This window comes from Sarcophilus harrisii, chromosome 2 (genome assembly GCF_902635505.1).
Source record: "Sarcophilus harrisii chromosome 2, mSarHar1.11, whole genome shotgun sequence".
Lineage (NCBI taxonomy): Eukaryota > Metazoa > Chordata > Mammalia > Dasyuromorphia > Dasyuridae > Sarcophilus > Sarcophilus harrisii.
In genome coordinates, this window is record NC_045427.1 from 497,653,064 (window position 1) to 497,725,152 (window position 72,089).

Genomic DNA, 72,089 nt, shown 5'->3' on the forward strand with positions numbered 1-72,089 from the left:
AGAGTTACAGAAACCGAATAGTAAAGTAATCTCTTTCAGGAGATTATATTTTATTAGGGGAGAATGTCATCTCCCCTAATAAAATATAATAAATATATGTCATCTCCCCTCATAAAATATAATATATATATATATATATGTATGTATAGGCAGAATAAAAGATAGAGAAGAAGATAGTGCTATTAGTAGAAGAATGGAATTATCCAGGTTAATTCCTTATTTTACAGAAAGAGATGAAATGACTCACCTAACTAAGGTCATACACAAGATCCCAGGTTTCTCCGTCTCCTGCATCAGCATGCTTTCCATTTACCACATTGACCTCCCCCTTTTTTTTTTTTTATCAATAGTGGTAACTTAGCCATTTCAGAAGAATTTCATCAGAATGTGTTTCCAGAGTAGAACACAGGAATGCCATGAAGACAGAACTGGTAGAAGATAGTCACCAATCTCTTTGGTCCACTGGCATTGACCTTCATATTTTTAGTTATAATAAGCTAAAACTCCTTATCACATCTTTAAAATAGCCCAGGCAATTCTCTGGGCAATCTGAGCATTTTCAACTCTTCCTCAGGAAAGATGGTGGCTGGCAAGCGACTTTGCATAGTGATTGGAATGCCCAGAGTGTGAGTTTCAGCAGGTTTTCATTGATAATGACGATGACACAGGGACTTTGACAGCAGTGAGGTATTTTGGGTGTTGCATGTTCTTTTTCGCTGTAGTGCATTTTTATTTTTGTCATATTGTGCCAAACAATAAATAAAGACAACATTAATATTCATGAAAGGCTGCAGGAAGAAAACGTTGAGTTTATTTGGCTCTCAGGGACACAAAGTACTGAAGAGAAGATGCTGTAAATTCATAGTTGAAGAATAAAATAGCAACAACAATCACCATCATCAGCCTAATTCTCTGGGGTACATCAAAAGCATGCTGGGCTAGAGACATATGTGGATAAGGGGAGAAAAGAAAACCATTGATAGAGTGTTTCACTGCTGTCTTCTTCCTCCAGATCACATGTGATGAGTCCCCCAAAATATCCCCATATAGAGAAGGAATTTGCACTTGGAGAGAAAGGGAGAACTGAGTGAAAGGAGGGCAGAATTGGATTCCATGGCATTATAGCAATTTTCTAAAATCACATTAGCCTTCTATCTTATACAACCTGCTGGAAATCAGCAGAGGAATGAGACAATTATGCTTAAATAGTTGATACTCAGACAGATCCTGGGACTAAGTTCCTCCTTTATCCAGGCTCTGGTAGATGACAAAGCCCACCTTCACCTCTGCTAGAACAAAGAGAGGGACACTTACTGTAAGTTACAAGAATCTCAGAAGGGGAACAAGCCTTTAGGGGGAAAAGACACAGGAGGACAAGAATTGCAATTGTGTTGTCTCTGGTTATTGATCACCACTTTGGAATTCCTTAGGGATGGGGATGAGTGTTCCCACTATGTTCACCTTTCCATAAGAGTTGAAGAAGAGACGTTTCCCTGAGGGATTTCAAAATGTGATGTGAAGGTCTGGTGGCAAGCTAGTTTCATTATTCTCTGTGTGCTCAGAGAGTTATAACTAGCTCCAAAGGAGGGAACATAAAGGACTACATAAATAAATGCATCATCTTTTCTCATTATTTTTCTTCTCACAAAGAATACCTGGAACATCTGATAAAAATAATTTACTTTAATTTCAAATAGGTTGCTATAGGTTTCAAAAAGCTTTCTCACAACAACAGTTAGGTAGGAAACTGAGTATTAGAGAGGAGAAGTGATTTGCTTAAGATTGCCAGCCAGCCAATGGCAGAGCTGCGATTTAAGTCCATATTTCCAAATTCAAATGTCCTGTAGCTGCTGAGGTGTTGTTTTATAAACTAAGTACATAGCAAATTAAGGACCTGGATATTCTTTTAACCCTCCTTCTTAATTATTTGTGTAATCTCAGGAAAATTATTTAATTTTTCCAAATTTAGGCATTCACCTCTGTAACATGTAGTTCATAGGTTTGAAGTAGAAGAACATTTGGATACCATTTAATATAACACTCTCATTTTATAGATATAGAAACTGGGATCACTTTATCAGAGATTAAATTACTTGTTCAAGGTCATACTAAGTTGGTAAGTAGTGGGGTGATAAGATGATCTCTATAATCTTTTTCTGCTCGAATGTCTATGAAATTCTAATTATGGAATTGATCATGTGGCATGCTTTCCCATGAACAAAAAGGCATTGCATCTAGATTTTTTATTTCACCAGGCAATTCCTTTCCCAGCATCATATTATAATATCTTGGAATACTAAAACCTGCATTCCTATAATGAATTAGGTCTGATTGTCCTAATTATTACAAAGAAAAGACAGATATCAGGAAGGCAAGTATTATGACTGACATTTGCCAAATAGCCATATAATAAATAATTAGCCATAACCAAAGTCTTTTAATTTGTCTAATGATTCAGAGGAAGCTATTTAATTATGTGACAAATTTCTAAGGTAAGAATTTATAGAGAACTTGGGAAAGTAGCATATGAAAATGAAAAAAAAATATGTAACAGAGAAAAATCTTTAAGTTGAAACATTATGGTAGTTTTTACTGCGATTCTTTCAAGCAATCTGAAAAGTAGGGGAGAGTACCATTCTTGTTCACGCACTGAAGAAATTAAGATATTGAAAGAATTTTTGTCTTCCTCATACCATGTCACTGGCAAACTTAAGATCGGAATTCAAAGAGCACATCTTACTGGGCCTTTAAATTAAACAATTAGCAGCTCAAAATGTGCAATTAAAATCCTATAATTTAAAAGGTCTTCTAATATATATTTTCCCATGTTACCTAGAAAACTCACTTTTACTTGGATGTAATAACTACTATAAGCAATGCGGATTCAATTTTTAAAAATCTTTCTGCAAGCATGTTCTGTATTTTTAAAGAAATTTACAAAAATAAAAATAAATATATTCCACTTTCAATGGATTTTGGGTGTTCCTTAATGCCAAATACATTTTTAAATGAGTGCATTTATAATAAATACTTTGTAGATATGCCCCCAGACTGCTTGACTCTCAGAAGCTTTGTGCTCAATCTATGAAATCACCATTGTTTTAGTAGATAGCAAATTCTATAGACCAGATCTCCATTCTCTCTGAAGTATAAAGTGTTTTCTGTATTCACCGAAAGTAGAGACCTCCATCCTTTTACATCTCTAATGGAGACTTGGAAAGAAAAAAAAAAAAAACAAAAAACTACAACTCATATGTAAATCCAGGCAAATGTTCTTGTGTCTTCTCTCTGTCTCTCAGTGTCTTACAATATTACCTCTGAGTTCCAGGCTTAAAGTCAGTGAATGATCTGTAGTTGATATATAAAGAGGTGCCACATGTTTCATAGGTACATAAGGGTGCAAAAATAAATAAATGAAAGTCAAGTTGTCAACTTCTGATGACTAGTAGTTATCCAAGAATCTAAGGGGGGAAAATAATGAAGAAAAAGAATAAACATTTATATAGTGCCTACTATGTACTGGACAATGTACTAAGCACTTTTTACCAATATCATCTTATTTGATTCTCACAATAATCATGTGACATAGATGTTGTTATTATCCCCATTATATAGTTGAGGAAACTGAGGCATACAATGGCTAAGTGAATTGCCCAGGGTCATACAGCTAGAAATTGTCTGAGCTTGGATTTAAATCAGGACTTCCTGATTCCAGGCCCCATGCTCTGTCTACTGAGAAACTTAGTTGAAGAAAATGTTACTTGTACTTGTTATGATGTCTGTGTTAAATAAGAAAAATTTCTTATTGAAATATATATATTTTACTGTTTAACTTCTTAGCTTTAAAAGTTATGCTCTCAAGTGTATTTCTGAACTCTGTGTGAAACATTAAAAACAAAAGAAAAGAATTGGGAAATATAATAATGAAACATATAACATAATGTAATAAAATATAATAATGAAATATATAAATAGAAAAAAACAAAAGTACATGTTATGCTGACAGGTGTATTTCAGAACAGTATTTTAAACATTAAAAACAAAGTAAATTGGAAAATATAATAATAAAATATATGATATGGTAGAATAATTCTTCCCAACAATGAAGTAGCCATGATAGAAATTTGTGAAGAACCTTGTCATGTCATTTTAAAGTTCACTATAGCCAAGAAAGAGAGAACTGGACAAAGACAAATATGTAAGCTAAAATTTATTTTTTTTTAATTTAATAGCCTTTTATTTACAGGTTATATGCATGGGTAACTTTACAGCATTAACAATTGCCAAACCTCTTGTTCCAATTTTTCACCTCTTACCCCCCACCCCCTCCCCCATATGGTAAGCTAAAATTTAGCAAGAAGTATTATTTTTTGTTCTTTGTGCTATATTTTAAGAGGAAATAATGCTCAGTACTGACTACCATATTTTGAAAGAGAGTGAATTAAGAATATTGTGATCAATTGCTGCATGTAAATGAGATATGGGCAGTAAAGGGTCTAGAAGTCATGTCATAGAAAAAACATTTCATGGAGCTAAAGATATTTAATCTGATTAAAAGAAGAATCAAATATAGATGTGGTCTTTTTCCAATATTTGAAGAGTTAACACAAGAAATAGGGGATTAAATTTATCTTGTATAGCTCCAAAAGCCTAACTTAGCCCAAAGATTCACTATGGAAATGCAAATTTCAACTCAATAAAAGAGCTTACTACAATTAGAGTCAGCAAGAAGTAGGGCAGAGTCCCTTGCAAAATAATGAACACCTTGCCACTAGATATCTTCAAGGAAACTTGCTGAGAATGTGTTAGAAATGTTGTTTAGAGGATTTATTTTTTTTATTTTTTTTCAACTAGAATTTTATTTTATTTTATTTTAAAGCTTTTTATTTTCAAAATATATGTATAGACAGTTTTAAATATTCACCCTTGCAAAGCATTGTTATCCAAATTGTTTCCTCCCTCCTTCCTCCTACCTTCTCTATTTTGCAAGCAATCCAATGTATGTTAGATATATAATTCTTATGTGTGTGTGTATATTTCCACAATTATCACACTACACAAGAAAATCACATCAAAAAAAAGAAAAAAGTGAGAAAAAACAAAATGCAAGCAAACAACAACAAAAAAAGTGAAAATACTATGTTGTGATCCACACTCAGTCTCCATAGTCCTCTCTCTGGATGCAGATGGCTCTCTCCATCCCAAGATCATTGAAACTGGCCTGAATCATCTCACTGTTTAAAAGAGCCACATTCATCAAAATTGATCATCACATAATCTTTTTGTTTCTGTATACAATGTTCTCTTGGTTCTCTTCACTTAACATCAGTTCATGTAAGCCTCTCCAAGCTTTTCTGAAATCATTCTCATGATCATTTTTTATAGAATATTCCCTAACATTCATATACCATGATATGATGGGCATTCACTATTGCCAACTTCTTGCCACTACAAAGAGGGCTGCCACAAACATTTTGGCACATACAGGTCCCTTTCCCTTCTTTAAGATCTCTTTGGGATATAAGCCCAGTAGAAACACTGCTAGATCAAAAGGTATGCACAGTTTGATAGCCCTTTGGGCTTAGTTTGGAGGAGTTTTAAATGGATTCAAGGATTGTTCTAGGCATCATCTTCTGCAGTTCTACTCCAAGACTATATATAGCATTTTAATTAGAAATGATTTAGAGAAAGGAGGTTAAAAGTGAATCATAGAATGGTAGGTAAATATTCCTGACTCTACCTTCTACATATTCAATCTCTGATATTGTTCAAAATTTTGATGAATTTATAGCTTCATCAAGAAGAACACTCCTTCCAGTTTAGATGGAAAATAAACAAACAACAGCTAACAATGCCTTTTTATCCTGTGTAATTTCTTGTCCCAACCCTATCCTTATTCTATGTGCCAGAAGCAGTATCAAGTTCTAAAAATACAAAGAAAAAGGGAAAAAAAGAAAAAAGATCCTTCCTTTGAATTAGGAAATTAGAAGGACAACACATACATAATAGAGGTATATGTACCTTCATCTAGTCCAGCTTCTTAAACTATGGTTCACAAAGCCATATGGAGTTTCATAACTGAAAGTGGAATTATAAAATTATGACTTTTTATTAGTAAATGTTTGATTTGAATGCCTTTTTTACATACCTATCTATGCCCAGAATCATGTAAAAATGTTTCAGGTGAAAATGAGTGGAAAAAGTTTAAGGAGCCCTGCATTGAGGATTCATCCACCATGCTGAAGGTCTTTCTTTATTTGGGAATACCAGTGGAACACTGAATTTGAATAAATATAATCCATTACTATGGCTACATGCCTGGGCCACTCCCTTATCTGATCATGTTTCCCTTATGATATGATCTGATATATGACATGATACTTATGCCATTTCCTGTATTTTGGTCATCACTGGAAATGCGTTATAGTCTACCTATGCTCAGAATATATCTACCCATGAACCATTGTGTCCCTTGTAATTTGATTCTTGAACAATTGCAGTGCTCTGAAATTCAGAAATTAGTATTTGTGTTTTTTAAAATAGATTTGTCCCCCTCCTCATTAATATGTACTTTGAATTCTCTAAAAGCACTGCAAAATTTTCCAAATATAGTCCTGCTTCTTGTTTTCTTTTTATTCGATTGTAAGCCCAACTCATTATCTATCATCAGAGCCTGTCCCAGATATAAGTAGTAATGTTCTAACTCAGTAAATTAACTATCTACTTATCTATCATACACTGTACAACATTTATTTTTCATCAACATTTCTTTTTGAGAAGGTCCAGTAATACTGAAAACAACTAAATTAGCACATTATCATACATAAATAGGAGCATCTCATGATCAATTCTATAGATTACATAGGGAATTTTTCCATTTGAAATATGGGTAGAACAGTTTCATGACATTAGCAAATGTCTATAGTGATCATCACATTTTTCTGTTTAATGCCCTGTGCTATATTTTACCATGACATGTTTTGTTTTGTTTTGTTTTTTAACATATTTGGTTTCTTCAAAGGGATTTATCAAATAATTTTAAGTAAACTTAACCCATATACAACATTTTCTTTAATGCTTTAATACAACTTTAAAACTGTATTTTATTCTCTTGAGCCACACTCAGTAGTAGAGAGATGATAATCAGAAATAATAAGCAAAGTGGAATCTTATATTCTCAGTAATTTTCAGTCAATTGTGGGTCTGTAATGATGTGATCATCTACAGGGAATATTTTGGAAAAACATGCTATTCTCTTATATTTTTATCAAGAATATCATCACTGCATAGATAGATACATAGTTAGATGATGCATAGATAAATAAACAAATAGACATAGACATACAGAAGAATACATATATATATATATATATATATATATATATATATACAATAGGTCTAAATATAAATCTATCATCCATCTACTTCATAAAGACAATAAATTGGAAAATAAGCCAATGGAAAATGCATTATTGATGTTTTGATATTTTTTAATCGCCTTTTGAAGTTAAAAATGTTGTGTGTGATTTTTGTTCATTCTTTGAGTAACTACTCCCCCAAATCGCTAGCAAAACTATTCCTTGGTATTTTTAAGGTTGTTATCTCCACTACAAATTTCACTGGTATTTATCTGCCTTGCACCAGCCAACTTCCCACTTTGATCTTACCTCCCACTTCACTTTCCTTATATGGAATATCTGGAATTGAAGCATTAGAGTCCAAATGTGTTGGTGAAGATTTTATCACTGATGATATAAGGCAAACATTATGAAAGGATTGACAAATGCATTACATTTTCCATCTAGGTGGTGCCTTCTTGTCAGCTTCCTCTATGAATTATTTGGGTTTGATGTACTTCTTTTAAATTCACACTCCAAGTATTCTCTGGACTAATTCTGTTTCCCTTGATTTTTTACTGTTTTATAAGATGCTTCTGTCCTCCTTTCTAGTGCTCACAGAAGGCCTCACTTCCCATTGACACTGAAAGAATGGATCTAATAACAGCTTGCAATGCAAAAGCTGTACAAGTCACCAGGCAGTACCCTAAACTTGAGCTGTTCTAGATGCCTTTCACCTCCCATGTGTAAAGAGCTTTCAGATGTCAATCTTAATCAGTTTCTTCACCTCCAATGAGCATGCTCAGACCACAACATCACCATCCTCCTCCAGCAGTTTCTTTTCCTGGAATCTTATCTAATCTAAAAATTTGATTTAATCCCATCAAAATTCATAAGTCACTTGGCTGGTGTTTGTTCCCATCTCACTGGACCTTAATCTCTTCCCAAACTTAAAATGGCTTGAAGGGATTACTTACTCAGATATTGATTAGACTGCATTTACTGAATGAAATCAGAAGTGAAAGGTACCTTATTAAAATCTGTCTGTAGTAAGCTATAGCTATTTTCCAGCTTCACTTTTATGTTCTACCTTTTGCCACCATCAATAATAGGAAGTGAACAACAAAAACCTTTATGCCAAATGATCCTCAGTCTCACAGTTGTAATGATTAGAAAAGAGGTGATTGTTTTTCTGCGGAGTTCCTGTTTAGACTCTTTCACTGGGTGAGACTTTGATTCCAATGACATTCCTTTAAGGACAACATTCTCTTCTTGTTCTTTGGTGGGACAAACCTTAAGAGTCAGAGAACTGGTTACTTCAGTTGAGTATCTCCTCTCAGTGGATGCTTTCCAAACCCTTTACTCCTTAGGAAAGGGCCAACTATGAATAGCCTGCATTATTTATATGTACATTTTAGGGTACTCATTATGCTTATTGACCTTTCCACAAGTTACCTAATACTCAACGTTAGTATTTCTAGTTCTCTCATTTAAAATGTTCTAAGCTCATTTAATTAAAAAAAAAAAAACACAAAAACTATTCCATTGGTATGTTTTATTATTGTTGTAAAAACCATAAGGGATTCAAACATTATTTCACTAGCATTGGATTTTATTTACTAGTTAGTAGAGTTTCAAAAGCATTTGTTGGGGCAGTAGGATAGGTTGAAGAGGAACCATTTCCAGAAGTTCATGAGGAAGAAGTTCTTTAACTTCCCATTTCCTAGTCTTTTTTGTATATGCCAGAATTATTTTTGAGTAGCGTGAAGCTGTGAGCCTTTTCCTCCACTGTGAGAACTTTGCTGTTCCTGTTGGAAGAGATAGGATGACAGAAAGGGCTGTGCTTACCCAGAGATGCTTTCAGGACCCTACCTTCCCCAAAATGACCTTTCTTTTCCCTTCTCATAAATAATAAAGGAATTTACAGGCTGTGCTAGGAGATCTTCATTGGTAATAGTCTTTGTTCTCTAGAATTTTTCATGTGTTAACAAATATAACCAAGGTAAATGGACTTAATTCAACAACTTTATGCACAAAAAAACACTAATTTTGAAAAAAAAAGAGGCTAATCTATACCCAGAGAGAGGACTGTGAGAACTGAGTGTGTATTACAATATAACATTTTCACTTTTTTTGTTATTGTTTGCTTGCATTTTATTTTCTTTCTCATTTTTTCTTTTTGATTTGATTTTTCTTATGAAGCAAGATAATTTGTATAAATATGTATGCCTATATTGATTTAAAATATATTGAATTATTTGCTATCTAGAGGAGGGGATGGGGAAAGGTGGGGGAGGAGGGATTGGAACACAAGGTTTTGCAAGGGTTAATATTGAAAAATTATCCATGCATATCTTTTGAAAATTAAAAAGCTTTAATAAAAAAAAGAAAAAGAAAAAAGAGACTAATCTAAAGAATGTTATTTAGAAATAGTGTTTGACTCAGAGTCAAAGAGATCAGGCTCTTATTATCTATGTGATCACTTAACATTTCTTTGCCTCTGTTTTCTCATCTGTGAGAAGGGTATCATTACATCTGCTCCACAGGGCTATGGTAAGGAACTAGTAAAATAACGTATGTGAAGCCCTTTGCAAGCCTTAACACACTATATAAATGCTGGCTATTCTTCTTCATTCTTTCTATACATTAGCCAAGGTTCTGTGCTCGGCCATGTATTAAAGATGGAGATCAAAATGAGTCAGTTGCATTGCCAAATCATCTAGCAACTTTTTAATGTCTTAGTCAGGTGCACATGAATAATTCTTTTTCAGTCATCACAGTTGGTATCATGATGTATTAACAATGAAAGATAATTGAGCAGCATAAATCTGTGAGTGAACGAGCTCTTGCAGCCCTCCCTGGTTCAGCAATATCATGGCATCATTTCATTAATTCCTCATAAAGTGCCACTTGTATTTAAATCGAAATAATTAGCTGTCAAAGAAGGGGGAAGTAGTATGTGTATGTCTTGGATGTGTGTGGTGTCTATAGCTACTTGTTCCGTGGGATGGGGGAAGGGAGAGGGGTATTCTTCCCGTCCGAGGCTCCCTGGCATGGAAGGAGCGAAAAAGCAGTGCGCTGACCCTGGTAGTCCGGAGTGGATGCAAGCGAAAGCTTCGGAGCAATACAGTGCCCGCTGAGCCGTGCACAAAGCCCCCATTATTGCCGAGCCCAGGGCTCTGTTTTCATCGCATTGAAAATGTCACCCAGTACATCAACATAAGCAATTAAAAGCAAGAGGAAAAACATCCGCCTTCTTGTTTCAGATGCTGAGCAAAGGAAGGGAAGCTTGCAACGGAGGAGAAAAGGGAAGTTCAGCATTATCAAATTCCACCTTCACTGCCTCCTCCCCCACTGCCCTCTCTGGAAACTTGAATTACATTATTTTTTAACTTCAAGTCTTTAAAAATGGAAAGAAGGAAGGCAGGGGAAAAAGTTGTGAAAGGATCATTGATGTCTGTCAAGATGTGGGTTATTGAATTTTAAGTCAGTACATAAAGAGATGAAATTGTGGTTCACTGGGTATAATATTAATTCTGAAATAACCTGAATAGAATGCATTTCACTTAGAAGAATGATCCCTAGATGTACACAATCCCCTTGTGAACTCAGTAAATCTACGATAAATTAATATTGATACAAAAACAAAGCAAAGAGATATGACACAGTGGATATACCAGTGGATATAGACTTTGAGGATTTGACTCTATGATTTACTACTTTTATGACCCTGGATAAATAATTTAATCTATTTGGACTTCAATTTTTTACGTGTAAATTAAGAAGGATAATGCTTCTTTCACTTGGGGGTTGTGAGAAAAATACTTTTTATCAAATAATATAGATAAAACTTTTTGTAAATGTTAAATGATATATATGTATTAGCTATGAGTATTGTAAATAATTATAAAGATATAATTGTTGTCATTCTGTCATGTTTGATGGTTCATCTCTCCATTTGGGATTATCTTGGCAAAGATATTGAAGTGCTTTGTCATTTTTAGACATTTTTTTATTACTTTTGGCCCCAATTACTCGCTAGTTGTGTGATCTTGAGTAAAAGACTTTTCCCTTCTGTGTCCATTTCCTCCTCTCTCTATTTTCCCCCATTTTTTTTTCTAAATTAGAAAACTGATGCCCAAAGAGGTTAAATTATTTGCCTACAATTATGTAATATGATAATATATAATAATAATCTAGTACCAGAAACTGGATTAAAGCAGCATTTTTTTTCTGTGTTCCTATGACAGCTCTTTAAAAGAATGACAAATCAGGAACAATCCTAATCCGTTTAACCACTCTACAAAGCAATAATTTATTTATAAGCTCAGTTAGGTCACTTGAAGGGTTGTAGATAAATATGTTGAAATCTACTTGGCCAGAAACATATTACAAAATGCAACCAGATCTCACCATTTTCTAAGAACCTTCATGCCTTAGAGAATTAGAAAGGGAAATGTGAAGATTTTGTCCCCATCTTTGCTTAGACATATATCACCATGTGGTAATCAAAAAGAAATCTGAGCATTATTGATAAACCCTCTTTACTGATGACTTCCAAATCTATCTAATTCTCTATCTCTTTTTTATGTATATTTATATCTTTGCATGTATTTCATCTTTCTCTTTTTCTTTATATTTATCTTTCTATATCTACCTTTCCATCTGTCTTCCTACCTATCTCCTTCTGAACTTTGGTCCCACATCTCTAGTTCCCTTGTAGATGTAGCCATCAGAATATTTTGTTGGCACTAATATTCAAGCTGTTATTACCTTAATTCCAGAACAGTCATGGTATCTATATATTCTCAATCATCTACTTTCAAAGCCTCAGAATAACCTTTATTTCATTCTTCTCTTATATCCCACATTTTATTAATCACTGAGTGTAACTGGTTCCTCTTTTATATCTATTTTCCTTACTCACACTTCAAACACCCTTCTTCACCTCCAAAAAGATTATAATATTAATTTCTCAGTGGCCTCTATCTAGTGTTCCAGTTCATTCTCTAGACATTTGGCAAAACAATCTTTCCAAGGCACAAATCGGATTATTTTTTCTCCCCTGCTCACAAACCTTTAGTAGCTCCCTATTACCTCCAGAATTAGATGCAAACTCCTTCACTTGGCACTTAAAATCTTCCAAAATAGATCTTCAACCTGCCATTTTGCTATCACTTTAAAATTCCACAAGATTCCTGTTCACATACTCTACATTTCAATCAAATTGAATGAGCAGCTGTTTCCTGAAGTCCCCATGCCTATCTCCCATCTGCTTACATTCAAGCAAATTATCCCTCATTGCTGAAAGATGCTCTCATTTTTTCAGAATCCTCTTTCTTCTAGGTTCCATTTAAGTGCTGCCTCTTTTAGAAGACATTCTCTCTGACCCTTGTAGTAAAAGCTTTCGCTTTATCTAGTTTCCTGCAGCACTTTCTAGATTTTCACTTGATTCTATTACAATTTCGTTTGTATTATACATGCTTGCTGACATCACTTCTTGATAGAATGGAAGGTCCTTGAGGCTAGTGAATTGTGCCAGTTTTCAGTCCTACAATAATACTTTGCACATGCTAGTTGCTTAATAAATGTTCGATTAAATTAATTTCATCCTAACATAGGATTTTTGAAACTCAACAATATACAGGGGAAAACAGGCCCTAGAAATCTTCAGATTGACACAGCTCTTTTTTTCTTTTTCTAATTTAAACTTTATTTTTACCATGAACTTAATAATTTAAAAAGATGAATATTTCAGTATAGGAAGGACAAAATAAAGAAAATATTATGTGAGAGACACGAATTTCTCTTATATGTAGTCATGTTTTAAAAGCATATAAAGCAGCACTTTAGGGTTCACAAAATACTTTACATATGCTAACTCATTTGATCCTAATAATACTGGAAGAGAGTTGCTATACTTATTCCCATTTTACAGATGAAGAAATTGAGATCCAGAGAAGTAAGTAAAGTGAGTTACCTAGGATCATACAATTGGTAAGTGTCTGATTGAATTTAGGTTTTCCTGATCCCCTACTTCTGGGCTTTTTCCACTTTTTTCCACTTAGTTGTCCACTACATCCTGAATCAAGAGTTCAGTAGGAAGATATGCTCAGTAGCTCATGCTCCTGTTAAGAGTTCTTACCTGCTCCCTTTCACCTACACATTTGTCCTCTTCCTCTCCAAGGGCTACGTAGGATTTATATGACACTCACCTTACTGTAGCCCTAAAGCTTTCCTTCACTTTTTTTCCCCTTGTGAAAGAATAAATAAGAGAGGCAATGTGCATAATGATATATATATTTAGAAATCAGTAAACTCTGGATTTGTATCCCACCTTAGACACTTACTAACTGTGTGACTTTGAGTCATTTCATCTCTGTGCCTCATATTTCTTCAATTATAATAAAGAGATTGGGTTTGATGGCTCGTAACACTCCTTTAAAATTTTTTTAAATGTCTTAATAATTATATTTTAGAATAATTGCTTGACAATGTAATCTTAAGTACTTTATTTTATACATTTAACATTTTTATTCTGTGTAAGAGTTTAAAAGCTTCACCACCTTTGCCAAAGGGCCCCAAGTTACAAATAAAGCCAAGAACTTTTATTCTTCTATTCTTATTCCAGATTTATATTTTTTATCCATTTTCTCTTTATTGATTGTCTAGTTGAACCTCCTCCAACTTTTTTTTTAACCAATATATTACAAACAAGCTAGTTCTTTAGTCTGGAAAAGACTCAAAGGAATCTATGTTAAATATCTTCAAGTATTTGAAGGGATCTTTTGAGAAGGGAGTGATCAGACTTCTTTTGTTGGCCCCAGTGGATACTACATAGAAGAACAGTGTAAACTACAATCAAGTAAGTTTGGGCTTGACATTAGGAGAACCTACTAACAAAGCTACGCAAAAGTAGTTTAGGCTGTCTGGAGAGGTGATGGGAAGGAGAAGTGTAATTGGATGTCTTTAAGCAGAGTCTGAACAACTGAACAATAGTAGTTCTTTCAGTTTTATATTTGATTAAATGATACTTATAACTCTCAATTTCATAGTTATTAGTTCACTTCCCTCCTTGATCCTTTCATTGCTAATGATCAAAATCATATAATTTTGGGATTTTAGACCTCAAAAATCTACATAGAGATCCTGTATTCTAACCTTCTTGTTTTATAGATGAAAATAGGGACCTAAATTGACTTGACCAATATCACAAGGGTAGTAGTGAAAAAGGTAAGATATGAACACAGATTCTCTCACTGCAAATGTATCTTTTTTTATTATATCATGCTCTAATTCTAGTCTTCATTTTTCCTTAGCTGAACTTCCATAATAATCTCACCCCTTTCCAATCCATCATACATGCTGCTTTCAGCATGTAGCTCTGCTTGAATATGTCTCAACATACTTACACTGATAATCCATTATTGACCTTCCATTGCTTTCCCAAGAAATGAAACACATTAGCAAAGTCTGCCTTACTAGCCAATTACTGTTTTTCTTGTACATTCAACCATAACTCCAACCAAAAAGAACCACTCCTAATAATCCAAGCATGGCTTGTACTTTCCCAATTCAATGTCTTTTTCCTACATTAAATGTTCTCTTGCATTAACTAATCTGCAAAGTCTAAATTCTAGGCATTTAAAGTCCAACTCACATATCATATCCTCCATAAATGCTTCTCTTATAACCTCTACTGCAAAATAATCTCTCTTTGCTGCTCACATAATCTTTTCTACCTCTTTTTATCAATGGTGGCATTTTCCCATAAGTATATTTGAAAATTTGATTTCTTTTGATTTCTCAACTCAAGAATAAATTTCACAGAGACAGACACGATGTTTTTTTCTTATTTGTACATACCAATTTACCTGGGACAGTGCTTTGCTCATTTTTCTTTTCTTGTCCTAGAGCTGGAGATTTCATTAGTGATAGGAATGTTTTCTACCAATGCCACTTGCAACTATTCAGCAACTTGTTCTTTGAAAAGCAATTCTTAAGGCAATAAGAAGTTAAGGAATTTACCCAGTATCACGTGAAGAGTAAGTTTTAGAAGCAAGACTGGAACCCAGGTCTCTATAAAGCTGACTCTATCTTCTTCATCATCTGCCCCTCTTCCTTTCACAAAATAGATATTTAATTAATGCTTAAGTATTGGCAGTTAGCAGAATGTTCAATTATTTAATGATTCTTAAGTTCAAAAGTAAATGTAATAAATAAATTAAATAATATTAATAAATAAAATCAACAAAAAAAAGCTAAAAAGAACTTTGTTGCAAAAGGCACATAATTTTTCCAATAATTAGTTTCAGAACTCTTTCTAAGAGGAGGGAAAAGTAAAAGAAAGAAATTAAAGCAGAAAAGTACTGCTATGAGAGATAACAATCAGGAGAGTTCAAATGAGAAAGCATCATGAGGTTAAAAATTTGGGGACCAATCAGAAAAGAAATGGATAGTTAAGCCATTCTAGATTTACATTTCTGCCCTCCCAATAATCTGACCCTCAAAGAATAATTCCCTTTCCTTTTCTGTCTTTGGTTTAAGACCAATAATTGAAAGCCTGAGGCAAGTGGAAGGCTTTCTACTGTATGGTACTCTTTCATATGAGTATGTTAACCTGAGATTCTTTTTATTTGAATACTTGAATGTTCTTGACATCAGGTTGTTGAGCAAACTTTCTGTAGGTGTTCCTCTTCTTGCCTTCTTATCTCCTTGTGAAGAATTTCAGTCTGGAAATGATGAGTCAACCTACCGGAACAAAGTTGTGATTAGCTCATTGATTCTTCTAATAGTTTCATATTAGTTAGCTATATCTTTCTGTCTGACATTGATAAGAGCCAGTTACCACTGAGATTAATTCATAATTAATCTTAGGGCCAGGAATATCCATGCTTCAGGCTCCTTTTTATGCCAAACTCATTTTTAGAATATGCATTACTCTGTTTTATTTTTTTTTAAGAAAACAAAAGTTTTATTGTTTTGAATCTACAGAAAATTAAAAAGAGCAAAGATTAAAATCATGATGAAATCTTGGACTTGGATAGAAGGAAACAAGCTTTTGCAATGCGCATATTATGTGCCAGGCACTAGATAAATATTATTTCACTTGATCTTCACAACAACCCTGTAAGATACATGCTCTTATTATCCTCTTTTTACAGTTGAGGAAGCTAAGGCATACAGAGGTGAAGTGACTTGCCTGAGGTCACACAGCTAATAATTAGTATCTAAGATCAGATTTAAATTCAGATTTCTCATCACCAGGCCCAGCACCATCCTCTGAACCACCTGTAATTGTGATCTTGGTAATCTGTAATATTTGGCATCATACAGAGAGAACTATAGTTGCATGATAATTATCTAATAAAAGTCTACCACCTAAGAAATGCACACAGAGAAAACAAATGAGCAAGTATAGGAATCGCCATTATCATAAGTTGTAGTTATCTGGTATGTTTGTGAATTCACTGAAAGCTGGGATGGGAGTTAGAGAATTTTTTAGATCATTTTTCAACTCCGTTGCAACATAACCCTAATCTCAGAGATAAACTTCTAGAATGTGGTGAAAACTTGAAATCTAATTATCAGTTACTGATGTTTTGTATTATTTGCTTCTGATTATATCTGTTGTGTCATAGAATTCCACATAGGTTGAATGTCTGAATTCTTATGTTAAAAGCAAGCTAGTCTGCATTATTTTGTCTAGTTCCTATTTGGATACCCAAAGATCAGTTGATTCAGTAGCATTATATGAATATGTTTTGTTAGAAATAGAGAATGGCCTTTAAATTCTATGGGATGCACAAAAATTGCCAATAGACAAAAATCAATACAGAATAGCCAGGATTAGATTTTTCTTTTGTTATGTTTGTGCCATTATCTTGGGAAATCAGAACCAAGGCTAGCATCTATGTCTGCCCATTCCCAGGCTAATGATGTCAATACTGCCTGTGAACCTATTTTTCCTTTTATGTAATGTCTCCTCCATCACTCACTAATTTGAAAACAAGTAATACTATGATTTTTCAGTCCCAAAATGAAAGTCACTAGTTGTTTGTCCTCTATAATCACCATCATCAATATAGTGCCTACTATGTGCTAAGTGCTTAACAATCCAATTTTGTTTGATCCTCATAACAGTCCTGAGAGATAAGTACTATTATTAATACTATTTTAAAGTTAAGAAAATTGAGGTAAAGGTCACACAACTAATAAGCATCTAAGGACTAGGAGAATCTTTTCATGGTTCCTCTAAGTTATTAATATTCTACTTACTCCCCCAAATCACTTTAGCATTATTTTGAATTTTTATGCATATACTGTCTTCTCTTATCACTATTCCTTGAAGAGAAGAACTGTTTTATTTTTGTCTTTGTATTTCTAGAACTTAACATAGTATCTGGCATATGATCAGTGCTTAATAAATACAGTACTTAGTGAAATAAATGATCCCAGAGGAATTTATTTCTAATAGTAGTCCAGAAACTGATTTGTCTTTAAGCCAACTTTTATCTCAGGTTGCCAAGCTGTCAATGACATTTATAGTTCAGACAAGGCCCCAATTTCCTTCAGATTCCTATTGCAGACTTAAGACCATTGGAACTCTCTCTATGAGGCAGGAGTCTTTAATCTGGTTTATGTAAACTTGATTTGTTTGGATGATTAAATTTATTTTGATAATTGCACCTCAATAGGATTGGTTTCCCTTGTGATATCATATTTTTTACTTTCTGTCTTTAAAAGAATTAAACTTAGATGAAATTTGTAGACTTTACCAGTCGGCCAAATAGGTCTATCACACACATACACTTAAGAATCCCTGTTGTAAAGGTATTATCGTGTCCATAAAACAGAGACAGATATTTATGGAATGTATTTATTATATGAAGATAATAGTAGCACCTATCTTGTCAGATTGTTGTTCAGCACTATACCATGTGTTGGGCAAATAGAAATTTCAGGTAAGACATAATGCTTGCTACTTAGGGCTGGGCAGAAGACATAATGTCCTAATATGAGGATGAGCCTTCCTTCTTGCTTCTTGAAGTAATGACCCACTAGAATATTGATCTTAGTAAGAGGAATTTCTATTCCATTTCTGCAGTCTATGGGAGAAGTTCCTCTCTCTGTAACTTGCAGGAGTGGACATGTTTGATGTTCCACATGCTTCTGAGCTGCCCTATGGCCAGAGGAGGGCTTGAGATTCAGGACAGGAATAAAGCAATACGTGGAACCCGTTGAATGCCAGTTGAGAACCTATATAAAGTGCAGAAAAGAGAGCTGGATTGGAGTCAGAAGTGTGAGATCTGAGTCCTGGCTTTGATGCATACATCTTGTGTGACCCTGAACAAGGTATTTAAATTCAATTTCCATTTGATAAAATGAGTGGGTTGGACATAATGATCTCTAAGGCATCTGCTAATTGTCAGTCTATAATTCTCTGACTGAAGGGGACACAATCAACAGAGTCATTACTAGTGACAGCTTTCCACACCTTCATCTCCAGCTCTGCCAGGAGAGGGGTCCAAATGGGAAGGGCATCAACCCACTCCAACCTGTGTATGTCTAGGTAGTCTGTCTCCTCCTGTACTGCCAATACAGGGTCTAATTAAGTCAGGCAGATTGGCCACCCCAGGTACCTCATCATTTCCTTGTGGTAAGACATAGAGCAGCAGCAGAAGGATGTGGGGGGTCAGGGGTGAGGAGATACAGTAAGGAGAGTCCCAGCTCTGAACTTAGAGGAACTGTGCCCAAATCCTACTCTCTAACACAGATTACCTGTGTGACTTTACTCTGTTTTCTTATTTATAAAATGAGACGAGAACCTCAAGAATTTACCAGTTAGTTAATAAATGGTTCATAGCATTGACAAGAGATGCAAGGTGGACCAAGGCAATATGCTAAGCCCTAGGGATGTAAAGAAAAACAAAAATTTGGTTGGAACTCAATGAGCTGCCAATCTAAAAGGGAGATAACGCAGATACACTTAGTAGGTACATTGTTGTTGAAAGTCATGTCCAATTCTCCATGACTCCATTTGGGGTTTTCTTGGCAAAGACAGTGGAGTGGCTTGTCATTTTCTTCTCCAGGTCATTTTACAAATGAGGAAACTGAGGCAAACAGGGTGAAGTTGCCCAGAGTTATATGTCTGAGGTTGGATTTGAATTCATGAAGATGAGTCTTCCTGACTCTACACTCAGTGCTTTATCCACTGCACCTCCTTGCTGCCCATAAAAGCAGGACTTTTATGTATTTTGGCTTCTCTTCCTCTTGGTCGGAAAGTTCAAGAGAGAAAGAGATCAACAACCCATGAAAATTGTAAAAGATTAATAAAAACTTAGTCCTGGGTGCAATTTAATACATATATGGTTTAAATGTGAAACAGAGTCTTCCACAGACATTGCTAAACCATTTTCTTAGTTGTGTTTCATTCTTTTTTTTTTTTTTAAATCACCACTTAAGCACAGTTTCTTGCTTTCCTACCAGAAATGGACTCTGGATCCCAAAGTTTTATAACAATGAACTCCTTTATCACTTTGTGCTTTCAACTTCCCTTCAGGTGCTTTTAAATGAAAAGTCCTGAAATCATGAAATTAAACCTTTGGTTATTAGAGATGATATTTCTGATCACATACAGTGAGTGACTCCCTTTCATATTGCATTTATGATAGGCAGTTTCTTGCATGAATAATAGAAAGGACTGAATGAAATCATATCAGCTTTGCCTCTGGGGGGAGAGGGGGAGGAACAGCTTGGATTTGGCTGGATAACTCTTAGTGTGATCCTTTGCCTGTTGACATTACTTTTAAACTTTTCTTCCTCAGGCTCTGGCAATGTGTATTAAATAAATGATAAACACCATTTCTCATACACAGTGTGGGAACCATTCAAGCCACAAAGGATGTTTTGCAGGTATTTGAGAGGTTAATGTCTTTGAATTATTGATTTATTATAGTTGGTGGTGAAAAGTTACTATGTTCATCCTAGTGATTGCTAGAAAAAGAAGGAAATACATAAGAGATGATATATCTTCACATAATTTGAAAAGTAGAAAAACTGTTTTTAGATGGACAGACAAGTTTGTCACATATCCTGAAACATGTAGTTGACTGAGAAATAATAATAATAATTCAGGTCTATAGGGCTTTAAGATTTTAAATAATTTTTCCTCAGAAACCCCCCATGAAATAGGCAGAATATGAGATAATATTATTGAGAATCTAATAGATTACATGACTTGCCCAAGTTCCCATAACTGGAATATAGCTAAGGCAGAATTTGAATATCTTTCTCTTAATTCCTAGTCTAAGATTTTTACCATTATGTTACATTAGCTCTTGAATATTAGGAATATTGTAAAAAGAGCTCTTAATTATGCATGGAAAGGTTTCAAAGACCCCTTCCAACTTATAGATTCTTTGAGAATCATTTTACTCTTTCCTTTGAACATGAGATAAAAAGAAGAAATGAGATGCAAAAATAATGAAGTAAAGAAAAGAGGATTGTTATCAGTATTATTCTCCTTTAAATTGTAAGCTCCTTGAGAACAGGGATTATCTTTTGCCTTTCTTCATATCCCTTGTACTTATCACAATGCCTAGTACATAGTAGGTGCTTAATACATATTTATTGACTTAGTGCCTATTCCAGAAGGATTCAGACTTGAATTAAATCACATTGTGTCCTGCTCTGCCTCAACTCTTGTTTTAATATGTTTATACAGGCTGAAATCTGATTAATGGGAATATCAAGGAAATCTTAAAGGGGAAAAGATGAAAGATTTATCCCAAATATATGATATGCAGCTCAAGGAGAAGTAGGTGTTTTTGTTAAACTTCCAGCCTTAGATTTGCCTCTTTGTGTCTTCGAAGAATTGTGGAACACACTACCTTCTTTTGTCTTTCCCCAGCTACTTAGCTGGTCTATGTGGTAGCTCATGTGTCCTGTACCACAAACAATTTGAACCACTTTACATTTAAAAAACCACTTTACATTTACATTCACTCACCATGTTCACTCCAAACCAGCTTCTTTCCCCAACTTCCATGTTTCTATCCATGTCACCAACATCTTCACAGTTATTTAAGTTCAAAGTCTCAGAAATGTCATTAACCATTTTATTCTCTATAACCAATCCCCAAAACATATTGTTTTTCCTTTGAAATGACTCTCTCATCTACCTTCCTTTTCCTTTATTTCTACTGCCTAATATTATAATAATCCTCTGCTTGGTAGACAGATTAATTTTCCAGTCTTTCTAAAGAATAATTTCATCATGTCACTCTAATTCTCAACAGAACTCAGTGATTCCCCATTGTGAAAGGATAAAATACAAACAGGTTAGCATTTAAAGTCTTCAGCAGTCTGACCCTATCCTATTATCCCATCTCATAGTCCACTAGTCCAATCTCATCTAATTCAATCCAAAAGGCATTTATTCAGCACCTGCTATTTACAAAGCACAATGTTAAGATTTAAACAACAACTATCACCAGTCCATGTCCTTAAAGAGCTTATATCCCCCTCAAAAGCCTTCTAATACACTGTTTCCTAAATATGCCATACTCATGCTTACATTAAGCTTTAGTTCACAAAATTTCTCCTTCCCCACCACGAAATGCCATTTATGCCCATTCAAATTCTGTCCATTTTTCAAGGTCCACATCAAATTCTATCTCTTCCATGATGAAGAAATGCTTATTGAATCATTCATTCATCAAATCACACTCAATCCACAATATTTCTTCCATGCCTGGACTCCAGTGCACTTCCTATCAATGCCATCTAATCATATTCCATTTAGTGGGATGTATTTTTTTTTCTTCCATGTGTCTATCTTGTCTCTACTATTGGATTTTAAACTGGACTATAAACTGGAGAGTTTACTTTTTAATAAGTAAGTAAACTGGAGAGTTTACTTCAGCATCTACTGCAATTTTGAGCATATGATAGGAATGAATGAAAGCTTACAAAACCCTAGCAAACCAGAAGGTGGTAGGTGCTTTTATATAAATGGAAGATTATGGTACCTTAACACCAAACCCTGTACTATTTGGTACAGTTATGAATATTTAGTTTTCAAAGGGTATAAATGTTCTTCTACCTGTATACTTCATATTTCATGCTCTTATGACATCCCAAGTGTGACTGAATATGCTGGCACTGGAAGAATTCTGATTGAGAACATATTAATGTTTCCTTCAATTAGTTTCCTCCAGAGTTAATCCCATTTACTTTTCCTGTTTGGACAACCAGCTGTTTGAGGTTGCTGGGCAACCACTATTTGATAGGAGGGCAATTGTGGGAGAAAGATGTTGGCCGAGAAGCTTCAACCTAGGTGAATAGTCAATAAAAATTAAATGTCACAAAGGATTTATTGGGGGTGTGCAAAATAATCATTTATAAGTGAGTTTTTAAAATGTAAACAGAATTCATTTGAGAACATTTGTTTTTCACTATGTATATTCTTAATTCGATCCAGTTTTTATTCTGAAACACTATGGCAAACAAAGAGAGACAGAGGATTAGAATGTTAGTGAAAGGGGAAAGCTGTGGCTTCAGGGAAAGCTGGCACAATTCTGAGATGGCGGCCCTCCTCTGGGATATCTGTGGTGTTTTTTATAAAAAGTGGATTAAATAACATCGTATGTACAATCCTGCAGAATCTTCATAAGCACAAAGGAGTGAATTGGAACCAATAAGAAATACTAATATTGTGTCTAGACAACACACAAAAGCACCTCAGGAAAGCAAAGGAGTTGTGCATGTAGCTCAGAGCTACCCGTTTTCACACCAAAAATGTCATTTTTGATACCAAGCAGGTTTAATTTAGACTATTCAAACCACAGCCAGAAAAAAACGTCAGTCAGCTGAAAAATGCAAACATTCGTCTGTCCTTTGCTCTGATAACAATCCTCTGTCCCATAGGAATGCATCATTATAGCTGTGACTTCATAACTTTAGGTTGACAAATTCGACTTTGCAGAGCTTTATTTCCCTCTGAACAAACTGATTATGCAACTTTTTAGTTTAAGGAAAACTGTGTTTACTGTTTTGTCCATACTATACTCTCAACTCTAGTTTCCTTCCTCTGTATACAACATAAAAACATATGTAACAGAAACAGCCTAATAGTGTTGTAAATGACTCAGCATTGAAGCCCTCTTGTACATTTTTTCTTCCTCTTGTACATTTTTTCCCCCTAAAAGGGAGGAGTTATTTTCTTGTCACCTAAGTAAAGCAGTAAAAAAAAAAAAGTCATTTCTCTTTCCTTTCTCTGGCCAAAATTGCTTATTTTGCTAATGATATTAAAGACATACATTTGTTAGCTTTTGGTGACTAAACTCTCCTTAGATAATTTTGCACAATGGGTAGTCTAATAGTGTAGCAGTACTGACATTATAGAGCACCTTAAGGTTTGTAAAGTGCATTAACATACATTATTTAGACACTGGGGGGCTAGGTGGCTCAGTGAATAGAGCTACAGTTAAGGAGCTCCATCTTCCTGAGTTCAAAACCAGCCTCAGACACTTTCTAGCTGTGTGATACTGAGCTAATCACTTAGTCTTATTTGCCTTAGTTTCTTCATTTGCAAAATGGGAGAAAAAAGAAAATGGCAAACCACTCCAGTATCTTTGCCAAGAAAACCCCAAAGAAGGTCACAAAGAGTCAGACAACAACAAAATTAAGACATTGGCTTCAGTTAACAAATTAAACAACACATAGAATGCAATATTTTCTGGGGAGAAATTGAACTGATTTTTATTAGAGGAACGAGCAACAAGTTTTTTCATTTCTCCTTGCTAGAAGGGAGCCCTATGGGATGGGATGGAAAATTAGTTTTCTGGTTACTATTCCTCAAATATCCAATGGTCAGATGTTTTTTGCTGCTTAACTGACAAATGCTGAGCCAAAAGTGAGCAAGAAGGACTTTATAGGTTATATGCTTCTCATCATGGTAACTTAAGCATAACAGTCAAGGCAGGAATGAAATGAATACCTATTTGAATCATTTTTTTTTCTCCTTGAAGACCTGAAGAGTGGTATAAACTATTTGTTTCTTCACTGAGTGGTAACATCTGTGCTGTATAGATTAGCATGAAAATGTTTTGGACTAGAGTGCTATAAATAATCCCAAATTGTTCTGTTGCATAGACATGGCCTGATACTTAGAAGCTTCTGGCTGCTTTGCCATTGGATTATTTATTAACTATTTTTAAAATTCATATGCTTTTTATGTTACTAATCCATTCAAACCATTTGAATTTATAAAAGCTATACCCCAAGATAACTCCCAAGCCCATAGACATTTTAATGGTGAAGTTTCTAATGTCATCACTTCAAGGGTTCATAATTTCAGTATTGCTATTTCTTTGCAGCAGGGCAGCAAAGTGGCCCAGTAGATAGAGTGCCAGGTCTGGAGTCAGGAAGATTCATCTTCCTAAAGTTCAAATCAGGTCTCAGATACTTACTAGCTGTGTAATCCTGGATAAGTGAACTAAATCCTTTTTTATTTGCCTCAGTTTCATCATCTGTATAATATGTTGGAGGAATGGCAAACCACTCTAGTATCCTTTCCCAAGAAAACTCCAAATCAAGTCATGAAGAGCCAACACAATTGAACAACAAAATTACTTTTCATCAATGAAGATCAAAACCCTTCTATGTATATGTCAAACTTAGTAGAACCAAGGGAAAGCATTGCCAAGTTGTCAGAATCCTAGGTATAAACCTCTATAAATTTAGTTAAGTGGGTCTTTTGAACACAGCTACCCCACCCGGACCCCAAAAGCTTTTCCATCTTTGAAGGATCTGCTCAGGTTTTAAGTGATATCATAGATTTGGAGAATCCAAGGTAACATCCATGCCATAAGAGGGCATCAGTGTAGGACTTAAAAAGTACAGTAGTGCTGCTAATATTATTTTAAATTTATATTGGGAATAAGGAAGTTTGTTGTTATTGATTGGTGGGTTTTGTTGTTGTTGTTGTTGTTTTGTTTTGTTTTGTTTTCTTTGAGAATGAGTCTTCCCATCTCATTCAGATTGGAACTGTAGTTAGTGGTCACAGCACAGATCCAATTCCACTACTGAGGAGCACAGGAACTTTGGCCTGTTTAAACCTGAACTGTTGTTTCACTCCTCTTTAGTATTCCTGCTCCCAGTAGATCGCCATATTGTTTTCAAAATTAGTGGATACATCTATTTATCTTTATTTATCTATTTATCTACTGAAAACTCATAACTTCTAAGCTCAATTAATCCATCAACTTCAAGCTCCTTGAACAGCAGAGACTGTTAAGAGTGAGCCACCAGATCTGGTGGCATGTGGATTTCAGTATTTTTTTTGGGGGCTGTGGTAAATGGAGTTAAGTGACTTGCCCAGTGTCGCACAGCTAGGAAATGTTAAGTGTCTAAGACCAGATTTGAACTCAGGTCCTCCTGACTTCAGGGCTGGTACTGAATTTCAGTATTCTTGAAGAACATTAACATTAGTGGAAATGACTATTTTAAGGAACAAATCTATTTCAAATTCGGATGGTGTGGGTGGTTTTAGTAAGATGTCACCACATAAGGATACAAATGTCCTTATTTCCCTGGAAAGTACAGGAAGATAAAAGAAGGCCTACAAAGATATTTGAGAGATGTCCAATTTAAGATATTAGGAGGTGGATGAAAGGCTAACAAAGGAATCAGGAAATAAGCAATTAGAGAAATAGAAAGAGAACTAGGACAAGAATACAATGTTATTGGGCCAAAAAGAAAAAAGAACTAGAAAAGGCTATTGGATGTGGAAATTAGGAGATTCTTGGTGATTTTTAAAGAACATAATTTCAACAGAGGGAAGAGAGATTGAGGAGAGAGTGGGTAAAGAGGAAATAAACCTTGGGTTTAGACTTTTTGTTCCAGGAAGTTAATCAGTGAACATGGAAGAGAAAGAACAGTTGCTAGCTGGATGGACAAAAGTAACAAAAGAAAGAATTTTGGGAACTGAGGACATCTAAACATAGTTGTAGGAAGTTGAGGAAAGGAATAAGGTGAAAGGGACAAATTAAATATGCATAAGAGAAGAATAAAGAAAATAGGAGCAGGATCCAGGAGAAAGTGGGAAAGTGAGATCAAAATCCTGGGAAAAGTTATAAGCTTAATGAGGAATGGGGATAGTGTTGTGACTGGAGAAAAACAAAAGAGCAAAGGTAATAGTAAGATATTTTGGAAAATAGAGAGAAAGAATGAGATTTTAGGCTATCATTTAGATAGCCTCAATTACACCAGAACTGTCATCTGTATGACATTGTGAATATAATTTAATTTTTCAAGATCCCACTTTTCCTGTGTATAAAATGAGAATTGAGTAACTGGGGGCTATGGAGCCAAAGTATATAGAACATTGAACTTGGAGAGTTAGAAGGAACTACATTCAAATCTTATGTTTCCAATCTTTTTGACTTTTGTCTTGTCACTAGCCTTGGGTAACTGAAGGATAATCTATGGCTGAGGATTTTGTGCAGCTCTACTTAACTTACTCCAATTCATGTGCAAATTAAGACATCACCTATGATGTCATTGGCCCTCTTTGAAAATAAAAGACAAATAACTTCTGAAAATCACCACATGATCCACAGTAAATGTGAACCTCTAAACCTCACTGACTTATTTTCCCCTGCTATACAACAGAAATCATTAGAGTTGTTATTGAGGTTAAATAAGATAACTTATTTCTAAAGTGCTATAAAATGCTAGCTATTATGATAATTATTATTATTGTTACCATTATTATTCCTTCCAGTTCTAAATATTGTAAACAAGCCTAATGTCTCCAAAACTAATTATAAAGGTAATTAGTGCCAGAATCTGCACAAGCTGAGGGAACAGATAAGAAGTTCAGTAAGATGGGCAGATAGAGTGCTGGTCCTTGAATCAAGAAGACCTTATTTCACATCTAACCTCAGACACTTACTAGGTGTGATGCTGGGAAAATCACTTAACCTCTGTTTGCCTCAGTTTTCTCATCAGTAAAATGGGGATAATAAAAAACCACCTATCTTGCAGGTTTTGTGAGAATCACATGAGATAATAATTGTAATTTCCTTCTCCAGCTCATTTTACAGATGAGGAAACTAAAGCAAACTGGATTAAGTGGTTTGCCCAGGATCAAATTGTAAGTGTCTAAGGCCAGACTGGAAATCCCAGGTATCCCTAACTCTAGACTTAATACTCTCTCGACTGTGGATATAGAAGGTACTGTATAAATGTTAACTTCTCTCTTTGATAAGGGAAGGTTCCTTTCAGATCTCATTTACTTTCTGTGTCCTCCATTCTTCTCATCCCCCTACTAGTGTAATCACAAGAGTTCCAGAATCCTTCTTGATCCATATCTGATAATCATTTACTGAGCTTTGATGAGAATATGATGGAACTTTTAAGAGTGAGTAAAAATGGCTGCATTTACTCCTCACTTCCAGCAGACTAGACCTATTTAGCATGAAAAATATTGAGAACAAACTGTTAATAAAAGTTGGCAATCTAAAAAGTGCTGATTTTTCCATCCTAATAATGACTTAGCTATTTGCTCATTGAGGTAGAGAAGTGTTGATTGATTCAGTTTTCACTCCCTTTATTTTTTTTCACCAGCTAATACTATGACCCTCATCAATTAGCATACCCCAAAAGTAACTGTCAGCTCCATATTGGTCTATGGTATCCAGGCTCAGATCCAGATTTGGAAACAATGCATCTGTGCAAAGGAAATGATATTTTCCTCTATATTTGAGCCCCAGTGCCATACATTTTAGACAGCTCTCTCTTGCTGTATTTCAAGGGCATTTCGGTAATAATGTGCTAGCCTTTACTCAAAATCAGAGCAAGTAGAGGCCCCTTCATCCCAAGAGGACTAAAATAAATGCATGGGCAAGGCAGGCCTTTTTCTAAATCCTGGGGCTCAAGTTTAAAAAAAAAATACATAGTCTAGGAGCTGTTCTCTAAAGGTGGAGAATGACTCTTGGATTCTAATTTCCATGTGATCTTGGACAGAAATCTTTTTTTTTCCTCTTTGATGCTTCTGTAACCCATCCACAATACACCACCAACTTGACAGGGAGTATTTTTCATCACAGTAATATAAAATTACTTTCAAATCTCTGGTTAAAGGCTATACATAACAGAAATTGCAGACATTGCTGTAAAGATCTCAATTCAAGCTAAATTTCCAAAGCCCACTGAGGTCATTCTGTCACCTTTGACATTCAGGCACAAACCCAGATTTTGAAAACAATACAGCAGTGTATTTCCTGGAAACGGAATGAGAATGTTCAAGACAAGCTTGAGTCAGTCCCATGGGTTCCTAGTAGCCCTCTCTCCCACTGGATTCTTTTGAGATAAAGATAGGCAATTACATATGCATATATGCATAGTTTACACATTATATGATCTATCTGTCCACACATGCTTTAATGTACACATGCCATACATATGTGCATGTAACTACATATACATACATGTACATAATGATATGCATGTGTGGATAGTATAAATAATTTTATAATTCATGTGTATATGTATATTGTTAATATATGCAATGTATTTTTATATATGTGTGCTTGTGCATATAAGTGTACGTATTCATGTACACACATCAGAACACATGCTCATGCATATGCAAATTTATATACATGAATGTGTGAGCATGATGTACCATATATATGTTATATATATATGTGTGTTATGTATTTGTAGGTATAAGTATTATCTAAACACAGTTTGTGCTTTGTATTTGCATGTATCAGTATATACATAAATATGCATGTGTATATATGTATATGTGTTATTTATAAACGTGTGCATGTATATGTATACACACAGTATCCCACACTTTTTTTGGAATTAAGAGTTTTAGAACTCCTGTTACAGGCTCACCTTCCTACTTATCTACTAACATATATACAAGCAGCAGTAAGAGGCAAAGCTAGGAACTGTGTCTAGATGCTCTGATTTCAAAATCAGCATGTTTTTCATGCTGGAATATAGCCCATAAAATACATGTGGGAACAGCTAGGTGGCGCAGTGGATAGAGCCCCAGCCCTGGAGTTAGGAGGATCCAAGTTCAAATCTGCCCTCAGACACTTCCTGTGTGGGCCAGACATTTAATCCCATTGCTTCCAAAATAACAAAAACAAACAAGTCCATGTATTTTGCTTACTCCAGGAGAAACTCTATAGAACTCAGTAGAATTCCAGCATATACATATAAGATTGGGGACCATATTGACATAAAAATAATATTTGAGAAATAAAATGTCTAACTTTTGTTATTATTATTGCAACTACTACTACTAATAGCTCACATTTCTGTAGATAATACTTTACAATTAAAAATTATTTTATGTCATCATCTCATTTGATCTTCATAACAATTCTATGAAGTAAATGCAATTAAATTTTCAAGAAATCAGAATGATTTTAAAACTTCCATAGCTTATTTAGTGAAATAACATTAATAGGTTCTTTATTGTAAAACTGAAGTTAAATCATCTATGTAATAATTCATCTTGTTCCTATGATTTTAATGTAATTTAGTTAAATGGTAATTGATAATTAAGGACAATTCAAATCATTTTACTTTTACAACTCTTATCTGTAGTACAAACTAGTGTATTGTAGGGGGAGAGTGGATGGAATTTGTTGTATGGGATTATTTATTGCAAAAGATTTTTTAAAAGCCAAATCTAAAAAAAAATCATGTTATTCAAAACCATCTGTTAAGCCTTGGAAAATGCTTTGTTTTTTCAGAATTTTCTTTGTAGTAGTTTACCTGGATAGAAGGGGGAGGCAGCTTTGAACTCAATACCAAAAGGTATCTTTTAACAACTAAAATTGTTCCTAAATGGGACTGCCTTCTGAGCCAATAGATGTCTCATCCCTGAAGGTTATCAGGCAGGCTTTTTTTTTTTTTTGGAGGGGGGGTGGTGGAAGAAATTCAGTGAAGTAGGGAATAGTCAAGCGAGCCTTTGTTCATTCTGGAATTATGAATATGTTAGCTACAGGCAGAATTCTGGATACATATGAACCTATCTGATATCCAAGTAGCTCCTAGAACTCTGGAGACTAGAAACCAAAGATGACCTCCTAGAAAAATTAAATTACAGTAACTGTGAAACCAAAGGGCATTACTCTGCATTTACTTGCAGTGCCTATACTGATAAAAGATGAACTGTGACTTGCTGAAGATTAATTGTTCACCAGCTTGTTGGTCAATGTAACTGCTTTACACTGAGAAAATTAAAGAGCATGGGAAAAGAAGCAAAATCTTGTTCCAAAACCTATTTTCCTGATATTTTGTAGTACTTCCTATCACTTGCCCTCTATTCCAGCCCCAGATCTTCTTTTCATTGTTCCCATGCCTGAAGTGAAATGTAAGCCTTTTGAAGGCTGGAATTGTCTTTTTTTCCTTTTTTTGTACTCCCTTCTCTTAGTATAATACCTGGCAGAGAGCAAATGTTTAATAAATGCTTGTTCACTGACTTCATCATCTCAGGATCTTAGAACTCTTATTTGCCTTCAGCTCAGAGTCCATCTCATTCTTGGAAGCTTTTTTTCCCCCTTAATTGATCCCAACATCCACCTTCTCAAAGGTGCTTGCTCTAACTTACCTTTAGAGTTGCACTTTGTATCTCCCCCCAGTAGAATTTAAGCAGGGTACAGAGTGTGGAATTCTGGGGGGGAAAAGCACTTTCCCTGGTCTCAGATAAACTTGGTGTTAAAGCTTACCTCTGGCCTTCAGGATTTGTGTGATCTACCAGGAGGCTGGTGGACAAAGCCCTGGGTCTGGGGTCAGGGAAATCAAAGTTCAAATCCAGCCTCAGATACTTATTAACTACATGACTCTGGGAAACTCCCTTTACAACTTTCTCAACTGAAAAATGGGGATCATAACCATACCTACCTTCCAGGAATGTTGTGAGGATCAAATGAAACTATACTTGTAAAGTGATTACCACAGGGTCTGGCACATGTTATTCAGTCATTTCAATTGTGTCTGAATCTTCATGATCCCATTTGGGGTTTTCTTGGCAAATATGCTGGAATGATTTGACATTTCTTTCTCCAGCTCATTTTACTGAAGAGCAAACTGAGGCAAATAGTTAAAATGATTTGCTTAGGATCACACAGCTAGTAAGTGTTGAAGGTGAGAGTTAAACTCAAAATTTCCTGACTCCAGACTCAGTACTCTATCTATTGTGCCACTAGCTTGACACATAGTAAGCACTTTTTTTCTTCCTTCCTTCCTTCCTTTCCTCTCTTCTTCCTTCCTTCCCTCCCTCTTTCCTTCTCTCCTCCCCCTGTCCTTCCTTCCCTTCCTACCTTTCTTCCTTCCTTCCTTCCTTCCTTCCTTGCCTCCCTCTCTTCTTCCTTCCTTCCTTCCTTCCTTCCTTCCTTCCTTCCTTCCTTCCTTCCTTGCCTCCTTTTTCCCTCCCTCCCTTCCTCTTTTCCTTCCTTCCTTCTCTCCCTTTCTTCTTTCCTTTTTGTGGCTAATTTACCTATTCTTTCTTTTTTTTTCTATGGGTAATTTGCCTCTCATCCTGGACCCACATTTCTTATGAGAAATCAAATGAGATAAAACTAGAACAGTCTCTGGCACCTAGTTAAGCATTTAAATTCTTGTCCCTTCTACCTATAAAATGAAAGATGAGATCTATTCAAAGGCCAGAGATGGTCTCTGAGGTCTTTTCCTTCTCTCTATGAATCACACAGTGTCTGTCATTGTTTCTCTAGTGTCTATAATAGTGTCTGGGAGACAACAGGTACTGGTTTTTGAGTTGGAAAGTGAGAATAACTTAGAGTAGGAATAAGTGTGACAACTTCCTGCTAGTTGTTTCCTTCTATCTTCTCTATTAGTGTAAATAATGCCTGAGAAAATCTTGACTTTGCTATTAACAAAAAGGGAAACCTTTCCAAATCTTTCTTTGGAAAATGCTGAAGTATATTCTAAGTGCCCATTGTGCCCAGGGGTGTTGTGATACTCAAAAGACATAATGTTCCCCAATTGATAAATGGTCAAAGGACATGAACAGAAAATTTTCAGATGATGAAATTAAAGCCATCTATAGTTATATGAAAAAAATGTTCTAAATCACTATTAATTAGAGAAATGCAAATTAAAACAACTCTGAGGTACCACCTCATACCTCTCAAATTGGTTAAGATGACAGGAAAACATAATGATAAATGGTGGAAGGGATGTGGGAAAACTGGGACACTAATTCATTGTTGGTGAAGTTGTGAAATAACCCAACCATTCTGAAGAGCAATCTGGAACTATGCCCAAAGTGCTATCAAACTGTATACCTTTTGACTCAGCAGTGCCATTAATGGGTCTGTATCACAAGGAAATCTTAAAGGGGGGAATGACCCCACATGTACAAAAATGTTTGTAACAGCTCTTTTTGTGATAGCAAAGAATTGGAAAATGAGTAGATGCCCATCAATTGTTATTGTTAATTATTATTATTGGGTGTCAGGGCAGCTAGATAGTGCAATGGATAGAGCACTGCTCTATCATCATGAATTCAAATCTGGCTTCAGACAACTAGCTGTGTGAGACTGGACAAAGCACTTAGCTCTATTTGCCTCAGTTTCTTTTTTCTATAAAATAAGGTGGAGAAGGAAATGGCAAACTATTCCAGTCTCTTTGCCAAGAACACCTCAAATGAGGTCATGAAGTGTCAGATACAACAAACATTGGTTATTATTATTTTCCTAAGCCACCAAGCTTCCAGTCCAATGATAATTTTATTCCTTTTACATTCTACTATGATGAACCTACTACTGAGTTTAAGCACTGTCTGTAAAACAAAACATGGGTCTGGTAAATGTTTTACAACAGGCCTTCACACAAATTGACATGTATATATGTGTATGCACACATGCTTTTCAATTTAGTTTGCATTTCTAACACTTTCTTAAGTCTAGACAATCAACAAAACAATAAAGCCAGTCCAAATTTGTAATGAATGCTGATTTCTGAGGTGTAAATGCTCAATGAAAATTAAACAGTTGGTTTGAATGGGTTAGAGCTAGCTGCCAAAGACACCCCTGAATGTACACCATTGTTGCATTTGTCTATGGATAGTTCTACCAGGTTTTTGTTTTGTATGTCTGGGTTTTTTGCACCACATTCAGCAGCCAGAAAAAATTCCAGGGACAATTAAATAATTTTGTCAGTAGACCTATTTATATGCTTTCTGAGGATGCTGTATTTTGTGATCTAGTCCCCGGAGCTCCAACTAAATTGTAGAATCAGTGATGAGAGCTTAATATGAGCTTATTGACAATTCTGAGACTGAAGTAATAATGATAGTATTATTTATTATTATCATCATTGTCTCATATTGAGAGAGAAACAGCTTCAGAATCAGAATCCCATGTCAGACTCTGTGCTGACTCTGTGAACCCATATACGTTATTAAACTTCTCAGCACCCCCAGATTGCCCCCTTGAAACTATAAACTGCAGCCTAATTGTCCATCAGCATTAGTAGCAGGAGTTTCCTCTGTAGGACCTTTCTGTACTGTGTACTGGAGCCAGCTCTTTGCAAATTCCATAAATAAGGGCTTGCCACTCATTATTTTATTGATTGTCTAGACTTAATGAAATGATAGAGAAAATGTTAGTAATGCAATTCAAACTTAAAAGTCTAATATATGTTTTATTTGAAGGGAGAGTTTCTTATTAAACATTTACCAGCACACAACTGAATCTTATACCAATTAAAAGCACGTTTCATAAAAAATAGTTACTTTTAGAGAAGTTAATCAAATACTTTCTTCATACTTTTGTTGTTCAGTCATTTTAGTCATATTTGACTCTGTGACTTCATTTTAGGTTTTCTTGGAAAAGATGTTGGAGTGTTTTGCCATTTCCTTCTCCAGCTCATTTTACAGATGAGGAAACTGAGGCAAACAGGGTTATGTAACTTGCACAGCTAGCATCACAGGCTGGATCAAAATTCAGGCCTTCCTAACTCCAGACCTACACTACACTATGCCACCTAGCTGGCAGTTATATATGACTTTATTTAATTTTTTTTTCTCATTTTTTTGTTCAACTGTCCTATAAGGTAGGTAGTACAACTAACAGTTGTTTTTTGTATTTTACAAATTACAATTTACAAATTATAAAAGCTATTTTATAAATAAAGAAGCAGAGAACTGGAGAGATGGTGATCTGCCCAGAATCATACCATTAGATAGATAACTGAAAAAGCCAGGATTTGAACCTAGTTGCTTTCACTTGAAATCCACTATTCTTTCCATTACACCACTTTTTTGTTTGCTTGCACAGTTGATTGGTTGGTTTTGTTGTACAAATTTATGATTTCATTGGTACAAAGAACTCATTCTACCAATGTACCTGGGCAGCTGTTCTACAACTTGCCTGGGACATTGAAAGGTTAAGTGATAAACAGAAATGTGCAGCATTGTTATCATTTTGCTGATTGTATAGGCATAGATTCATTCATTTTAAATTTTATTAATTTATATTAATTTAAGATAGAAGAAAAGGGAGAGGGAGATTGGAGAGAGAGTATGTGTTTGTGTGACTATAGGGATGTTTGGATTGCAGTGCTCTAGGGAGTACCACTGAGATTCCATAATAAGCACAAAGTCAGATCTTTGTTTAAATTAGAATTTTGGTTTGGGGTTCCTGGTTTAAAAGTTACTTGTTTTCCTGTACAAAACTCTATCCTTTTCTCCATCCTTCCTAGATCTTTATTCATCTTGCTCCTTCAGATGCTTGGAATAACTTATTCCTATGGAGTAATGGCTTTCCTCAATGGAAATTAATTTATTTTTACCTTAGCTTGAATCCAGGAGCCTTCCTGAACTTGTCTCTCAGCACATTTCTGTTCTATCCTGACACTAGAACTTGCTCTCAGATGGTTCTACTTCCCTTCTCCTTTCAAACACTCCCCCCGCCTCCCCCCACACACACTCTGAAATGCACATACTCACACAGTTGACATTGTTACAGAAAGTTACATCTTTATTACTAAATAGCAAATATAGTCAGCATGAGATAGTGGGAAAAGAGGGATGGCTTTGAAATTACAGTTTCAGTTTTGGAAATTAGTTTCCAAACCCATTAAATCACTTAAGTCTTTCTGGTCCCTCCCTCTTCTCTCCCTTTTTCCAACCATTTGAACATTCCCCTGCACTAACCCCACAAAGGCCTCTTTGTGTATCTTGTATTAACCTACTTATTTACATTTCTTCTCTGCCATTCATGTGTAAGCTCCTGGAAGTCAGAAACTGTTTTTGTCTTCCTTTGTCGTGGCACAGTGCCTGATACATAGTAAATACTTAATCAGTGCTTGTTGACTGATTGATTATCAACTTCTCTGGCCTCAGTTTTTTTTATTTCTAGGAAGAAAATGAAAGGGTGACAGACTTTGTTGTCCTAAAGTCTCCTTCTAGTTTTAAATATATGAAACCATGAATATGCAATCTTTCAAAAGCCCTGCCTAATTAATGTTAGTGTTAGCTGGCTATTATCTATTTAATTCATTCTTTCTATTCATTCTAGCTATTAATGCATGTATAAAATTCCTATGACCACCAGTCAAAGCTATATGTGCAAAAGAGAACAGGGAATCATATCCCCAGTTCTCTTGTTAAAGCCAAGTTAACATGATCTGCATTTTAATAACTTCTGTGTAAAGAAAACTATGTGTGTATTTTTCTCAGACACTCCATGTCTTTTCCAGATAACCTCTTTAGGAAAGTCAACATTACATGCTATAATTCATAAATAAATTGAGCTGTAAGATTGAATTTGCAGTTACTGGAATTTTCTTTCAGGTTTTTTTCAGTCAATGAGTGAACATTTGTTGAGTAGCTACTGTGTTCAAAACCCTGTACAAGGCACAAAGGGGAAACATAAGAGAAGTTAAAGTACAAATGCTACCTCTTGAGGAATTTGCAGTTTTGGAGTCTAATGTGAAGCAACAAAAACCCAAAATATAATCGTGGACTACACTGTACTTAGTACCTACTGGCTGCATAAAATTGCTTTTGGACCATTTTATACTTCCTCATAAAACAAAGACTTAATAACTTTCCTTGGCAGTTGACAGGCAAAGTTTAAAAAAAAATCAAACAAGCTTGTTTTGTTTTCCTTTAAACAGCCATTGGCATTTTCTTGTTTTATTTTAAGCAGATGAGTTCCAAATACAATGATTACATCTTGAAGGAAAACTCCAGATGTTGTTTGATGATGCCCTTCATTTGCAGGAGGTGGGTACAGAGGTGTGGCCTGTAACCCACTTCAGCTCTAGAAGACATAGATTGTTTTCCTGCAGGAGAAAAACAAACAAACAGACAGGAGAAGGGCAAACAATCAACCTTACATTGTTTGTTTGGTGAACCACAACAAATCTTGTGCTGCTGAATAAAGACTGGCATGTTGAGCCCGTGCTCCCTGGGCTCCATGAACAGGGAGGGCAATGATGGGTGACCAACTTTATAGGGAGAAAATGTTTGTCATTAATTTTGATTACTTTTTTCATGGAAACACTGTTTCCTAAGTCAATTGGGATTCACATGCAAATATTTGTTGCTCATTTCAAGTTTCTTTAAAGGCTCTGTTTCCTTTACACTTCAATTTGTTAGCCTACCTAAGCCCTCCTCTGCAAAGAGAACTTTTGGTGGTATTTTTTTTTTGAAACATAAAATTGAATTTTTTCTTGCATCTTTTTTTTAAGGTTACTACATTCTAATCAGGATCCAAATTCAGAATATAAAAATTCTGTATTTAGAAAATGTGATGATATAATGCTGGACACTGATAATTTCTGGTTATAACAAAACTGGATGTGCTCCTCAAGAGAGATGGGGAGAAGAAGAAAATAGAGAGAGGTTCCAGATTGCTTGTGTCTTTCCTTCCCATCCTCAGCAAATAACAGTCTGACAGGTGCTTTCTGCCCTGAAGCTCTTCACTCTTCCTTCCACTGTAGCAAATTTTGGCAGCTGCTTCCTCTCCCTTATCACTTAGACCTTCTAATATATTCCTACCAGGCTGTCTTCTCCTATTCAGATGAATTTTTTCTTTGTGAGCAGATTGGTACAAGTTCACCACTGTCCCCTAATAAGTAGAGGTAGTTTAGTAGCCTGGGCACTGATTTGACAGAAACTAGATGTCCTTGGGACCATGAGTTTAAAACCTGGCATGATTAATGACAGAATCCTTTATTTGTCTATGGGGAATAAAACTTAGTTGTTTCTTTATATGTCAGAGTTTTCTTTGTCTAAGACTTCTGATGATGAGGGGAAAGTATATATGTATATTTCGCTTCTATGTATTATTAATACCTGATAGATGCTTAGTTTACAAATGCAACGGATAGTGTCTTAGCTGAGCTTGCTTAGGTCCTCACAAAAGTACTAGTTTAATGCAGAACATGCGAATAGCCATCTTTTGACCAATGTTAATTTATTCAGAAATTGTTCCTGCAGAAATGCCCAATTTACAGTAATTAAAACACTGAAGATATTCCATTTGGATTTTGCCCTGACACCATTGTGCTCAATTTTTCCCTCATGTGAGGAAGCGTGTTCAATTAAATATTGCATAAGGACAACTTTGTCAGTCCCTCCTAGGAAGTTGCTTGTGGTAGTGGTGGTAGAATTTATTCTGCAGTGTCAGCAGGGATTGTGAGCCAAAATGGAAAGTGAAGATTGCAGTGGAAGCAACATTTGTTGTTGTTTTGTTCACATTCCAACAACTGGCTGAAAAGAAAAGTTGGAACCATAGGCTGAGTACTGAGAAAGAGCCCTTTTCAGACCCCTGGATAAATAAAGAGCAGCTTCTGGGGATGGGACTGTGAGAATCTCTTTCTCTCTATTCTTTCTTCTTTTCTTTCACCCTCACCTTTGTATCGATTTCAGTCAAGCTCAAGGAATTGAAAATACCCATAACAATAAATACCCTCATCTCTGGCCCCTCCCGGAAAACCCCCCTTCAGCCCACCCCCACCTTGCTCTCAATCCCACCCTGTGTTATTTCTCCTGTGGCCACACCTGGCCTCCCTGCTTTTTGTAAAACATAAGGCTGTTCTGCCTCACACAGACCTAAAATGACTGGTTTGGCATTCAAAGACCATCCCCAGGGTCTCCACTTGCAAGTCTGGACCCACAGGCTTCCCTCTTTGGAGGCCTCTTTTCTAATCTCAGGCTGAGAGAACAGGCACTGGATGGAATTCTATTATTGCTTAACATTCTACTCTTTTCTTCCTGTCAGTCTAAATGTTTAAAGGGAGATCAAGTTGGTCCCAGGTTTCCAGAAACTGAACACTTTAGAGGAGTGATTTATAGCTACGCTGTGTGTTTGATTCCATGATACTCCCTCACCCACTGTAGAAAGTGCTCCTTGCCAGGCATTTCTCCTTCAAAGGGAACTAAAACTTGCCTTTGTTAATTTTCTTTAAAATTTCATAATATTGGAGCTACCTCAAGGCTATTATGAAGTCAGGGCAGGGAGCCATTTTTCTTATAATACCAAAATGGTCTTTGGATCTCTGTTTCTCCCTCCATCACTCTATGCCAAAGGTGAGATTTCTGATTCCTACCCTGGGCTCATTGATTCAGAGTCGGAAAGGACCTTGGAAGTGATTAATCCAAACGTTTCATGTTACAGATGAGGAAACTGAGGTACAGGTAAAGGAAATTACTTTTCCAGGATTATACAATACACAATCAGCCTGAGAATCAATAGCAGAGCCTCTGGCTTCAAATATTTATCACTTCTGGCTCTCCAATTTTTGTTTGTTTATTCATTTGTTTTAGGCTTCCTTGTATCTCTAACAATTACTACCACAATTACTATCATAGGATTTACAATAGTTTGAAGAGTAGTAAGAGGGATTAAAAAAAAAAAAACCTGGCATCTACTTGTCAGTTACTAATTACATGGAGAAAGGGAAAGGGAGAGGAAGAATGAGGGGGGGAAGAGAGAAGGAGGGAGAGAAACAGAAAAAGAGACAGAGGGAGAGAGAGAGAAACAGAGAGAGACAGACAGACAGACAGAGAGATAAGGAGAAAGAGAGAGACAGAATCAGAAAAAGAGACAGAGAGAGGAAATCAGAGACAGAGAGAAAGAAAGAGAGAGAATCAGAGAGAGAGAGAGACAGAGGGACAGAGAGACAGTCAGAGAGACAGACAAGAGTCAGAGAGACAGAGATAGAGTCAGAGGGAGAGACAGGGACAAAGAGAGAAAGAAAGAGATAGAGACACAGAGACAGAGTCAGAGAAAAGAGAGCAAGAGACAAAGACAGAGACACAGAAATTTTAGATATAGATATTTCTAAGACACAAAGTCTCTAAATTTCTGTTCCTGCATTTGTAAATTAGAAATAATCCTACTTGATTTAGCAAACTCACAGACTACCTGTTCATAAAGCTTAAAAGACCTTACAAATCAGTTGCTGTTTTGTTTTTGTTATCTTTGCTTAGTTATTTCAATGATGTCCAACTCTTCTTGAGACCCCATTTGGGTTTTTCTTGGCAAAGATACTGGAATGGTTGGCATTTCCTTCTCTAGCTCATTCTAACATATAAGAAAATAATGGCAGAATTAAGTAACTTGCCCAGAGTCATACATCTAGTATTAATATTGTACAGATTTGCCATATTAGTATAGGGAACTCCCAGTGTGGAAACTCCTTTTACCACTGCAACTTGGCAATTCCTTAGGAACTTACAACAGTCTTAGAGAGCTGCATAAAACACTGAGAGATTCAGAGGCTTGCTTATGATTACCTAGGTAATATGAGTCAGGGGTCTTCTAGATTCCTGCTTCTTAAACTGTGGTTCACGACCCCATATGAGGGTCTCAAAAATAAATGAAGTCTATAAAATTGCGGTTTATTATCAGTAAATGTTTGGTTTCTTTATGCCTGTTTTACATATCTATATACCTGGGTCATGTTAAAAATTTTGGGACAAAAAGGGGTTGTGAATAGAAAAAGATTATTAAATCCTGTAATCTGGACTAAGAAGCTGGACCTTTGTCTTCCATTGAGGCAGCTAAGTAGCTCATTAAATAGAGTATTGGGCCTCAAGTCAGAAAAACATGCTTTTAAATCCAAGCTCAGATACTAACTGTGAGATCCTGGGCAATTCTCTTAACCTTTGTCTACCTCATTTTCTTCAGTGGAAAAATGGGCATAATAATAGCCTCTATCTCCCAGGGTCCTGGTGAGGATCAAACAAGACATTTGTAAAGCACTTAGCACAGTGCCTGGAACATAGTAGGTCTTTGATAAATGTTTGTTTCCATTCTTTCTATCTATTGTTTAAGGAGAAGCAGAAAGAAAAAGGAAGAAGGGGGAAAGTGACAAATGAGATCATGGATATGAGAGCTTTGAAAAATCTGAGGGCATTTTTGCATTTTCATCCATAAAGAGAACTCCAACTCCCAGAGAGATGTTTTTGATTTTACAAATTTGAAGTTCATGAAAAAAAATGAACTCTTTTCTCCTATCCTCTTAAAAAATTTCTCCCTTTTCTCAATTCTATACTTGTTGATATTTAATCATTTGCTGCCTATCTCTTATCGGTCTACAGAATAACTGTTTACTTACTCTCAGAAATATTAAGCCATATCTAGGAATGAGAGTGCTTCAGGCAGATTCAGAAGTCATATATTTCATTTTGCATTCCATATTTAGATCCTCTCCCAGAAGAGAAATAAAATGAGCAGTTGCCAGATCATAGATACTTTTCTCTACTCTGTACAATACATGTGGGCATCTTTTCAACATAAACTTAATTATCTGCAGAACCAAAGTGCAAATTCACCAGTAACCACTCCCCTCTCATCTGTGGATCTCAAAACACTAGCTGGACCTCACCATGTGTCAATTTTGTGGATTGTAAAATGATCAAAAGCTCGTTAAGACATTGATGGGTTTTGGGTTGCTCTGCCTTCAGAGGCATGGGATCAGAAGGATTGTAGAACTATCCCTCCTTCAATTAACAAGCATTAGTTAAACCAGTTAGATTGTGCTGTAAAACACTGGCCATTGAGAAGGCCTGAGTTCATATAAAATCACTTAATCTTTTTCAATCTCTCTTGACTCATATGTAAAATGGGAATTATGATAACACAAATAAGGAAACTGGATACTGGAGAGAGGTGACTTCAATAAGGTTAACTCAGAGAGTAAAGAAAGCTGGGATTTGGATCCAGTCCTCTGACTCATATTTCATGCTATTTCCAATGTGGATATAACTCCTACTGAAATTTCTGGTTTCCCTGTTAATTTTTTTTTTAATGATTATTCTCCCTTTCTCACATCTCAAAACTTGAATTTAAGCAATAAATTGGAAAAAACATCTAATTAAATTAGGACAATCTTGGTTAGTATAACAGACTGCTGGTGGCACATTGGCTAAAGCATTGCACCTGGAATTAAGAAGACCTGAATTTAATCTGATTTTAGACATTTTTAGATATATCTTAACCCTATTTGTCTCATTTTCCTCATCTGTAAAATGGGGTTCATTATAATACCAGGGTAATGGTGAGGCTCAAATGAGATAATATTTATAAATAAGTACTTCGCCCATAGTAGGTGCTATATCCATGTTTATTTGTGCACTCCCAGCCACAAACCTACTCAAGCTAAGGAGAAGAAATGGAAGAGGGGTAATGGCTATTAGTGATTTAAGTCTAGATATGATTAAAATACTAAGTTTGATCAATCTTAAAGTTAAAACCTGTCCTGGCTATGTTCTGCCTCTCCAGTTGAAAAGTGTCCAATTTAGGGCAAAAATGTTACCTAATGACTCTTTCTACTTTCGCTAAGATTTTCATAAAACTCCAAAGTATCTTATTGCCTCTAGTCATGAAGATTGTGATCCATCCTTGCCTGTCCTTCCTGTGAGATTTTTGTCTAGTTTTGCTCATAAGTTCAGTATGTGGGATATATCCAACATCCTCTGGGGTCTTGTTTATGTTGTCTTAACAACTTAAAGGATGTTTCCTTCCCTAAATCATGAAGATTTGCTCTTGATTTGATCAAGATTTGATCTTGAATTCCTTTTCAGAGCCACAGGCTTAGATCTAATTATTGCCATGGTCTTTTGGTTACTCCACTAATTCAGTGTTGATGCTATAGTCCTTTCTCAACTCAATTAAAATTTATTCCAGCAATTAGGTGGCTCAGTGGATAAAGTGTAATATTTACTAGTTGTATGACCTTCAGCAGGTCACTTCCCTCTGACTCAGTTTCCTCAACTGTCAAGTTCCTACCTCCCCAGGTTGTTATGAGGATCAAATATGATAATATATTTGTAAAGCTCTTAGCACCATGCATGGAACATATTAAGTACTACAGGAATACTTGTTCCCTTTCTTTCTTTCTTCCCTGGAATTGGATCCAGGTCTTTCACTTCCAATTACAGTGTTCTTTGCATTTTGCTTTACTGTTTTCTGCTTTCATGGAGCTTATACTCTAGTTTTTCCAGTCTTGTACTTTATACTACCCCAATTCTCCCATAGTTTTCACTGTGGAAGTAATACTGACCTCCTTGGTTCCCAGAACAAGACACTCCTTATCCCAACTCTGCTGTCCCCCCTGCATGGAACACAGTCCCTCTTCATTTTCTGACTTCCTTTGAGGTTTGGCTAAGACCCCACCAAGGCTTCTTGATTATAGTGTCTTTCCTTTTCAACTTATTCCATAAATGGTAGATTTGCACATAGTTGCTTGTATGTTGTCTCTTCCATTGAACTATAATTTCCTTGAGAGCAGGGACTGCCTTGACTACACAGAGTAAACACTTAAGTGTTTATTGACAAATTGTTAAGTGACTATAAAATAAAAATACTAGGTGTGATAGATTAAGAAATTCCTTTTTTATTGAAAAAAAATAGTTAAGTAGCCCTCAAGACATGCTAGTCTTACGTTTACTTTGTCTTAGAGGAACCAACTAGAAAATATGGATAGAAATCACAGAAAGGCAACTTTAGGCTTGAGTTAAGGAAAACCTTTTTGACAATTGGAACTGTCTAAAAACTGTGATGGGCTGGCTCTGGAGGCAGAAACTGCTCCCTCACTTTTTGTCTTCAAGCAAAACTAAATTGTCCTTTTCTTTTCCAATTCTGTGATTCTGTGTATTGAAGGTAGCATTTTAGGTGAACATTATTGCCACAGAATCTTGGGAAACCATCACTTTGTATGCAGCAGAAAGAATCCTATTCAACTATCCAGCTGGCATTTATGCAGATTCCTACTTAGGAAGTCTATGTAGGTGAAATAGAAAATAAACAAAGAAAATGTTAACAGAGAAGTAAACTATGTGCCCAGGCATAGTTTAAAATAATGTAGAACTGTAAGTCTGTTTATCTTGTTGGAACCAGGAGTTTCCTTTGCAAGGAAAGGCAATAATATAACAGGAGGATTTTATCAGGATATTAAACATAGAAATTTCTTGTCTTTAATGGGACAAAAATTGAACCATGTGGATATCCACAAAAAATGACCATCAAGACTAATATAGAATTGACTTCGGGGCATTTTTCCTTGTGAATATGTGTTTGCTATGGGGGAAAGGGTAAGCCACAATAGCCATAAAAATGACCACCAAGCATAATATAGAATTGGTTTCAGCACTTTTTTTTCCCTATATGAGTGTGTGTTTTCTCTGCTGGAAAATGGTGGGCATGCAAGCCGAGAGAAAGAAGAAAAAATTTCTAAAAGTTATCTTTGCTTCTTTCTTCATAAGATTAATATAAACCAGGAACAGTGTTCATCCTTAGAAGCCTCACAGATCAAATGAGAGCTCATATCTATATTTGGAGATTTCATTCCTTATAATCAAGATTATAAACTCCTGATAGACCGTTCTCAAACTAATCTTGAAACTAGATCTGTGCCTGCATCATGGACAGTGGGATGACTCCATATATAAATCTTTTCCTAAGAGGTCAAATAAAATGTCTTAAAATATTTAATGACCTTGGAAAATTAAAGCAGAGCCTTTTGCCAAATTGCTAATACTAAACACCATGATTAGACTTAAAGGAGAGCATACTAACTGGTCTTTGACTTCTACTCTCTCTTCCCCTTTCATATCAGCAACCATAATAATAATAAAAAAGTTCCAAATCATTAATAATAATAAAAAAACTCAAATGTAAACAGTTATGAGATATCACCTCACACCCATAAAACTGGCAAAGATGGTATTCATATATTCCAGATAGACCCTTATCTCTTTAATTTGGTACTTCCCCTTAATAATAGAGATTACCATTGATGCAAATCCACCTATCTGGTACAATCTTTGTTTGTGTCCCTCCAAAAGTTTGCCAGAAGGTGTCAAGATAATGTGATAGAAGTCTTTCTTACATTCTTCTGACAACAGGAGGGTACCAGTGGAACATGCTATCTGTCTAGCTGTCATTAAAGGAAGCTAAGAAGAACAGTGGACAAAGTACTAGACCTAGATTCTGTAAAGCCTGGAGTTCAAATCTAGCTTCAGTACATAGTAGCTTCATAATTCTGGGCAAGTCAATTAATTTCTCTTCTACCTCATATGTAAAAGAAATACAATAATGCTAACTGCTTCCTAAGTTATTGTAAGGATCAAAAGAGATGATATTTTAAAGTGCTTTCCAAAGGGGATTTGTTGATAGTTTAAAAATTGTGTAATTCTTAGCAACCACTGTTCCTTTTCCAGCCACTATTCCCCTATCACTGCAGAAATGGAAAGGGACCACACAGGACTCAAGACCATTTTTTAATTTTTTCTTTATTTCATAAGTTGCCATAGATAAAATAAATAAACAAATTCCATCACAAATTGGCCAGTCTACTACTGGTTGGTGATTGTCATCTCTGTGATTGTTGTTTTTGTTTAATCATTTTCAGTCATGTATAACTCCTTATACCCCATTGTGGGTTTCTTGGAAAATATACTGGAGTGGCTTGCCATTTCTTTCTCTCATTTATTTTACAAATTAGGAAACTTAGTCAAACAGGGTTAAATGATTTGCCCATAATCATTTTGCTAGTAAGTTCAAATCTAAAGCCAGATTTGAATCCAGGAAAATGTTTTTCTGACTCTTGAGCTGATACTCAATCCACTATGCAGCTTGGCTGCCTATCTCTGTGATTATCTAATGGATTTTTAGAAAACAGATTCAATCTGTTCCTTGGGCAAAAATGATTTTAAAAAAAAGGAAATGATCAACATTGTATTAGCTGTGGAATAACAAAACCATTGATTCACTGCTGGTAGAGAAGTAAATTGTTCCAACCATTCTGTAAAACAATTTGGAATTAGGATAGAAAGCTTATTATACTGTTTACACACTTGGATCCTGTAATTTCATTACTGTGTTTATTGTCCAAAGAGGACATTGACATTCAAGTTCCATAAGTGCCAAAATATTAAAAGGAACATTATTTGTAATAGCAGAAAATTGGGGACAAATTATGTGCCGAATAATTTGGAAAAGGCTGAACAAAATGTGACATATTGATTTAAATATGGATTGATTTAAACAAATTGTGATATATTGACTTAAATATTATATTTAATCAAATATTATAGAATAATTGTTGTTATTGTGAAAGTAAGAAATAACTGATTACGAATTCAGAAAAAATAAAAAGATTCTATGAATTGATATAAAGTGAAGAAAGCAGAGTCCAAATTAAAATATATAATACCGTTAGACAATAGAAGAATGGCCTTATTATTTTGTAATAAGGAATTCCCACATGGATAAACTCCCTTTGCTATTTTATGTTGCCAAATTCTTTGCGTCTTATAGTATTAGAGACTGCAATATGTAGGATATTGAGAGTTCAGGTTACTTGCCCAAAGTCACACATCTAACATGTGACACAGATGGTAGGTACCTTACTCATATTTCTTAGTCTACAAGGCTAGATATCCATCTACTAGGCTTCCTTCAAATTGCTTCTCATATCATGCCTATAATAAAGTCAAATAAGAAAAAATTGTGAGAGTGCAGAGTAAAGATCAAATATGAAGTGGTGAAAATTTGTTCTAGTTGACAAAGATAAAAACAATCTTCCTTTCTCTCAAGAAATGGAAAATTATAAGAGTGGAAATGTAAATCAGTTATAGTTATAATCACATATTGCACAACTTCCTACTAGTTTTTTTTTTTAATGGAAAGTATTATGGGAAGGTTGTGATTGATGATGGTTTTAAAAGATGGTTTTTTTAGAAAAAATAGAAACTAGCCTACATATACCTAAGATCATAGTCAGAGTAAACTAACTTTTTTAAGGTATCATATTTTCAGAAAAGGTTAGCTAGGTGACACAATGGATAGAGGGTTGATCCTGAAGTCAGGAAGACATATCTATCTGGCCTCAGACACTTATTAGCTGTGACCCTGGGCAAGGCAAGTCACTTAACCTATTTGCCTCAGTTTCCTCATGTGCAAGATGAGTTGGACAAGGGAATGACAAAACACTCCAGTACCTTTGTCAAGAAGACCCCAAATGAGATCACAAAGATAGGCCATGACTGAAAGCAACTGAACGACAATAACATTTTCAGAAATATTTACAGATTGGATGTGTGATTCTTTTGATATAGAAAATTCATTGTACCAGTAAAGATTGGTACCTTCTCTGTAATTTATAATCTCAAAGAGTTAAGGACTTGGCCAGTTAGTTTAGAAGAATGTTCTTGCTAAAGTAATTATATATAGTCATTAAAATAAATTTAGCTATCTGCTTAGGGATAAAAGTTGTGTAGGTGGAGGGAATACTATTATCAATCAATATTCACAGATTTTACATATAAGCAACATTCTGTTTTTAAGTCTTTAAAAAGAATACACTCAAGTGTTCCTTTCTGCTGTGTAATATCACATACCTTCAGGAACTTAAAAAGTGAAAGAATCCCCCTCTTCAACAAACACACCTACACACACACATAAACGGGTGGGAGTAGGGAGAGACAGAGACAGAGAGATAGAGAAAGACAGAGAGAGTTTATTGAATTCTTGAACAGACAGGTGATAAGGTTGAGTTAGGAAGGAACCTGAATTGCCTTGCCCCCCTTCTGCATAGACAGTAAAGGCTTCCTTCTGTGAATTTATATGACCTTTATATTTTATCCTAGCTAAAAGTTTGAGGATCAAGTCTTATAAGACTTGGGCATCTTCTCTGAGTTATTTGGTACTTCAATATCAATAAGCTATATTTCCTCAGGTCCCAAAAATTTTTAATCTAGCCTCAACTATCAGGGAACTAATTTTAAATCAGTAATTCTCTGACTTTTTAATGCAAATTTCATTCCTCCCTCTTTCAAACTCTTTTCCCACCTAATCTAAACAACAACAACAATTTAAAAAAAAAAAAAAAAAAAAAAAAAAAAAACAAGGACAATTTAGCCATTATCTCATTCCTCTCTAGTCAGAGTTCAGAACTTCTTTCTTCTTCTGGTCTCCCCCTCTTATAACCCCACCACTCTCATTTTCTATTTCTTATTATGTGTTTTCTTTTTCCATTAGAATGCAAGCTCCCTGAAGGCTGCTTTCAATCTGCTTGTATTTGTATTTCCTGGACTTATCACAAAACCCAGCAAATAGGAGGCACTTAAAAATGTTCCTTGATTAACTGATTATCAAATATGGACTTCTCTAGAAAGTGAGAGCAATGCTAACACTAGCAACATTTTTTCTTCTCTTAGGGAGAGTGATAAGGACGTTAAGAGAGCGCAAATCTGATGAGCTTAGGATGTGCAGATAGTGATTATATAAAGAGACAAACCACTGGGATAAAGTTGGGGGAGAAAGTGGTACTAATGGGCCACCATCAGACAGCTCTACAAGTAACTGTAAGGTTTGATTCTCTATGGCCCACTTGGAACTATTTGAAATCAAACTTAATGTAGACTGTAATATTTTTCCACAGTGGGAGAACAGCCCTTCAATACAGGGGGAAGAAAAAATGTGATGAAAAGACTAGTGCTAGGGACAATTTTCAGCATGTGTCTATCTACTGGAAACAGCTATCAATGTGGAACCAAAAAGTACATAAAGTTTTCAGTAGTAAGTTAGCAATTGGAAATGTATTTGCTTCCATCTGACATTTGCATCAGCCGTAATGAGAAAGTTCTCCCAATCTATTGATCCAAGAAGCCCAATAGTAGTAGTAGAAATGGTGATGGCGGTGGTGATAGGAGTCCCAAATTCTAAAACTCCTTGAAGGACAAATCCTCCTTGAATCCTACCTCTGTAAAGACCCCACCGAGGACAAACAGCTTCATTCTGTTATCTAGCCTAAGTTGGAGAATTCCAACCCTATTCAATTGAAGATTTTCTATTCAATTTCAGCTTAAACTTCACCTACCAGCCTTATCGGGAGGGGGATGAGGCCTTGGCGTGTAGCCAAAGGCTTCTATTAAAAAACAGCAATTTTAAACTCAATCCTCACAGAGGAGCTAATATGCCATGCCAAGGAAATGCTCTCTTCCTGGCATATTAGAAAACTCTGCCCACTGGAATATTCTCCTCCAGCACTACCCTCTCTTTATCTTTCTCACCTATTTCCCTAACAAGACTTTATATCTCTCTGTTGGGATTTCTCTACTAGAAACTTTACTTCTCTGCTGGGACCTTGCCACAAAGGAATTCAGCCTTTCTATTCATGCATAGCAAAGGCTGACTTCCCAATGCCTATAATAAACTTCTTTTTATCAGTCTAGCTTTTTGGGTTCATAAAGGAATTTACAAAGGACCTCTGCACCAGCAGAAGGGGGTTCCCACAACTCTGCTTTGCGCCAAACCCCATCATTTGGTTCTCTGAACCCTGAACCTGCCACTAACCTCATCATTTAATTCCCTGACCACCAAGAGCCCTAATCTTATTTTGATTCCCCGAATCTAATCTCATCAGTAGTAGTAGTAGTAATCAGCAGTAGTATATTGTTCAGTCATTTCTGGTTATGTCCAACTTTTTGTGACCCCATTGGGGGTTTTCTGGTCAAAGATACTGGGGTAGTTTGCCATTTCCTTCTCTGGCTTAATTTTACAGCTGAGGAAACTGAGGCAAACAGGATTAAAGGGACTTGCTGAAGGTCACACAGTTTAGCCCAGATTTGGATTTAGGAAGAGCAGTATTCTTGGCTCCAGGCTTGGCATACTATTCATTCTACCCCCTAGTTCCCTCTGAGAATAAAAGAGTTAAATAACTTGCCCAGAGTCACTTAGCTAAAACTATCTAAGGTAGGATTTAAACTCAAGTCCTCATGACTTCCTTTGGTGACATTCACCAATTAATTTTTTTCTTTTGTCCCTTAGTTTTTCTTCCCTAAATGCATTTGGAAGATAAACAGCTTCTAGCTGCTTTATGTGTAACAGTAGAAAGAACTGGATGGGAGTCAAATGCCCTATTTTCTAGTCCCAGTTTTGCCCCACAAACTAATTGTGTGACCTTGAGCAAGCTAACAAACTTATCTGAGTTTTAGAGTTTTCATTTGCAGAAAAAGAGGCTAAAATATGAAGCTAAAATCCCTTCCAGTCCAATCATTCAAAGTCTAATCCAAGATCCAACCTCACTCTTCTTCCATATTCCTGGGGAGAGATAATTCAGACTTCTTAAACACTTGCCTGGGGAAATAGGTAAACAATTTGGGCTTTAAGGACTAGATCAACCACTTAAGCCAATTGTTGTGCCTGCTGATTATTTCATTTGTCCCACAAACAGCCACACAAAACAATCATTTGGGTCCAAAATATCCAGACTGTCTACAAATGCTTGAATCACATCAAAACATTCAAAACTTATATTCAAAACCAATTCTCACTACCAGAACTGTAACCTTCGAAGGCTGATTTTACCCGAATTAAAGAGCAAATGGTCCTCATCCAGTTTTTCATTCACTGTAATTTTGGATTCCTTAGGGGTATTTACCTTTGGCAAGAAAAGTAAAGCTAATCTGCATGGCCAATAAACAACAGTTGTTTCAGTCTGAATTGGCCTGGAAATCATTAATAAGCCCAGCATAAATCAAAATATTTTTATTATTCTTGAAGACAAAATATACTCATGATACAAATGAAAGATGGAGAGGTTTTTCTGTACTTGAGTAACCTGTGCCCTTTATAAAGATGTTTTTCCCCTTATGAACTGCTTTTAAACAAGACTTACTGAAAAACAAATTTTAAAGAATCAGTCTTGAAAAATAAAAATGTAGATTTTTAATTGAAACACATTTGTGTGTATATGTACACACTTACTTGAACAAACACATACGTGTTTGTAAATGTATGAATATACATAGGGATTTGGAGTATATTTGTTGTTGTGTCAGTTTGTGTGAGAGTCAGACATGGCTGACCCTCCATGATCCCATTTTGGGTATTTTATTGGCAAAGATTTGAAGTGGTTTGCCATTTCCTTCTCAAGCTCATTTTTCAGATGAGGAAACTGAGTCAAACGGGGTTAAATGTCTTGTCCAGAGTCATGTAGCTAGGAAGTATCTGAGGCCGGATTTGAATTCATAAAGATGAGGTTTCCTGATTCCAAGCCTAATGCTCTATCCACTACACCAACTAGCTGCCCCATCTGTAGGGAAAGAACTAAATCTATGAATTCATTGGTATAGAGCAATGATATCAAACTCAAATAGAAAAGTACAGGGTACTAATCTAAAAGCTAATATTATCCATATTTTATTTTACTTATGTTTATATTGTTAAATATTTCCCAATTACATTTTAATCTGGCTCTGGCTCCATCCTGGGGAATGAAGGATTTGCATGTTTCCTAATTGTATTATAAAGAACTCCTAAGTGAGGAAACTTTACCAATGAAAGTCAAAAATTTCTCTGCCAGTTAATCTTAGAAGGCTTCTTGGAGCTTTGAAAGGGTAAGAGACCCACCCAGGATCACGTAGCCAAGTGTAGGTGATAAGTGGAATTTGATCTCAGGTTTTTCCTGTTTCCAAAGCCCGATCCCTGTAACCATTGCTGAATGCTACCTCTCTCACTCTACATGGCCACATAGAGTTAATGTAAAGAAATAACCAAGATATTTCCATTAGCTCTGTATTTAACATACTGTCAGCAATTGTCTCTATATAAGCCCTTCTCCATAGTCTAATGACTGTGGGTGTTCACATTAACGGATTAGCATAAATTTATCCTTCAAGCTGCTATTAGGTGAGCATGAGGCATCCTCTGAAGATTCAAAGATTCTGATTAATTCAAGGAACCTTGGATAATAATCAGATCATCAGAACTTTGAGAACAGATGTGTTCAAGCTCCACATACTTCCCCAGGGGTTTTGGTACCTCCACTTGCCTAACGCTCAGACTGAAGACCTTTTTGAAGCAAAATTTTTAAAATCCTACTTTTCCAAGCTTCAGGGCATTGAGTTCTTGGCTGATCACTCTCATATTGTCTATAGTGCCAGGTGAACCTGGGCCACTTGAAAAATCATGGAAAGGGAAATGAGGGATTTTACCGACTTTGGATGCCTGACATGCAGGCCTCCTTCTCTCTTAGGATCCCTTGATTTCTACTTATACAGCTGCAAGTCTCTTAATTTATATAAATGCAATTTGACATGTTGAAAGATTTCTCTTGAGGTTTCTGTTTTGATACCTGTGGGTCTGGCTCTCCTCTGTCTTGATGGTGCATATTTGAAGATGTGGAAAAGGTCAACCAGCTTTGCAGATTGTTTTAAAGATCTCCCTTGATTCCAATGGGATATATATATATTTCTCTGCCTAGTACTATTCACCAATTATTTGGTTAGTTTTTTTCTTCTGTACCCTAGTTGCCTTTCCTATAACATCCATAGGCTCTTTGGAAAACAGAACTTCTAGCAGTTTTTTCCCCTAACTGTGGATATTCCATAATGGCATAATCTTAAATTCCTCAGTGCCTGAAATATTTTCTGATGTTGTTCTCAAGACATCAATCACCAAGCATGCATTGGATGCCTATGGGCTAGTCATGTGTTAAACACTGCACAAAATCAAAAGGCAAACAGTCCATGTTGGATTTTATAGACTGGCTGGGCAAGACAACATTTACATGTATTTTGTTGCTGTGGAATAATTTTCAGTTGTGTCCAACTCTCTGTGACCTCCCTTGGAGTTTTCTTTTGGCATTTCCTTCTCCAGCTCATTTTACTTACAAGGAAACTAAGGCAAAAGCATTTAATGACTTGTCCAGGGTCACATAGCTGTTAAGAGTCTGAGTCCATATTTGAACTCAGCTTCTCCTGAATTGGGGCCCTATGCTCTATCTACTGAACCATCTAACTGCCTCTATATACATGCATAGGTCTATAAAAATAATAGTTGAAATTTATATAATATTTATAATGTGCCATGCTAAGTGCTTTGCTGTGAGGACTGAGTTAGCACCCTGGATACCTTAGAATCAGCCAGAGTCAGGATAAGCAAAGTCCTTGGTCTTTATTCTTGGTCTTTAGGGGTAGAAGTGAACAGGATGGACCCAGGACCTTCCTTCTCTTCCTCTACCACCAAAAGTGCCCTGGCTTGTCTTACTCCACCCCCTGAGCCTTCCCACAAGTCTCTGTATAAACCAAAAGATTGAACCAGCACAGAATAGTGGGAAGGGCCATTTTCCAAGCATATGCTAATAGAGTATTGTCCAATCCGTAGTTAGCCTTAAATGCTCAGTTGTCTGTCCTCAGTGCATCAACTCAGAGTTTCAGCCCTTTACACTTTGCAATTTTTATCTCATTCATCCACACAGCAGTCCTGGGAGACAGATGCTATTATTATACCTTTCTTACAAATGAGGGAAAAGCACCCAACAGAGGTTTATTACCAATCAGGTAATGTGTCCGAGGCTGGATTCAAAATCAGGTATTTTTGATTCCAGGCCCAGGTTCCTAAGCACTGTACATGCACAGTAGGCACAGAATAATTGCGGACAGAAGGCATTAGCAGCTAAGGGAAACAGGTAGAAGGCTTCCCTTGAGTTAAGACTTCAAAGAGACTAAGCATTCTAAAAGTAGATGAGTATGAGAACTTTCCAGGCAAGGAAACGGAGCATAAATAGAGTGTCATTTAATGAAGAACAACAAGGAGGCTGATTGGCTGAACCATCAGGTATGTGAAGGGGAGTAATGGATAACACTGGAAAATACGTTTGGAAAAGGTTTCAATGACAGAAAGAAATTTTATATGTGGGTCAGACCTCCCCCTTTTAAAAAAATTACTTTGGCAGCTGTAGAAGGTGTTTGTGGGAAGGTCATTTAGAAGTCTATTGCCATATTCCAGGCAAGAGGTGATGAGAGTCTGAACTAGAGTGAAGGGTATGTGAGTGGAGATAAGGGGATAGATATAAGAAATGCTGAGAAGATAGAAATGGCAAGATTTGGTTACTGATGGACTATCTAACTAGCTGTAAAGAGATTAAGAAATTGGGGATGACTTTAAGGTAGCATGAAGGGATTTCTTCGCAGAAATAGGAAAGTTTAAAAGGGGAAGTTTAAGGGAGAAGATAATGAAATCTATTTTGGAAATATTGCACTTGAGATGTTTATGGGAAATTTCATTTGAATTATCAAATATGCAATTAATGATGTAGGACTGGTGCTAGGAGTGCTGCATAAATATGGAATCATCTGCATAGAAATGAAAATAAAACTCATAGGAGCTAATGAGGTCACCAAAAGAGAGGAAAAAAAAAACGACCCAGGATGGAACCTTGGAGAAAACCCATAGTTAGAGAGCGTGATAGTCCAGAAAAATAGAATGAGAATAGTCAGAACAGGTAGGAGGAGAGCCAAAGTATTGAAGAGGAGAGAATGGTCAATAGTGACAAAAGCTAAAAAGAGACCAAGAAGCATTAGAACTGAGGGGAACCTCTATCCCCAACACCCTTCACCACTACATTTAGCAGCTAAGAGATCATTGGTAATTTAGAAGAAAATAGATTTAATTAAGTCATGGGGTCAAATTCAGATTGCAAAGGGTGGAAGCATGGGTAGCTTTCACTAGGATTTTTTTTGTGTCCAACAGAGATGTCACATAATATTACACTATTACTGAGTGTCTTTGGGACCAAATTAAAATGTAATTGGTATATATTTAAGATATCAAATAAAAATACAGTAGAACATAATGTAAGTATGTAGTTTTCCAAGCCAAGATGTGCCCCCACCAAGCTCCTTAATTAGGGTTAGTGGTTCTGTTTCTGTTTGAATTTGACACCACTGGTGTACAAGAAAAGAGATACAATAAGATATAATACTATTGTTTGAAAGCATGGTATGATTTAGTGAAGGCTCAGAATGACGGGTCTTAAAGATAAAAACTTTAAAGAAAGCAGAGAGGTTACTAAGTAGATAGAAAAATTGAACATATCAAGGAAGATGGTGACTGTAAATACCATTTGTTCGAAATTATGGGAGGAGTTGAGATCAAACACATATATTAAGATTTTGACTTTTTAAGCAGAAACTAGAAGAAAGGAAGCGAGAATTAGTAAAAAGTAACTGGAAGTTACTGGCTTTTTAAATTTCTCTCACTTTCATTCCCATCTAGTGTTTTGCTTATTCATTTGGACTACAAACGGTTGTTTGTTTTTTCTCTCCCATAAAACTAGTTTTCTTCAGTGCTCATCCATCAGGATTATGAACCCAAGCAACAAAAGTATGAACATTGATATCAATAATAACCTAGGGACAAACTCCAAATAATTTTTGAGTAAATGGAAGGCTTGATAACTTTAATTTCAAGAACAAACTGTCTACCCAAAATCCAATGAACTCAGTTCCTGATTAGAATATGTAGGGCTAAGATTTCTGAAGGTTTGGTGACACTTTAATAAATGAAGGATGTCCTAGCAGGGGAGTGCCACAACTTGTTGTTGCTGTAGCTTCTTGCTCCATGTGCCCTTCCTCCGTGAAGAAGTGCCCAAAGGATGGATGGATCCCCAGCTGCCCTTGAAGTATTCTGGTCTTGAGTCTCACTTGCTCACCTGAAGCCACCAGTGTTGATGCTCACTGCTTTGCTTTGACCTTTCCAAGTATCCACCAGACATGCTTCCCCTCTTTTCCAGGTGATTGTCCTAATCCATGAACAGCTATGAGAGTGGAGAATAGAAAAGAAATGTGCAATAGGGCAGTGCCAGGGGGCTTAGCCTAGACTACTGATTTGTTCTTGGGGTGAGGGAGATGGCATACTGAGTTCACAAGGCCCCAAACTCTGAGTAACTAAAAAGAAATGAAATCAATTTAGAAGTGAGTCATATTTAGGGCATAATGTGCGCATGACATACAACAAATTTTAAAATAATTCACTTTGAGCTCCTTGGGAGAGACAACAGTGCAGATGAAAATGGAGATTCTTCATACCTAACTATAGTGAGGCAGTGAGAGGTCAGGACCACATGAACAAAAAGTGACAACCCTGACTCTGTTCTATATGTTCTGTTGCCACTTTCCGTTTGTACTTTGGACTAAGGAATAACCTCAATTTATTCAGTTCATTTCAAAAAGCATTTATTAATCAACTACTGTAGACAAGACACTGTGCTAGACATTAGGGATACAAAGACAGGATGTTTCCCTCAAGAAGGTGATATTCACCTAGGAAATATAGCAATTGTCCACATAAGTAAATGCAATAGGACTCCTATAGGGTTTTTAACCTTTTATGTGTCATGGACCTCTTAGACAGTCTGATCTTCTCAGAATGTTTGTTGCCTAGATTCATAATTGAAGGAAACATTAAATTTTAGTTAGAGATAAGTGAAAATAAAGATGAATATTTTTCCATCCTACTTAATAAAGCAAAACAAGGGAGGATTCTGGAAAGATGATGGAGTAGGTCAAGCTCTCCAGATTTTTCCCATAGACAGAATAAGTTTGCCTCTCAGGGCAAGCAAGACTGGAGAAACACCAAGAAGAGGAGGCAGAACAGGGGTCCTCTTGGCACAATCCAAAAAGACCCAAATAAAGACCCCAGTGCAGGGATTAACCTGAGTGAAGGTGCCAGACTAGGTAGGAGAAACACAAGTGGAGAGCCCTGGGCAAGCTGGATGTGGCTGGAGCCTCAGCAGGAACCACAGAAACTTTCACCTTCCCCCCTCAACTGTTTGTGATGTTGGGGTCTGAATCCAGGAAGACTGAGGGAACATAGGCTGATTAGGAACACAAGGCCCAGCTGTGCTGCAGAGCTGGGGCCCTGGGCCAGAAGGAACCAGTGCCCTCAGTGACTGCAGGGACAGTGGGTCAGGGATTTTACTGGCTGTGGACACTTGCAGGAGTGGGGAGCTTTTGGTTTAAGCTTCCAGGCTTAAGTGAAGGCTGAGGCACCCTCTCCACCTTGCTATTAGAGGTGTCTACACTAATACTTCTCATTTTAAAAATGAATAGGCAAAGAAAAAAGAACCCCACCATAGAAACTTACTCTGGGACTAGGGAAGACTGGGGTTCATCTTCAAAGGAGGACAGTGAAGTTAAAGCTTCTTCTACCCCAAAGAGTACTGAAAGATTCAAAAAAGATTTCAAAAATGAAACGAGAGAGTTTAAGGAAGAACAAGAACAAGAACCATTCAAGAAAAATAGGAAGATTATTTTTAAAAAGGTAAATAACTAGAAAAGGAGATACAGTGTCTTAAAGAAGAAAATAATTCTTTAAAAATTACAATAGGACCAGGGGAAGCAAGTGAAACTAGAAAAGATCAAGAAACAACAAAATAACAAATAAAATATAAAGAATGGAAAAAATAGAACAGAATGTGAAATATCTAATTAGAAAAACAATAGAATTGGAGAACAGATCAAGAAGAGAAAATATAAGAAAATTAGATTACCTAAAAGTTATAACCAAAAAAAGAATCTTGACACAATAATGCAAGAAATAACCCCATAAAAATTGTTCTGTAGAAACAGAACACAAGGGAAAAGGAGAACTAGAAGCAATATACCAGTCACCACCTCAAAGAGATCCTATGTGGAAAACGCATAGAAAAATTATTACAAATTTCAAAATCCCCAGATTAAAGAAATTACAATAAAAGGCCACAGAAATAAAAAAGTAAGGATAATAATTATTGGCCTCAGACAATCAAGATAAAAATGTACATTATATATCAGTGGATATTAATATTGTTTTAGATGTTCGCATATATGGATGAAAGATAAAAAAGAATAAAGTAAAAAGTGCATAACATAGAACAGAAGAATAATTTAAGAAAGAAAAGAAAAGATAAACATTCATGAATATAATCTCTTCCATTATTATATATGCCTTCTTGAAATCCTTCCTGGTGGTCTGTAGGGTACACAAAAATGCTTTCTTTTACATTTTCCTTTTCTATCTTTTTAAATATGTCTTCTTATTTTATATTTAGTTTTAAATAAATATCAAAACAAACAAACAAAAAAAAATTGCTCCATGGATTCCTTGAGGGTTTGTAGACTACAGATTAAGAATCCTTGAAGTATTTCTAAAATGTTTTGCAAACCTTAAAACAATATACAAATGCTTTGTTAAATGCATGCTTTTTCAAGAGACATAACTAGAGCTGAGCCATGAAAAAGTTAGAGATTATTAGAAATGGAAGAGGTACTATATTCCAGACATGGGGTATCTCTGGTCTTTCACAATTGTATGGAATTAGAAGATAGAATGTCTTTTTCAGAAAAATGGCAAGTTGTCCAGTTTGGCCAGAATATCAAGCAAGTGAAGGGGGATAATGAAAAATAAGTCTGCAAAGGTAGACTGGAGGCAAAACTCAGAAGCTAGATCCTTTGACCAGTATCTAAGCAGTCAGTATCATCAGCTAGACTTCATGACCAAGGAGGTACTCATGATGGCTTCCCTTCAACCTTACATTTCCTTCTTGACCTTCATTTTGACCATTTCTAGCACTTGCCCTCCCCTACTTTTGTATTTATTTTACTGTTTCACAGGAAGTCTTTCCTCTCCCAGGAGTCTCTCTTCTCAGGGAGCAGGTGAGAACCACAGGCAGAGCTCCATGTGCATTATATTCTATTCCTGCCCCTGACTTTAGTAACAATTTGCTTTCCTTTCTTCTTCCTTATTTTTTCCTTCCTTCCTCTCTTTCTTTCTTTCCTTTCTTCCTCCCTTCTTCCCTCCCTCTTTTTTCTTTCTTTCTTTCTTTCTTTCTTTCTTTCTTTCTTTCTTTCTTTCTTTCTTTCTTTCTTTCTTTCTTTTTCCCTTCCTTCCTTCCTTCCTTCCTTCCTTCCTTCCTTCCTTCCTTCCTTCCTTCCTTCCTTTTTCTTGCTTTTTTTCTTTACCTCCTTCTCTCCCTCCCTCCCTCCTTCCTCCCTCTTCTCTCTCTTTTTTCTTTCTTCTTTTCCTCCTTTTTTTGTCATGACTCATATTGGCCTTCTGCTGAAGCCAGGATAATATTATTAAAGGAATAAAATAAAATGTATGGGTTTACAATGGATATTTATTATATCAAAATGTAGTTGTGTGTATATATATATATATATATATGCAACAAAAAAAAATTCACAAACTGCAGTTTAAGAACCCTTCCTTGCAAATCTAGCATTAGCTAGTTCTGCCAGACAATTGCTGACTATGGAACTTTGGGCTTAACCTCTTTCTCAGAAATTTTTGGATTAAGGTATATAATACCCAGGAGTAAAAAGGTGAGAGTTCTGTATTCTGCCCTGGTCAGACTCCATCTGGAGGGCTGTGTTAATTTCTGAGCTTCAAATTATAAGAAAGATATTGAAAAGACAAGTAATATTCAAAAGAATTGAGAAATCAGAGGAAAGGGCCTCAGGTCTGTGATATATGAGGACTAGTCTAAAGTAGGGCTTCTTAAACTTTTTCCATTCAACACCCCTTTTCACCCAAGAAATTTTTATGTGAGTCCAGGTATGAAAGTATATAAAATAGATAAATAAATCAAACCTTTACTGAAAATAAATCATTATTTTGCAGCATTTTTATTCAGTTATAAGACCTCATGTGAGATCACAACTGACAATTTAAGAAGCTAGGGTCTAAAGAAACATAGATGTTGAACTTGGGAAAGATAACATTTAAGGGGGGCATGCCAGATGTCTCTAAATGAAAAAGAGTTGTCATGTGGAAGAGAAGTTAGATTTGTACTACATGGCCCTGATAAGAAGCACTAGGAGCTTGGAGATAGATGCTGAAAATAAACAAATTTTGGCTTGAGTCTACTTGAGATTACTAAAGCTGTCCAAAAGTGTAATGGGCTAACTAAAGAGATCATGAGAATTAGATGGTACAGAGAATAAGAGTGCTGGAGCTGGTTTCAATAAGACCTGAATTCAAATCTTCCCTCAGATATCTATTAGCTATCATTTAATAGGGCAAGTCATTTAATAGGGCAAATCATTTAATCGCTTTCAGTTTCCCCCTGTTTAAAATAGGGATAATAATTATACCTATCTTCCTGGATGTTGTAGGTATCAAATTATATAGCATATAAAAAGTCCTTTGCAAACTTTAAAGTACAATGAAAAAGCTAATTATTATTATTACTATGCTAATATTATTAGTATAATTATGAGTATGATAGTTACAATAATAACCTCCCTCTTACTAAAGATTTTCAACAGAGGTTGAGGGACCATGTGGATCATTATACTTCTATTCACGTTTTTATTTAATTTTTCAGTTGTGTCTAACTCTCCATGATCTCATTTAGTGTTTTCTTGGCAAAAATGCTGGAGTAGTTTGCCATTTCCTTCTCCAGCTCATTTTACAGTTGAGGAAACTGAGGCAAAGAGGGTTAAGTGATTTGCCTCAGGTCACACAGGTAGTAAGTGTCTGGAGGCTGGATTACTGTTCAGGCATAAATTGAATTTAACAGTCTTTGATTCTGTGATTCAATGAATGCATTTCTTATACCTTGCATCTTCTGTGCCTACTTGGGGTTTAGTGTGGGTAGTGTAGAATCACAGAATAAGAATCAACCTATTATCCAGGTTGCAAGTAAGTAGCAAAGTGTTTTAGCAGGAAACAGTAATTAATGCTGAAAATTTATCCTTTCCTTCCTCTGATTCTTCCATCCCAAGTTTTGGAGAAAAATACATAATGGCTCATCCCAACTCACTTACTAATGGTCTTTCTTGTGTAGCTCTCTAGGAATCTCAATCACTCATGAAGTTGAAAGGGGAAGCAACCAAAGCTTTGGAGCCAAAAGCAGATAATATAGTGACAGGAGTTATAATTTGAATGCTGTCTCCTTCAGGCAGAAAGATCAGAGATAAACTAGTCAGGTGAGGTGAAAGTGACAAAGAGAGATGCTACATGAATGCAAAACCCCTCAAAAATCAGAATCTCTTCTGAAGATTTCCTGAACTATAATTTGATCTTCTCCCCCATTCTCAGATTGTCTCCTCATTTCCTCCTGAATAAAAGACAATGACTGACTGTTACTTGCAAAGTGGCAATTATCCTAATTATGCTCCACCATCTAAAACTATCTTCAGGAAGATGATTTACAAGAATTACATAAAAGAGATCTATATGTGATGACACACTTGCTTGTTTGGCCTGAAGCATTTTATGTTTTCTAGCTTAATCAGAATTCTTGTGATGAGGAGCGAGGTTCTAATGAGTTTCTACATGTCTTGTGTCTAGAGAGATTAAAAATTGACTTTTTTTTTAAACTATTGAGGGTCAAGTCATTTTATATTAGGTGGATAAAAACCTGAGGTATATGTTGTTGAATTGGCATGTCTGAGAGAGTGAGTAGTTAGTTGTTACATTAAAGTATTTCCAAAATATGGCCACAAACAGCAGCAACAACATATATTTATTGAGCATATGCTCTATTTGTAAGGAGCCATGCTTGACACTATCTGTGGCCGATGTGACAAAAATCTGCAAGTGAATTTCTAAGGGAGGGGTTCATCCTGTTTAAATAGCCTAATTGCAGTAAAAATATCAGTTCTGGCTTCCTAGAACATCTCTGTAATTTTGAAACCATGGGCACAATATTGGAAGACTTCAGAAATTCTTTCTACCATAATTTTTGTTTCAGTGAATCAAGTGCACTTATTCTACATAGCATAACTGGCAGACACACAAGAGTTTGGGTCTCATGAAATTATGTAAAATTCCTTCAATAATCTATGAAAAATAGTTGTAAAATTGCATGTTTTCTTTGTATTCAGAAAGATTACCTTAATGAGCCAAATGGGCTGAGTGAATAAAAAGATTCCATCCATGAATTTTAGTGGCTCTATAATGAATGAATCTGGTAGCAACTAAGAGGTGTAATAGATAGAGCACTAAGTCCAGATTTAAAAAGACTCATCTTGATGAGTTCAAATCTGGCATCTGATATGTGACTCAGGGCAAGTCTCCTAATCTCATCTGCCTCAGTTTCCTCATCTGTAAAATGAGTTGGTGAAGGAAACATCAAACCACTGTAGTATCTTTGCCAATAAAACCCCAAATCAGGTCACAATGACTTGGACAAAACTTAAATGACTGAAGAACAATCATAGAATGAGCAGAGCCTTTTGGATTGTTACAATGCTCCTCAACCAATCTATGTACAAACACACATCACACACACACTCACACATTTCCTTCTAGTCATATAATTGAAATCACATACATCGACATAGCAATTATTAAGAGAGACAGCTTCCAAATCTCTTTTTTCAATTTTGATAATTATGTGTCCATACTAACATTAATTTGCTTGGGATTTGCTTCCGTCATGGAATATTGGATAAGAACAAACATCAAGGCAGTGATGATAGTGTTTCTTGGAGATGATCACTGAAAGACTGTCTACATGAGAGTATACAACAGCAGCCTTCACTTTAAAATCTTTTCAGATATCTTTATCAGGATAATGGATTAAAGAGTTGAAGAAGATATCCTTTCATTTTGTTGTGTATTTCAGTTATTTTTCAGTCCTGTCTGACTCTTCATGGGGTTTTCTTGGCAGAGATATTCATAGGACATTTGTCATTGCCTTCTCCAGCTCATTTTATAGATGAGGAAAAAAGGGTTAAGTGACTTGCCCATGGTCACACAACTAGTAAGTGTCTGAGGCCAAATTTAAAATTAGGAAGATGAATCTTCCTAACTTTAGGCACAGGACTCTTATCTCCTGCACCACTTAGTTGCCCCACATCCTTTTATAACTATCTTGTTTTTATTCTGTATTTACAGAGAGGTAGTTTGACAAAATGACTAGACTGCTCCATTCTATGTCAAGAAGAGTTGAATTCTAATCCTAACTTATACCTATTATCTATACAATTAAGGCAACTTGACTCAGTTTCCTTTTCTATAACTGGCATAATAATAGTACTTACCTCATAGGTTTTGAGGATCAAATGTGATAATATATGCAATGTCCTTTGCAAATCTTAAAGTATTATATTAATATTAGTTATTATTACTATTATTATTTCTCTTAATAGTCCCCTGATCATGATTTTAAAGTATATGTTTTGGGAGGTGGGAGTATGAAAAATGCACAATGACTGGAAAGAATTATTTTTTTAATTATAGGATGATATTGTACTGAAATGTTGTGAAATGATTTCAACTATGGTTCACATAACTTGCAAGTCAAATGGCATCAAAAGGAAAGTGTCAATAATAAGAATATGAAATTTTGTAGCAGTGAGAAGCTGAGGATCATTGGAAACAATTGTATCACCCAAATGATATTCTGGATAAACTCATGCTTATTCAACTGTGGGTACAACTCTTGTTTTTTATGTATACATAATATAAAGCTACTTAATGAAATAATTAAATAGACTGCTAATCTAATTCCATTTCCCAGTCTGGGCAATACTGATTCTTCATCCACTTGTTTTTTTCTGTTTGGTTTGCTTGGCCGATATCTTTTCAATTGCTATAAATTTCAGTGAAGCCCTGTAGTATTCCAGAGCTTGATGCAATCACAATGGAAACAAAAAATTAAGTTTTTCATTGGGAGGGGGAATTCTTAAATGACTATCACAAGGAAGATTGTCACCTTCTCTACAAGTTAAATCTTAGAGGGTCACCTGGAAAATGGGAGAAGTTAGAGTCCTTATCTGTGGTCAAAAAACCCAACATATTATCTTTCTTTTGTTTTGTTTTGCCCAGGGTCATACAGATAGGAAGTGTTAAGTATCTGAGGCCAAATTTGAACTCTGGTCATTCAAACTTCAAAGCCTGTGCTCTATTCACTGCGCCATTTAGCTGCCCCTAAACCCAACATATTTCAGAGGCTTGATTTTAACCCAGTACTTTTTAAATCTAGTGTCAATTCTCTTTCCACTAGTTAGTTTGTCAGTAAGCATTTATTAAAGATAAACTGAGCTAAGCATGTTGAATACAAATAAAAATAAAAATTACACACTAATGGGGAAGACAACATATAAAAGGAAGCTGAAAGAGGATCAGATAGGAAAAGGCAGCTGGCTTAGGAACATTATGGAGACATACAGAATCGTGCAGCCTAGTAGACAATAAAGAGATGGCTGATCTGGGTACCTCCTTGAATAGAAGGTCTAGAAATAGCTGTTTAGTCAGAGGGAAGGATAGAGGGCACTTCTGAAATGTTAAGTTCTAGGGCTAAAGTGATCTGGCAGGTTGCAGAAATTTCTGGGGCCTGATAGAAAAGTCCAGAGGAATTCTTGGTGAGAAAAAATGACAACAACAACATTCCACTATGATATCATTTTAAAACAGAAACAACTATAGGGAATCCTTATTCCATTTAGACTCTCACAGGACAATTTCCAAGACTCTAAAATCTCTGTCAAGCATATGTCTTATTATTTTATGCCTCATTTGATACTGACACACAGGGGGTCATTGTACAGCATTGTCTTTATAGTTGTATCTATCAAGACATGCTAAATAATTTTAACATATGCTTTGGAGAAACCGTATTAGAGGAGAGACTTTTGAGGTATATTTTGCTCTACTTAGTTTTTTTTTTTTCAATCAGGAAAAACTAAACATGGAATTTTATATTTTCTATATCCTTCGGTCAATTTCATGGTTGTGAAAAAATGGAGCCTTCTGTTTTTTTTTTTTTTAAAGAAATCAGCTATAAAATCAAATCTATAAATTAAAAAATCATCTTTAATCCCATCTCATATTTTCATCAAGGAAATCTCAGTGCATCCACAAAATATCTTACTAAATACTTTACTGAGATGAAAGAAACTATTTTGGAAATTGTCTTCTCCTTTGCCTTTTTTCCCCCTTATAAAAAATATTTTCTGTGATGGTTTACATTTTCTTGGAATTATTTTCTATTTTGAGATTTCTTTAAAACTGATCTTTGAGTGCCTTGGCAATTTTGCCATCTCTGGGTCACACTCTGCTTTCATGTATTTGGTCAAACCAAGTCATTCTTCCCCCTTTTACCACTTGTCCTAGTACATCAACCACTGGAGTGGTAGAGTTCAGTTTTCAAAATTCCATTTTCAACAATGATCAACATAGAACATATAAAAAATACTGGCAAATCTATTCTATTTTATTATTTGTTGACCTTCCAATTTGGTGTGCAATTCTACTTTGATAATATATCTTAGTTGGGTCTCAGACCAGCTTTTTACATGATCATTTTCTACTTCATTACTTTTCCATGTTTGTGAGGTAATACTGTATGAAATTTTCTATGCTCTTTCTCCAGAATATTTTAAAAATGAATTCAAACCAAAAAAGCAGTATTGTCCTTGACTGTTATGCCTCTCTTCTGATCAAAGAATTAATATTTTTTGACTAGAAGAGTTCCTGGGTTATTTGGGGCTCATTATACTATCTATTTTATCTCAGTTAAATTCTATAATAAATGGTGATATTTATAGGCAATATACTTACTTCCTTCCATTTCTCACTTTTCAAAGTCTCATTTTAAAAGGTTGCTTTGGAGCTACTCTACTTGCATGTAGAATTCTCTTTTAAGATTTACATTCAGAGGGGCGGAGCCAAGATGGCAGAGAAGACACACGCGACTTTCTAAGCTCTTCTCTTACCCTCTTTATCAATATTATATCGAGCCTCAAAAATAGTCTTGACTGCTACAATTCGTAAAGATAAGAAGTAGAACAACTCACCGGCCGAAGAAAATCTGCAGTCTCGCCAAAAAGGTTGGTTCCGGGGCCAGGGGAGATCGGCAGACGGGAGAGAAATTAGGTTCCAAGGAGAGTCTCAAACGGAGGGTGAAAGCACAGATCTCAGCATAGCGCCGAGCCCCAACCCGCAGTAAGGGCTTTTCCTTGGGGCAGTTGTGATCCTGCACGGCAGGAGGACGCAGCCCGGGTTAGCCTCCAATCTGCACAGTGGGAGCTCGGCTTGGGGCCATAGAGCTTTTCCAGGGCCGATTTGCATCAGGCAGAGACACTGGGCAGAGTTTGGGGCGGTCTGCGGTCTGCGGTCTGTGGTCTGCGGTCAGCTGCTAATACTCACAGTCCCATAAGAGGCTCTGGCCTGGGGCAGTGACACTTTCACCCCTTAGTCTCTAGCCAAGGGCAATCGCTAACCCACTCAGCTCTACTAAGCAGTTTGATAGCTCCGCCAGTGCTGAATCCACTTCCTGTTGGGGGAAGGGAAAACTCTCACTCAGAGCACTCCCATACCTTGGAGCCGGAAATCGGTTTACATCTCTCCCTGCTCTGCAGAGGAAGCTGGTAACCCCTTGCTCTAGGAGACATAGCCTAAAGGCTTTAAAACATGAATAAAAAGATGAAAAGAACGATCCACAGCTTCTATGCAGAAAAGAGCAGGTCAGCAAACCTGAAGAGACCTCAAACAGCAAACATGCATCAGACTGTCCTCCTTACATGATGCTCTCATAGAAGAGACCATTAAAAGTCTCAAAAGAGTTAGAAGATAAATGGGGAAAGGAAAGAGAAGCCCTACAAGAGAGCAACAACTTCCTGAAATACGAATTGGAAAAAGTAAAAAAATCTCAGGAAAGTAAGAATTGTGAATTGGAAAAATAAAGAATTCACTAGAAAGTAGGATTTGTGAATTGGAAAAGACAAAGAACTCGCAAGAAAGTAGGATCCGTGAATTGGAAAAGACAAAGAACACGCAAGAAAGTAGGATCTGTGAATTGGAAAAAGAAAATAATTCACTAAAAAAAAAAAAAATTAGTGAAATGGAAAAAAATTCCACAGACCAAAACAATACATTTAAAAACTCAATTGGACATATACAGAAAGAAGTAAAAAAAGCTAATGAAGAAAATAATTCTTTAAAAATTAGAACTGAACAAATAGAAACTAATGATTCATTGAGACAGCAAGAATCAGTCACAAAACCAAAAAATGACAAACTGAAAAACCATGAATTATCTACTTGCAAAACGACAGACTTGGAAAATAGATCTAGGAGAGATAATCTGAGGATTATTGGACTTTCCGAAAACTATGATGAAAAAAAGAGCCTAGATACTATTTTACAAGAAATCATCAAAGAGAACTGCCCAGATGTAATAGAATCAGAAGGTAAAATAGGCATTGAAAGAATTCATCGAACACCTTCTGAAAGAAACCCTAAAATAAAACCCCAAGGAATATTGTGGCAAAATTTCAGAACTATCAGATTAAGGAAAAAATTTTACCAGCAGCAAAAAAAAAAACCATTTAAATACCAAGGTGCCACAATAAGGATCACTCAAGATCTGGCTGCCTCTACATTAAAGGAAAGAAGGGCCTGGAATATGATATTCCAAAAGGCACAAGAACTTGGGATCCAGCCAAGAATAAACTACCCAGCTAAGCTGAGCATTTTCTTCCAGGGAAGAATATGGACATTTAATGAAACAAATGAATTCCAGTTGTTTCTGAAGAAAAAACCAGAACTAAACAAAAAATTTGATCTCCAAGCATAGAACTCAAGAGATGCAGAAAAGGTAAAAATAACTCTTGAGAATTGTATTTCTGTTGTGGATATACAAAAAGAATACATGTATAATTTGATTGTACTGATATAACATAAAAAAGGGAAGTAGATATGGAAAAGGGATGATGGCAGAATAAGGTGGGAAGGAGGGATAAAAGAGGGAAACCACATCCCAGAAAGAGGCTAAGGAAACTTATCATATCTGAGGGAATTTAGAGAGGGGGAGGAACACTGTGTGAATCTTACTCTCATCAGAGTTGGCTCAAAGAAAAAATAATTGACATTTGTTTTAGAGAAAATTCTCTCTCGCCTCATTAAAAACGGGGAGAGGAAAAGGGAAAAGAAAAGAGTAATAAGCGAAGGAAGGGGAAAGACTCAAAGGGGGGAGGGAGGGATTATAAAGAGGATAAGTATCATGATACAAGAGGGTACATAACTTTAAAAGGGGAAAGAGGATTGGGGAGGCAAGAATAAGTAAAGCATAATCTGGGGTTATTAGGATGGCAGGGAATACAGATTTAGTAATTCTAACCGTAAATGTGAATGGGATGAACTCCCCCATAAAGAGGAGGCAGATAGCAGACTGGATCAAAAGTCAGAACCCTACAATATGTTGTTTACAAGAAACACATTTAAAGCAGGAGGATACATATAGAGTAAAGGTAAAAGGCTGGAGCAAAATCTATTATGCTTCAGGTGAAGTCAAAAAAGCAGGGGTAGCCATCCTTATCTCAGATCAAGCAAAAGTAAAAATTGATCCAATTAAAAGAGATAAGGAAGGAAACTACATCCTGCTAAGGGGTAGCATAAACAACGAAGCAATATCAATTTTAAACATATATGCACCAAGTGGTATGGCACTCAACTTCCTAAAGGAGAAGTTAAGACAGTTGCAAGAAGAAATAGACAACAAAACTGTAATAGTAGGAGATCTCAACCTTGCACTCTCAGAATTAGACAAATCAAACCACAAAACAAATAAGAAAGAAATTAAAGAAGTAAACAGAATATTAGAAAAATTAGGTATGTTGGATCTTTGGAGAAAATTGAATGGAGATAGAAGGGAATATACTTTCTTCTCAGCAGTTCATGAAACCTATTCAAAAATTGACCATATATTAGGACATAAAGACCTCAAAATTAAATGCAAGAAAGCAGAAATAGTAAATGCTTTCTTTTCAGATCATGATGCAATAAAAACTACATTCAACAAAAAGGGGGAAATAGACCAAAAGTAATTGAAACTAAACAATCTCATCTTAAAGAATGATTGGGTGAAGCAGCAAATTATAGATACAATTAATAATTTCACTCAAGATAATGACAATGATGAGACATCATACCAAAATTTGTGGGATGCAGCCAAAGCGGTAATAAGAGGGAATTTTATATCCTTAGAGGCTTACTTGAATAAAACAGAGAAAGAAAAGATTAATGAATTGGGCTTGCAACTAAAAAACTAAAAAGACCAAATTAAAACCCCAATCAAATACTAAATTGAAATTCTAAAATTAAAAGGAGAAATTAAAAATATTGAAAGTAAAAAACTATTGAACTAATTAATAAAACTAAGAGTTGGTTCTATGAAAAAGCCAATAAAATAGATAAGCCTTTGGTAAATCTGATTAGAAAAAGAAGGGAGGAAAATGAAATTAGTAGTCTTAAAAATGAAAAGGGAGAACTTTCCACCAATGAAGAGGAAATTAGAGAAATAATAAGGAGTTATTTTGCTCAACTTTATGCCAATAAATTTGATAACCTAAGTGTAATGGATGACTACCTCCAAAAATACAGGCTTCCCAGACTAACAGAGGAGGAAGTAAATTGCTTGAATAGTCCCATTTCAGAAAAAGAAATAGAACAGGCAATTGAACAACTCCCTAAGAAAACATCCCCAGGACCAGATGGATTTACATGTGAATTTTACCAAACATTTAAAGAACAATTGGCCCCAATGCTATATAAATTATTTGATAAAATAGGGAATGAAGGAGTCCTACCAAATTCCTTCTATGACACAGACATGGTACTAATACCTAAACCAGGTAGGCTGAAAACAGAGAAAGAAAATTATAGACCAATCTCCCTAATGAATATTGATGCTAAAATCTTAAATAAGATATTAGCAAAAAGACTACAGAAAATCATGTCCAAGATAATACACTATGATCAAGTAGGATTTATACCAGGAATGCAGGGCTGGTTCAATATTAGGAAAACTATCAATATAATTGGCCATGTTAATAACCAAATTAACAAAAACCATATGATCATCTCAATAGATGCAGAAAAGCATTTGATAAAATCTAACATCCATTCCTATTAAAAACACTTGAGAGTATAGGAATAAATGGACTTTTCCTTAAAATAATCAGCAGCATCTATTTAAAACCATCAGTAAGCATCATATGTAATGGAGACAAACTGCAACCATTCGCAATAAGATCTGGAGTGAAACAAGGTTGCCCACTATCACCGTTACTATTTAATGTTGTATTAGAAATGCTAGCTATAGCAATAAGAGCTGAGAAAGAGATTAAAGGAATAAGAATAGGCAAGGAGGAAACCAAATTATCACTCTTTGCCGATGACATGATGGTATACTTAGAGAACCCCAGAGATTCTGCTAAAAGTTATTAGAAATAATCCACAACTTTAGCAAAGTTGCTGGTTATAAAATAAACCCACATAAGTCATCAGCATTCTTATATATCACTAACAAAATCCAACAGTCAGAGTTACAAAGAGAAATTCCTTTTAAAGTAACTACTGATAATATAAAATATTTAGGAATCTATCTGCCAAGGGAAAATCAGAAACTTTATGAGCAAAATTACAGACCACTTTTCACACAAATTAAGTCTGATCTAACCAATTGGAAAAATATTAAATGCTCTTGGATAGGGCGATCAAATATAATAAAGATGACAATATTACCTAATCTATTTATTTAGCGCTATACCAATCAGACTCCCAAAAAACTATTTTAATGACCTAGAAAAAATAACAACAAAGTTCATATGGAAAACAAAAGGTCAAGAATTTCAAGGGAATTAATGAAAAAAAAATCAAATGAAGGTGGCTTAACTGTACCAGATCTAAAATTATATTATAGAGCAGCAGTTACCAAAACTAGTTGGTATTGGCTAAGGAATAGATTAGTTGATCAGTGGAATAGATTAGGTTCAAGGGATAAAACAGTCAACAAATATAGCAACCTAGTCTTTGACAAACCCAAAGATCCTAGCTTTTGGGATAAGAACTTACTGTTTGATAAAAATTGCTGGGAAAATTGGAAACTAATATGGCAGAAACTAGGCATTGATCCATACTTAATGCCGTACACCAAGATAAGGTCAAAATGGGTTCATGACCTAGGCATAAAGAATGAAATTATTAATAAATTAGAGGAACATAGGATAGTTTACCTCTCAGACCTGTGGAAGGGGAAGGTCTTTATGACCAAAGCACAACTAGAGATCATTACTGATCACAAAATAGAAAATTTCGATTATACCAAACTGAAAAGTTTTTCTACAAACAAAACTAATGCAGACAAGATTAGAAGGGAAGCAATAAACTGGGAAAATATTTTACAGTCAAAGTGTTCTGATAAAGGCCTCATTTCCAAAATATATAGAGAATTAACTCTAATTTATAAAAATCAAGCCATTCTCCAATTGAAAAATGGTCAAGTGATATGAACAGACAATTCTCAGATGAAGAAATTGAAACTACTTTAGTCATATGAAAAGATGCTCCAAGTCATTATTAATCAGAGAAATGCAAATTAAGACAACTCTAAGATACTACTACACACCTGTCAGATTGGCTAAGATGACAGGAAAAATAATGATGATTGTTGAGGGGATGGGGAAAACTGGGACATTGATGCATTGTTGGTGGAGTTGTGAATCGAATGCAACCATTTTGGAGAGTAGTTTGAATTATGCTCAAAAGTTATCAAACTGTCATACCCTTTGATCCAGAGTGTTACTACTGGGATTATATCCCAAAGAGATTATAAAGAAGGAAAGGACCTGTATGTGCACGAATGTTTGTGGCAGCCCTTTTGTAGTGGTAAAACTGAAACTGAATGGATGTCCATCAGTTGGAGAATGGTTGAATAAATTGGGTATATGAAAAATTATGGAATATTACTGTTCTGTAAGAAATGACCAACAGGATAATTTCAGAAAGGCCTGAGAGACTTACATGAACTGATGCTGAGTGAAATGAGCAGGACCAGGAGATCATATATACTTCAACAATAATCTATATGATGACCAGTTCTGATGGACCTAGGCCATCCTCAGCAACGAGATCAACCAAATCATTTCTAATGGAGCAGTAATGAACTGAACTAGCTATGCCCAGAAAAAGAACTCTGGGAGATGACTAAAACCATTACATTGAATTCTAATCCCTATATTTATGCACACCTGCATTTTTGATTTCCTTCACAATGCTTAATTGTACAATATTTCAGAGTCTGATTCTTTTGTACAGCAAATAACGTTTTGGTCATGTATACTTATTGTTATCTAATTTTATTTTAATATATTTAACATCTACTGGTCATCCTGCCATCTAGGGAGGGGATGGGGTGTAAGAGGTGAAAAATTGGAACAAGAGGTTTGGCAATTGTTAATGCTGTAAAGTTACCCATGTATATATCCTGTAAATAAAAGGCTATTAAATAAAAAAAAAAAAAGATTTACATTCAAATGTGGTGATGATTTTTGCCTTTGCTCTGACCACTTAGTAAACTGATTGAACATAGGTGGCTCATTTTAAAAATCTTTACCACTCTGGTAGCCAATCATTTCTTTTCTTTAGAATTTTTTTAGAATTTAGGTATTGA